Raw genomic sequence first — 60,948 nt, 5'->3', positions numbered from 1 at the left:
CCTGGGACGCATACCCGCCTTCCCACGTGGAGGCCAAGCCCAAGGAGGAGGTGTCACTCACAGGGCTGACCTCCTTTACAGGACTCCTGGGCGAGGGCAGGGACCTACAGAGCGAGCTCCTAGAGGACGAGGGAGCAGCGCACACCTGCCGCACCTCCTCGCCCGCCCGGTCCCTGGGGCTCAGTAGATAATTATTATTATTACGATTGTTGTGGTTATAATGCCCCCACCCACCCACCAACCCCAGTATCCCCGCGTCCGTCTCTCTCATCAGACCCCAGAAAGCAGGCAGGTGGGGATGGCTGGGGTGGGGGGGATTCTAAGCCCATGCCCATCCCACCTCCCCCACCCCACCTCCTCTCGCCCTTCCCTCCAAGGGCGCAGACCACCCGGGAAGATCCCATCCCCTCCCAGAGGTTCCAGCGGAGCTCGGTGCCTCACTTCCTGGGAGATGGCGCCACCTGCAGGCACCCGGGCGCGCGGCAGCGTCGGTCCCTCAAACCGGGGAGGAGGGGGCGGGAAGGACCCCACTCTCTTTGGGGGCCGGGGCTCCTGCATTGCACCACAGCATCACACCGCCTACTGGATGGAGTGGTAGCAGCGTTTCCCAAAAAGTGTTCGGTGGAAACTACACCCAGATCAAGAAGTTTGGAAAACGCCCCCTGGAGATTCTCCGTGCACATTTGCCCTGAAGGCTGACGAGTTAACCCTTCAGTTCAGTTCAGTTCAGTTAACCCTTCAGTATGAATCAGTTATCCATATACAATATCCGCTCTTTTTTAGGTTCTTCCCCCATATAGGCCATAACAGAGTATTGAGCAGAGTTCCCTGTGCTATACAGTAGGTCCTTATTAGTTATCTATTTTATATATCATAGTGTGTATATGTCAATCCCAAGCTCCCAATTTATCCCACCCTCCCTCATGCTCTTTTAGAACTAAGCTTGCCCTCATTGGGTGGTGGAGTTCCCCTCCCCTTGAACCTGGGTGGGTCTGCAATTCATTGGTAATCAGTAAAACACAGTGATGTGACTCTGACTTCCAAGACTAGGTCATAAAGGTGAGGCACCTCCACAGGACAACTACTCTTAGAGCCCTGAGCTTGGACTACATTGAGGCCTGCATGCTGTGAGGAGCCTCGAGCCACATGGAGAAGCCACACATACCATGCCACTGAAGAGGCCTCCGGGCGGTCCAGCTGTTGACGTCACCAGCCTCCGGGGCTTTGCAGGTGAAGCCCCAGTTACCATGGAACAGAGACAAGTCATCCCCATTGGGCCCTTTCTGAATTTCTGACCACAGAATCCGTGAACATAATGAAACAGTTGCTTTTCACAACTAAGTTTCAGGGTGGTTTATTGTGAAGCAATAGATAAGCGGAAATGCCATCGAATATACCACGGGATCCCTGTCCACACTTTCTGCAAGGGAACCAAGTGTCCCCCCCATAGCTGCCCAAGTGGAGGAGGAAGAGAAGGAAACAGAGGTAGTACTGGTGAGACGGTTTGGGGGAAAAGAGGTGGGGCCTCGGGGTGGGAAGGGCAAACCAGCCCCAAAGGAGTCCCATCCTCAAAGCCCCTTGTGGAAGGAGCTAGGAGCCCAATTCCACTTGTATGATTCTGACCCCACAGCTCCATTCCAGGTCACCTGGATGATTCTAGATCCTGTTGCCTATGGCCTTTCTGCTCTCAGTAGGAAGATTTCCGACAGAGTTGGCCTCCTCTTTGGACCTCAGCACTTGGTCACATTCAGAGTGGCACCTTCTAAAGGAGACAGGGGAGTCCCTGCGAACCTACCCCTCTCCCACCAACATGGCAGGGAAGGGCTTGGGGTCTGGACTCTTGTGGCTCCGCAGCTCGCCAGCTCTGTGACCTTGGGCCAGTCACTTTATCCCTCTGAGCCTATTTTCTCAGCTGTAAAATAGGACAATGAGTGGTCCAGCCCTGAAACAGTTCTTGTGTGGATTAAATGAGATGAAGCAGATTAAGCACCAGGTCTTAGTAAATGCTCCCTTAATGTTTGCCATTCTTTCGAGACTGTTATTCTTGTTGAAAACCAAAAAGTCCAGGCAAGTAACATCAAGTAACATCACTGTGAGCAGGAGAACACACGTCTGCTTTCCCCTACTGCGGCCCAAGTTGCCCAGTGGGAATTTGGGTCCAGTTTAGCCTGAGCCTCACGGAAATCTAGCCTGGGATGGGTGCAGAGTTTGGGCTGCGGGACCCAAAGATTTATGCTTCTATCCTAGCTCCATCTGCTTCCTCTGTTTATTGGGTAAGGCTAGGATGCAGCTTAGCAGGAAGGAAGGAAGCTGTTTCTGCAAGGTGGGTACTCAGGGCAGACAGGAAGAGACCTGGATGGGGAGAAGGGGACTCAAGTCAAGTTCATGTCTTTTAGCTCTGCCTGTACTTGCTATAGGACTTGAAATGCCTTGGCACCTCAGTTTCCTCATTTGTAATTCATTTCATAAATACTTACCAAAGGTCTATTGATTCTGTGTCATTGTCCTGCTCAGACCCACGAGCAAGCCCAAGGTGGCCTCTGGGCCTTTGCACATGCTCTTGAAAACTATCCTCCTGGCTCCCTGTCTTTCACATCTTTTCCTTTGCTGAGTCCTTAGCACCCCTCATTCTTGGCTGAGAGAGTGCTTCCTCCCACAAGCCCTCCTGGGTCAGGTGCCCCCTTCTCAACTGGTTTCACTGCATTGATTATCCAGCCTGTGCTGGCAATGGTGATGAAGAGGAGGATGGCGATGGCCTAATTTTCCCACCAAGAGCTTTGTGAGAGCTGGCACAAAGGTGCCCAAAGTACAGTTGTTGAATGAATGGCCTTCATAGCACAAGAAATTCATTAGCTTCTTCTCTCTGTCACTTATTAGCGGTGAAACCCAAAGCTTCTCTAAGCCTTGGTTTTCACATCTAGCAAATGGGGCTTGTAATACCTCACAGAGCTTCCAAAACCCTGCTGGGTGCTTTACAGGCCATGATCTCACAGCTGTATGAGGCAGCACAGTGGGTGAATAGTGTCCCCTAAATTAATGTCCACATGGAACGTCACAACGTGACTTCATTTGGAAATAGGATCTTTGCAGATGTAGTTAAGGGTCAAGATGAGATCACATTGAATTAGGGTGGACCCTAACGTGATGACAAGTGTCCTTGTGAGTGACAGAAAAGGACACACAGAGACAGGGAAGAAGGCCATGTGAAGATGGAGGCAGAGATTAGAGTGATGCAGCTATAAGCCAAGGAATGCTAGGAGCTATCTGAAGATTGAAGAGATGAGGAAGGATCCTCCCTAGGCCTCTGGAGGAAGCGTGGCCCTGCTGATACCTCGATTTTGTACTTCTGACCTCTTGAACTGTAAGAGAATAAATTTCTATTGTTTTAAGCACCTAGCTTGTGGTCATTTGTTACACCAGCCCTAGGAAACTAATACAGGCAGGTGTGTTATGACCTGCATTTTACAGATGAGAAAAACTGAGGCTGAGGCGTGAGGTCACCTCCCCAGGCTCACACAGTCCCTGGGCACTGCAAGGGGCACGATCTGAAGCTTGTGCGCCGGACTCCAGAGCCCTGTGCTCTTGGCGTCTGTATACCTTGGCCTGCTGCTGCAGTGGTCTGTCCACACGCTCACCCAGTGTCCAGAATTTTACTCCACGGTACCGCTGCTTCTAAAAATGCTACACTCACTTCACTAAGGGAAATGGGAGGCAGCCTAGAAAGCTTCTTCTCTACCCCTCCTCTGGCCCCCAAATCATTGCCTGAGCAACTGGTTTTCTTTCCTCCTTTCCCCCTGCCCTCCCACCCCTCCTTCCTTTCTCCCTTCCCTGCCTGATTCTTAAGGACTGCGTAGACTCCTTACTCTCAGACACTCCAGATCCCTGTCCAGCCCCAACCTCTCCACTTCTACCTCCCACCTCTTCCCAAGCAAGCCCTTCCAGGAGTCAAATCCTCCTGAGGCAGCCCCTCAGCTCCCTGCCCCCTCGTCTCCCTTCACAAGCTCCCCTGGGTCTAGAACTCCCCACCCCTCACAGGCACACAAGCCCAAGTGCAAATTCCACCCCGTCCTGGCTAGGCAGTCCTCTCTGACCGCACACATCATTCACACAAACGCCCTTGAGTACCTGACCTGTGCCAAGGAGATCCAGGAGGCAGGAAATGAAGTGACCTCACTGTCTGGGGAGTGAGTGGGGAATGACAAGAGCCGGGGGGGAGGTGGGAGCAGAGGAAGCAGCAAGCCCGCGCAGGACGAGGCGGGATGTGTGCAGAGGAAGGCCCGGGGGCTGGAGCCTGCATGAAGGGGAGACACGGGGGGAGGTGAAACAGGGGCAGGTCACTGGAGGGGCCATGTAAGCCATTCTGCCTTATCCCGTCCACTTGAGTGCTCCAAAGTGTAGCCCCAGCCCACTTACATCAGAATCACCCAAGGGGTCCCCACCCACCTCTGGGGATGGGGCCCAGGAGACTGAATTTTTAACAAGTTCCCTGGGTAATTCCAATATACCTTTAGTTTTCCAACCACAGAAGAGGAGAGGGTGGAGGCAGATTGAGGGGTTTGAAAGGAACACGTCAGGATCCAATCTGCTTCTTAGAAGAAACTGAAGCACGTAATCTCCCATCTGTCTGGTTTTTGGTATCTGCCTCCAAGGCAGATACTTGATGCCACCTACTCAGCAACCATCCCCTCTTCTTCCTTCCTGGGTTTCTGGAGAAACCCAGTTTAGTCCAGATATCAAGTGGGCAGTAATGGGCTCCGGGAAGGGAGGCCCCCAACCCCACCCCAAGTGGAGGATCCTGATTGGACCCCTTTGTCTGGTCCCCACTTTCCCAGATACCTTTGCAGCAAGAAGTGGCCATGTGACAGTTATGGCCCATGAGACACAGGGGTAGTTTGTGTAGAGTCTTCTGGGAAAGGTTTGCCTCCTGCTAACCTGGGCAGAGGTGAAAGAAAATCTGGCTAGTGCTGACCCTCCTGCTTCTAGACCCCGGGTGTGTGATAAAGGACCATCTCATGACCAAGAGGCAGCAAGCCAGATAAGGAAAAGCTAATGTTCATGGGGAGCAGAGCAGAAGGATACAAAGAACCTGGTTCTTGAGGACACGGTTGAGCCACTGCTACAAATCCAGACTCCCCCCATGCCCCCACCGCCCCCATCCAAACCCCCGGCCAACATAAGACTTTGTGTGTGTGTGTGGCCACACTGCATGGCACGTGGGGTGTTGGTTCCCCAACCAGGGATCGAACCCATGCCCCCTGCAGTGGAAGCACAGAGTCAACCACTGGACCTCCAGGGAAGTCCCAAACCTAAGACTTCTTGTCCTGAGATTATTAGAATATAAACGTCTTGAGGGCAGGGCCTTGGTCTGCTGCATATACTCCCAGTGCCTTGAACAGTGCCTGGCAACAGGAGGTGCTCAATAAATAAGTTTTGAATGGATAAGTAAATGTCTTTACTGCTTATATCAGTTGAATCTTCTGTAGCTTGTAGCAAAGGAATCCTGATACGGTCGCTTCTCTCCAGCCTGAGAACCTCCAGAGAGCAGGAAAGGGACTGGGCATTACTGAACAGTGCATCCCACAGGCCCAGCACGAAGCCCACGTCTAGTAGGATTAAGCAGCTATTTCTCAGAGGAGCCCCAGACACTGCCCAAGAATTAGCTTCAGGCCTGCCAGAGCTGGATGCTTGGGTGTGCCAGCTCCCCTCACCTATTCCTGGGGTGAGAAGCCCCTGAGGCAGCTGACAAGAAGAGCGTAATGTCCACTCTACATTTCCCACACCAAATGATGCCTTCGGACCACTAACTGCAGGCTGAGAAGATGGAATCTGGCAGCAAACGTTGCCACTAGATTCTTGTTGAGGTGGAAAGAACTTCTGAGAACGTCCAGACCCAACACCCAGACAAGTCATGAATTTTCAAGCTACTGTGGTCAAGTCCTGATTCTAAGTGTGGCAGCCCTGGGAGGAGGACCAGTGAGGGGTGAGGGGCAGGGCAGGAGCAGCTTCTCAGACAGGACATCTGAAATGATCTGGTCCCACCCTGCTGTTTCACACATGGGAAAATGTGATCCAGGGCAGGTGGACAGCTTGGAACCCAGTGAGCGATGGCGTGTTTAACTGTGAACTCAGGTTGCCTCTTTTTTTTTTTTTTTTGACTTCTCTTTTTTTCTTATTTATTTTTTTATTGAAGTATAGTTGATTTACAGTGTTGTGTTAATTTCTGCTGTACAGCAAAGTGACTCAGTTATACACATATATACATTCTTTTTTATATTCTTTTCCATTATGGTTTATCCCAGGATATTGAATATAATTCCCTGTGCTATACAGTAGGACCTTGTTTATCAGGTTGGTTTTAATCTCAAGAGGTTCGGGGATGGGTACTGGAGGGCAATCCTCTCAATTCTGCCAATTTGCATGCAGAATTAGGGATGAATAGGCATAGATCCACTTTTCTGAAGGAGAGGGTCCCCAGTGTTCATCAGATTCTTAAGGTAGTATAAGACTAAAGAAAACTAGAGACAGTGGAAGAGGCCGGGTCAAGGTCACAGGGCAAGTCACAGCAGACCTGAGACTAGGACTTGTGAGCTAGATTCTCAGTCACTGCCCTACGCTTCCACCCCACAGGAAAGGCACCAGATGGGCCTAGTCAGTGGGCACACCAGTGTTTCCAACAGGTGGAGGGTCTGTTGTCCTGCTGGCATTGCCCATGGATGCTGACGGAGAACTAGGGAAGACCCTGGAGCCACACAAGAACCAACTCACTCCTGAACTATGCCCAGAGGGTCCCCAAGCAAGGTGAAGGTCACAGATCCATGGCTTCTGGAACCTAAACACATTTCTAGTAAGACACACTCTGCTCTTAGTTCAAATTGTTGATACACATCATGCTCAAGGTTTTCCATGTTTCTACAGACTCCACTGGATACCACGCCGGCCTGGAAAGGGCCAACCCCCAAAGCAAACGACAGACTGATTAAACACAATGGCAAAGTATGAAAATTAATCAAGATATTTAATAGACGGTGCAAACCATAACTTCATCTGAATATAAATGTATGCACATGTTTCCAATGAGTTATCTCTCAGTTATCACAAACAGCAACAAGGACCTTAGAGCTATGTTAGAAAAATGTATAGCTGGAATTTAACTCTAACAATCTCACACGCTCTCAAAAGAACACCAGCCATTTCAAATCAGTGTCACAAACTCCAAAAAGACCAGGCGAGTGGGAGAGAGGAGTGGGACAGAGTGGGAAACACAGGGGCCCGTACACACGTGATGGACAGAAATACAGCTCTTGAGGAAACCAAAATCAGATGCATTATTACAACCAAGGACAAGGAAAAGCCTATGGCTTTAAAAAAATGACTCTTTTGTCAGTACCATACAAGTCTTACAAAGAGATGTGCGACAAGTCAGCTGACATAAAAGGACAGAGGCTGCATTTTCAGATCATTTCAACTGCAAACGGTCGACCCTTTCCATTGAGGCTCAGCAGTGGAGTTAGCGTAGTCCAGAAGCTCAATGTTGGATTTGCAAATACAGTTTATTTTACAGAAATTCAACATTATAAACAGCAGGCACCTCCCAGCCCCCCACCCCCCTCCCCCCAACCCGTACCACTGGGTGCAGACCATGCTATGCAGAGTGAGCAGTGATGCAGCCCTACTGCTTTGCAGGGAGATTCGAGAGCGATGGAACCTGCCTGCACCACGGCCTGCCTGCCCCACACACGCACGTGCCTGCCCGCCTCGCAGGCCACCAGAGTCTGTCTGGGCCCAGCCCGCGCTGGACCAGTTAAATGGATCCAGCCCAGCTCTCCAATTCCTTCATGTCGTCGTCTTCCTCTTCCTTCTTCTTGGCTGTGTGAAGAGAGGAAAAGCTGTTTAGTTTAGGAAGGCTGGCTGCGGTGTTCGCCACACACTCTGGCTGGATGCCAGGGCTGCGCTACACTGCGGTCTACAGAACAGCCCCGCCCCTGCAGCCAGCCTCACCTCCAGGCTATCAGCAGACTGCTTCTCTGCGCCTAAAAGCTGCAACATGCAACTCCAGATAACCAGGCACACCTTCCCCAGCACCTCCCCTCCCCCCACACCGGAGCCAGACAAAGCGGGGAGAACTCTACACTGAGAGTCCATCAGGCTCCATGCGTGGCCTCAGTCCCAGAGCATGCAAGGTGGGGGAGAGCGGGAAGGACCCCGGAAGAGCTCTAATCCCCGCCCGCCACCCCCTTCCACCTCAAGGGCTTGAGCCACCTCTATACACTGCCGGCAGCTTGCTGGACAGCCTCCGGACCCCCTCTGCCCACACCCCATCCCGGGCAGCGGACTCGACTAGAGGGGCCACTTCCCCTTGATCTGTGGAAGAGTGAGGTGACACACCTGGTCACACCCCGCTCCCTGGCCTCTCCCTCCATGCCAAATCAAGCAGCTTCACCTTTTCTAGAAGCTCTGTGTGGAATACTTCTACCCAAGGGTGAAACAGTGCGGGGCGGCGGGGGGTGTGGGCAAGGAAGAAGGAAGTGAAGGTTTTATAGAACCAGGTTTCTAAAAAAGCCAAAGCTGTTTCCTTCCTACCGTGGCAACCTCTGAGGCCCCGGCTTTTACAGGTGTGCACAGCACAGGGTACTAGATGGGGAGCAAGAGCTGTCAAACTCTCCCCTTGTTTGGTGACACAGGGAAAGTCATTCTACAATAATGGTTCTCAACTGGCTGTGACCCGCCCCACCCCCCAACATCTGGCAAAAGCCGGTGACATTTTTGGTTGTCAAAACTTGGGGAGGGGGATGCTACTGGCATCTAGTGGGTAGAGGCCATGGGTGCTGCTAGACATCCACAGAGCACGGGACAGGGCCCCCTCCCAGCCCCACCCAAAGAACGGTCTGGCTATGTCAACAGTGCCAAGGTTAAGAAACCCTGCTCTACAGAGAAACTAGGAAAGAGCAGGTGACACTGTCTTTAGAGCTGTCACAACAGATCCTATCTGGTTCTCAACTCTGGGCAACTCAGGACCCAAACTGAAGCCAACCAACCACAAGATTACCCACCACGTGGGTCATGGGTATGTCATGACTGTGGCTAAGAAGTACTCACTGGGTTTTGATGGTAGGGATATAGAGGGAACATTTGGTAGAGGGACTGTTTCCGGTCCACTGATTTCCAGCAAATTCTTGTCTAGTTCCTCCTGTTCTAGTTCTTCTAATTCTGCCATGAGCTCATCCTGGTAAAAGCAAACACAAAAATGAGAGACAACCTGGGAATCCCAGCCCCTCCAGGGGTACCTCTTAGCTGATGGCTCAGGGGATGGCTCATTTTTTAAAAGCCCCACAGCCCCTCTGAGAAGGTCAGAGGGGAGATGAACTCCAGGTCCACACTCTGTGACTCAAACATCCTAAACATACTTCTACTGGTGAACGTAACACACTACGAGCTATTATCGCTGTCTACATCTGGGGTCCCTGCACCAGGCTGTGAGCATCCTGAGAAAAGGGATTGTATTTTATCATTCCCATTTCTTTATCTCAGAACTGGGCGCACTGAGTGAATGTTCAGGAATGTCTGCTGAATTGAAATAAACTTGACTAGTCCCTCAAACTCCAGTCTGAAAACATGAAAACCCTGGTGCTGGGAGCCAAGGGTAAGAGCCACAGGCTGTTTCCTCAGCTATACAGTGGGAATCAGCACAAAGAATTAGGTTTGATGAAGACAGCCTGACCTTCAGTGGACTCAAGTCTAAGGCAGAATGAGGTACAGGGCCTGTAACTGTATTTTAAAAACCTAACAGACCCAACGTTCTAATTGCCACAGCAGAAATTGGTAGGTGGCCAAGTTCCAGATGGATCCTTCAGGGGGGATCAGGTATAAATGTTCCTTCTTTGGCTTCACCTTTATCTCACATCAGAGTGGTCTGAGGGCAAATCCTGTAAACTTCTCCAGGGCATGGTGACCTCAGCTGCCCCAGCTCTGAGCCCAGGACTCACCACGGAAAGTTGCAGGTAACTACTTGTTGAAAACAATACTGACCTGAAGTCTGCTGAGGGGTCCCAACAAAGGTTCCTTTACTCCACCTAAGCTCCCCAAACAGTGAAAACAGCCCTCAAAACCCAGAATTAGGGAGGGTTAATACCATGTCTATGTTCAAGTCTCTGGAGGGACGAGAACTGGTGATTTCCAAACTACATATTCCTTGCCAGAGAGGCTTCAAGAGCACATCAGAGGCAGCCCAGAAATCATCTGTGAAGCCTGTGTGATCTGCATGAAACCACTCACCTCGTCAAACTCTTCTCCAAACCCTACAGGTTTTGAAATAGCTGTTGAAATCTCTTCTGCAAGTTCCTGCTGGTCAGCAATGTCCTGCATTAATTCATCAACTTTATCGATGTCCCTTTAAATGAAACAGACAGATGTCATGTCAGACAGTCTGTGTAAAGAGGGCCTGGGAGGCAGAAGCAGAAGCCCCGCTCCCCGCAATCTGCTGCCCAGCCCCAGCCCCACAATTACTCCCTCTGAGGAATTCCTTTTTTGTCTTTACTTTGTCTTCCTCCTCCTCTTTAAAATAGAGGATCACAGAATCAAGAAGATGGAAGCATCCTTAGACATCGCCTAGTCCAACACCCTAAGGAAATAAGGCTTGGCGGAGTCAGGTGCCATTGTCAGGGTCTCTCATGCAAGCTGGTAAACACGTTAGATGAGACCCTGGGACTTGAACTCCTGGGCCAGTAGCTCTTCAAGCCCAAGGGCAACTCTGCACCAGGGGAGGTAAAATCACAAATCATAAAACAGAGCCACGCCATTTGACGGGCCCTTCCCATCTACACAGATCCACATATGGCTCCTCTACTAGGCCCCAAAGGAAAAGCAAACAATGCAGAATTATTTTCTATACACTGTCAATCATATAAACTTACAATTAATCAATGTAATATACACATGTATACTTCAAGGCATGCACAGTATTCACTGAGACGTGCTGTGCGCCAGGCATCTTGGAGAACATGGACATGAAGCAGACATGGGCCTCACTCAGGAAGCTCAGTCCAGTGAACATCCCCTCAGACGACAGCTCAGTTATTTGAAGGCTACTTTTCCTGCAATCCCACACTTCTAGAACAGGGATCAGCAAACTTTTTCTGTAAAGGGCCAAACAGTAAATATTTTAGAATTTGTGGGCCATACGATCTCTGTCACAAAAATTCAACCCTGCCATGTGCCACAAAAGCAGCCACAGACAATATGTATTAATGGACACAACTGTGTTTCAATAAAATTTTATTTACAAAAATTGGCAGCAGGCCCACAGGCTGCATTTGGCCAGTCCCTGTTCTACAGCGCGGCTGAGTACCCAAAGGAAGCAAAAAAGTGCTCCAAGCACCTCCAAATATACGATGCCAAGTTCAAAGCACTAAAACAAATGCAGAATTTTGTTCTGTTTGGGAGAGGTCCTCATTTGGAGCCTAGTGTTACCCTGGCCTTTAATTACAAATGTAACAAGCTCGGTTATCTAGTTTCTTAGGCCACTGTATATGAGAAGTAGCCACATAAAGGAAGGAATGCTGAGGTCAAGAACACTGTCAACATGATAGCCAAAGCCCAAGAGCAAGGGGGGAGGCAGAAAATTCCATCAAAAACAGACCTAAGAAGAGAGGGAGTTAAAGCCCTCAAATGTACCACATTTTTCAGGACCCCTGACAGCATGAGGCGAAAGTCACGGGCATTGATTCTAATCCCAGTTCTATCCAAGTTTACACAAACCCAGGGCAAGTCACCTCCCCTCCCTGGGACAAACTTCCCCACCTTGATGATCAGAGGCTTGGGTGAGAGAACCTTCTAAGGACCTTTCCGGCTTGAAACTCTATATTCATCCCAATAACCCTGAATTACTCAGAAAACACTGTTTCATTCCATGAGATCTGCTTCCTAGGGCAGCAGGGCACATAATCCATTTTAGAAGGAGTTCCAAAAAAGAATGCAAATTAAAACAAACTCAGGTGCTTGAATGGATAAGTCAAGGGGTCTGCCCAAGGCCATGGCCCGGGACTGAGGCACTCCAGGGCCAGCACTGCCCTTCCACATGGGTGCCCCCCTCCACCAGTGGGTGGCCACGTACATGTTGTCGTGGGCAGCCTTCATGGCTTTGGCGGCATAGCCCATGTTCTTGAGCACCTCGGTGTTGGTGTTAGCATTCTCCAGGGCCTCTCGCTGGAACTCGATGGTTGACAGTGTGCCATCGATCTGTGCCAGCTGCTTTTCATACCTCTTCTTGCGCTTCAGTGCCTGGAGGGCAGCTGCACAGGGGGAAGAAAACAGGGTTTCAGAGAGCCCAGACACAGGGCAATGTCCTAGAGTTCACTGAGTCTTCTCCCTAACTGTGATGGATGCACTTCAGTTTCTGCTTCCACTATAACAGAGGGCTAATAATCTCTCCTACACAAAAAGCACATTCAGTTTTCTAAGGAAACTATACAAGGGACTTCCCTGGTGGCACAGTGGTTAAGAATCCACCTGCCAATGCAGGGGACACGGGTTCGATCCCTGGTCCGGGAAGATCCCATATGCCACAGAGCAACTAAGCCCACTCACCACAACTACTGAAGCCCGTGTACTCTAGGGCCCACGTGCCGCAACTACTGAGCCCGCATGCTGTAACTACTGAAGCCCGTGTGCCTAGAGCCCGTGCTCTGCAACAAGAGAAGCCACTGCAATGAGAAGCCCGTGCACCACAACGAAGAGTAGCCCCTTCTCGCCACAACTGAAAAAAGCCCGTGCGCAGCAACAAAGACCCAACACAGCGAAAAATAAATTGTAAAAAAAAGAAAATTATACAAAATTCACAGACTTCAAAATGCAGCCAGGCACATAAGCAAAAGTTCACACTCTTTGGTAACCGCACACACACAAATCAAAGCATGGAGGGCACCCAGAAAAAGAATGTGCTTGGAAGTCAAATTGCCTTAGGTTCAAACCCCAACTCTCAGACGTGGTGAGCTACTTAGCCTCCCTGATAGGTTCACTGTGAATGAGATAACATAACAGAAACACTTAACACAACATTAAACATAGTGCACACCCAAAAAACCAGCAGCTCTAATTATTATAAAGCAGCTTTGAAGTATCATTTTATGTCAACTAAATTACAAAATAATAAATAACGACTATAGCAAATACTGGATCATTGGGGGTTAAAATGCTATCTCACACACAGACGACAACTGTAAATTGTTATAATGTTTCTGAAAAGTAACATGGCAACACACAGCAACAGCCATAATATTGTTCCTGCCCTCTGACCCAGTAATTTCCTTCTGGAAATGTATTCAACAAAAGCAAAAAGCCCCATGCCTGAAGATGATAACTATAGCGCTCCCTATCATAGAAAGCACAGCACAAGTGAAATAAAGACAGAACTCCCTGTCAGGGACTAATCTAGAGTCTGACCATTTGGTCAAATCAATGCTATCATCACTCTCAGCCTCCTGGTGTGTTAAGGCTATAGGAGATAATCTTGTTTTAAGGTTCAGTCAGGGCAAGCAATTTGATCAAGATGAGTTGGTAGCAGAGCAAGGGCCAAACCACACCTCCCGAGTCAAAACCCAGGCTTCCCTTCCCTTACTATTTTAGTTCCCCTCTTTACACTGAAAAGCATCTTTAGCACACATCTTAGCTGGGCATCAAAGCCAGGAAGGAGGCTCTGCACAGAATCAAGCAGAAGGAATGGGCTGCCGGCACCTGCCTTGGCCTGGACAGCACTAGCCTCACATACATATGTAGACACTTATGCACCCATGCACTCGTGCCCCCCAGCTCCATACCAAAGCCCCCTCCTGCAGGCTGTAGGCAACAGTCAATCACCTCCCCAACAGGGCTGTGGTTTCTCCATATGTCACCTGAACAGGTCACGTACTCCTTCCACTAAAACTCCCTGTTAGCCTAGGATAGCACCCTGAGAATCATTTGTCAAGGGAATAGGGCCTTGGCTTGCATGTAAGCAGTCCATAGTTCCTTTAAAAGCAGCAGACAAGGGCTTCCCTGGTGGTGCAGTGGTTAAGAATCCGCCTGCCCTGAATGCAGGGGACACGGGTTCGAGCCCTGGGCTGGGAAGATCCCACATGCCACGGAGCAACGAAGCCTGTGTGCCACAACTACTGAGCCTGCACTCTAGAGCCCGTGCCCCGCAACAAGTGAAGCCACCGCAATGAGAAGCCCATGAAGCCCGTGCACCACAATGAAGAGTAGCCCCTGCTCACCATAACTAGAGAAAGCTCGCGCGCAGCAATTAAGACCTGATGCAGAAATAAATAAATAAATAAATTTAAAAATAAAAGCAGCAGACAAAAACCACCAGGAAAATTCCTCCAGCCAAAGGATAAAGCAGGCTAAAGAAACACTGCTAAAAATCTGAAGAACAATGAAATGTGCCTCATTAAAAGCTGAAAAACCATTCAACCTGCTATCTCCCTCATTCTGGTATGAATGGCCAGATGGCCTATGACTCCAAAAAATCCAACCTGCAGACACACCCAGGGGTCCCCGAGACCCTTTACTGAACATCTTCACCTTCTGCTAGTATTAAGCCATGCCTGCCAGGTAAGTACCTCACAACAGCGACCCTTTAAGGTAGAAATGACCACCCTTCTTAGCAGATGAGGAAACAGGTTCAGAGAGGTTCTGTAACTCAGGTTACCAGGTGGTAGGCAGCAGAGAGGGGATTAAGCCAGGTATGGAACTCCAAAGTCCATGGGCTGCCATGCTAACTGTTATGCCTCCCAATGAATGAAAAAGACAGGATCCTGCCCTGGAGGCACCATCCAGTGCAGCAGGGAGCGTCCAGGGAACTGTGGGATCACAGAAGAGGGAGTACATATCCAACCATGCCATTCCTTTGCTTAAGAACCCACAACAGCTCCCTCTGCCCACAGGACAAAGCCTCCACGTGGTTTAATGTGGCCTGCAAGGCCCCACGGGAGGCAAGGGACTGGGATTCTCACCACAAGCCTGGTTCCGGGAGCCCCAGCACCAGTTCCGAATCCCCTTGCCATTGACCGTCATGGCACAGGGAAGGCATCCGGGGAGAGTCCTGGTATGCAAATGCTCAGGGCCTGGGGCTGCTTCCTCCTGACTTCGCTGATACTGTGTTGCTTTTCCACAGAAACCGACTTAGTCACACCCTAATCAACAAGAGATTCTCAAGCCTTCTGAGGCCAATGTCCCACACTTACTCCTTTCCCAGGTCCTCCTCAGCCTCCCCTAACACCCACAGCATAGCCCAGCCTATAACAACTTGTTCACCAGTCAAGATTCAATAGGTGTTCTGAGTGCCAGCTGCATGATAAGCAAGCAGGGCGGCTGCTGCAGTCTTGCCCGCCTCCTCATTCAATCCTCCCGCATGGTCCAGGGGCACAGATCCCAGATCCACACCAACAAGACTGGGGATCAGAAAGGTGGAGTGGGGACTTCCCTGGTGGCGCAGTGGTTAAGAATCCGCCTGCCAATGCAGGGGACACAGGTTCGAGCCCTGGTCTAGGAAGATCCCACATGCCGCAGAGCAACTAAACCCGTGTGCCACAACTACTAAGCCTGTGCTCTAGAGTCCGAGAGCCACAACTAACTGAGCCCACGCGCCGCAACTACTGAAGCCCACATGCCTAGAGCCCATGCTCCGCAACAAGAGAAGCCACTGCAATGAGAAGCCCATGCACTGCAACGAAGAGTAGCCCCCGCTAGCCGCAACTAGAGAAAGCCCTCGAGCAGCAATCAAGACCCAACGCAGTCAAAAGTAAATACATAAAATAAACAAATTAAAAAAAAAAAAGAAAGGTGGAGTGGCTCATCCTGCTGTTATGAGAGGAGGGGAAGGCTCAACCACTAGTCTGTATAAATAAACCCCCAGGCCTCTGCTCTTCCCACATGGGCTCGGGATGATGGCAAGTGACACTGGGACAGTTCTCAAGAACGAACAACAAGATGACATTTGCCTTGCTTCTCAGTGGCCTGAGTGTAGCAGGAGCCTTGATTTTATACAGTTAGCTATGTTCTGATTTTTAAAACCATTCCTTGCCTGTTAACATCATAGGTTTAGAACAGCTTTAACTTTTGCTTGAGTACATTTTCAATTGGCAGTGACTCCTTGCATGCCAATCTGGCATTTCTCTGATCTACACCCCGCTGCTAAAATCCCCCAAGCAATAAATTATCTGGAAGCAAACACCCAAACATACCAGGGAGGTAAGCAAGAGTCCCCCATGAATGAAATAATGTTTATATTATTCATCTTTACAAACCATCATCCAGCACAATGACTGGTACACAGCAAGTGCTAAATATATATTAAACTGAATCTCCAATTTCACCTGTTTTTTTAAGTTTTTCATATACTCTGCAGGGCTCCTCATGTGGGGTACACCCATATTTTATCTCCTGTGTACCTCTTACTCAATGGAGAAAAGATAACATCTCATTGAAACACTGGCTAAAACAGTCATTGGGCAGCATTCTTTCCCTGCATTCGTCCTGGTCCATAAAACTGGAATTTTTGCAAGGGCCCACCCTTCCCCCTGTATGCTCGCCATGAGGTGTGCCCTGTCTGAGGGGAGGAAAAGGTTCTGAGTGAACAGCCTGGCCCTCCAGGGCTCCCCTTCCTGCCTGCAGGGTTCACATGGTCTCTTCCCCTCCTTGCAGTGAACTCTCCAGGACCGCTTCTGGCAGAGACAGTCCATTTGTTTACCCCAATCTAAATCCTGTGTGTATTTCTCAGCTAGTTGAGAACCCCAAAGTGAAAGGGTACGTGATTCGTTTCCCCCTTTCCATACATGGTTCATGAGTAGAGTAACCCTGAAATTAGACATGGGGTCAGCCTTTGGGCTGCGAGAATATGTGTAAACATATTCAGAGCCCTTGAACCACCCCGTATCTTACAAACATGTGGCACACTGGTGAAGTATAACTTAGGGCAAGCTAAATGCGTAAAAATGCCTCTCTTCCTGGAGACCATTCCACTTCAAGTAAACAGCCCCCATCCCTATCTTATTGCTGACCACAAAAATTTGCTTCTGTATATAGCCAAAGCCTAAAGGGCCAGACCCAATGTTTTTCAAAAATATGTGCTAGCTCTTAGTATCTTGCCTTACACTTCTCCAAATTCCTGATGGTTGGTTTAAAAAAACAAGAACTGAGTTCTCAATACAAGGTTTAAAAAAAATGTCATCATGTGAGGTGATGCATGTTAACTGAATGTATTTTGATAATCATTTCACAATATATACATACGTTAAATCATTACGCTGTACACCTAAAAATAATATAATGTTATATGTCAATTATATCTCAATAAAACTGGTGGGGGGAATGGAAAAAAAATAAAAACAAGTACTGGGTTAACAAGGAGTTCATCTAAACCAAATATTCAAAGAAGGTGTCCAAAGAAATCCCTTTTCTGCCAAAGAACCCGCCACCACCCCCCTACCCGCCAACCGCCCCCCCCCCCCCCCCCGCCGCTGTATCATTCATAAACACAATGCTTTAACAACTGAAATCTAACCCAGGCCAACAGAAGTTTAAAAGGTTGCTTTTAGATGGAAAAAAATAGTCCTTGGAATCTCCATATTTAATTACGCCTTTGCTGGTTCCAAGAGAGTAATTACAGCAGCAATTACAGAATCTAATAACCAGCTTTATTGGCTCTGAAAGCTGAAGCTAAAACAACTCCAACCATGTTGAAATAAACATTGGTCTCCAGACAGTTGCTTCATTAGAAACTCTAAACAGCTATTTGAAGAAAAAATACAGAAGAGATACCCTAAGAAGCAGAGAGACCAGTGGAAAAGACATTCACCCAGGACCAGAAACTCCTTCTGCAAGGCATCTGTTAGTGACTGGTACAGAAACCATTTTCAAAGAATGCATCAGTTCGGTACAACTAGGTAGGACATTCCTTTTTCCTCGGCAAAGGCAGACTTAAGACTTATCTTTGAAGAGTTGCTGAGGAGGGCAAGTTTGCCTGCCCTGATCTGGGGGCATTCAGAATAGAGGCCATCAGCCCAGGGCATCTCAACAGATGCGAAGATCTCATAACTGTACACTAACGACTAATACGTTGAGATTCAGGCATTGGGGAGAAGGAGGGTCCAGTAATATCCTCTCACTGAATGAATGAAGATGTCTAGAGTCCTTTCAAAGACTCAAGATTCTACATCTGAATTCATGCAGCAGAAGGTCCAAGGGCTGGGAGAGGAGGAGAGCGCTGGTTCTTTCCCACTCTCAGCATGAACTACATAGAAAACACAAACACACTCCAGGGGACACCTACCCACAAATGCAACGCTAAGTGAGAATTCGGAAGAACCTTCAGCAGCTTGGTCACGGCAGAGCTACTGGAGGGCAGGGAGCCGGTGAAGCTGAGGGAGCCCTGCTTTGCCCACCTCCAGCAATCAGTCAGATGCTCCTTGCTCACTGTGCCCATGAATAAAGCTCAGATGTTCAGTGTGCCCTCAGCCAGGAGAACCACACCTGGCCCTCAAGCCACTAGTCGCTTTGCTGGGGTCACCTGTCATCTGCCCTGTGTATGGGCAAGAAAAGACCTAAAGTCAAAACTACAAAGTTCACCACCAATGTCAAAGAAGCCCATCCTCCTACAGGGACGGTTATCAGTAAGCATCCCTGCACCACATGGCACTGGATGTCCTGCCAAACCCTGACCAAATGAGAGTTACATACTTGGCATCAAAGGCAGAGGGGGCTTGAAGGACTCTCGGAGATCCCGAAGTCCAACCCATCTCATTAGAAACTGAGAAAAAATGATGCCCAGAAAAGGTGACAAGGCCTGCAAGGATCCCGCAGTGAGTTAGAGGAAGAATCAGGACTAGAACCCAGGTCTGCAGCCCAGGGCTCTTTCTACCACCTCAACTCTGTTACCTACAAATTAAGTCACTATAAATAAATCAATAGTTCCCCCTGCATAAGGAAAATAGTCTCCTAATGCTCTTTCATCCAATCATAAACTCTGCCTTTTGCAAACCCCATTTAAAAGCTCCCGCTGGGATTTCCCTGGTGGTGCAGTGGTTAAGAATCCATCTGCCAATGCAGGGGACACGGGTTCGATCCCTGGTCCGGGAAGATCCCACATGCCGCGGAGCAACTAAGCCCGTGCACCACAACTACTGAGCCTGCGCTCTAGAGCCCATGAACCACAACTACTGAGCCCTCGGCACCACAACTACTGAAGCTCGTGCGCCTAGAGCCCCTGCTCCGCAAAAAGAGAAGCCACCACAATGAGAAGCCCCTGGACCGCAACAAAGAGTAGCCCCCGCTCACCACAACTAGAGAAAGCCCGCGCGCAGCAATGAAGACCCAACGCAGCCAAAAATAAATAAAAAAATAAAAATAAAATAAAATAAAAGCTCATGCTAACACATCAAAGAACCGGAAAGCGGGCTTCCCTGGTGGCACAGTGGTTAAGAATCCGCCTGCCAATGCAGGGCACACGGGTTCGAGCCCTGCTCCGGGAAGATCCCACATGCCGCGGAGCAACTAAGCCCGTGCGCCATAACTACTGAGCCTGCGCTCTAGAGCCCACGAGCCACAACTACTGAAGCCCGCGCACCGAGAGCCCGTGCTCTGCAACAAGAGAAGCCACTGCAATGAGAAGCCCGCGCACCGCAACGAAGAGTAGCCCCCACTCGCTGCAACTAGAGAAACGCCCACGCGCAGCAACAAAGACTCAACTCAGCCAAAAATAAATAAATAAATTTATTTAAAAAAAAAAAAAAAAAAAAAAAAAAAAGAACCGGAAAGCTACCTGATATGCTCTCCTAAGTCCCCATTTAGAAGAAAAAGAAAAACGAACGGAAAAGAGTTGCTGGTCTGCCTGGTTCCAAAGGACTCTCCCCAGAATGGGTGCTGCTGGTCCTGCCTGTAGTTTCAGAAGGCGGGGGCAGGACTGGGCTCTCATTTCTCTACCTTGTATAAAGGTGCCAGGAACCTACAGAAAGGTCTCCAAAACCAAAATGCCCAGACAGAGTCGATTTTGTGTTCATCGTCACTCAGTGTCCCAGGCTCACCTGTGGAAAAGAGGGTCTCATCCTGCCAAAGCCTTAGAATGCTGTCCCTGACACTGCTGTGTTTATTCCCCCACAGCTGGAGAGTTCAGGCTAGAGGTGCAGACAGCATTTTTCAGAGCAGCCTCCTTCTCTGTGTTGTATCTCCCAGTTCCCCTAATTTGCTCTCCATGGCCTGGAGCTAATACACTCCATTTAGCAATGATAAAAATAAGTACTTGTGTATGACCAGGAAAGCAGAGCCTGAAACCCTGGCTGACTTCATCAGCAAACACACAGGGAGTATAGTACTCCCTGCGAGGGAAAATTCTAGAGAGAAAGAAAAAAGCCCCTTAACTGTTTAACATGGACAGAGATGAAAGAAATAAGCCCCACTCAATTAACAATCTAACAAACTGCTTCAAAATCATTTAAACAGCAAACAGAAAGTATGTTCTGTAAAGAAAGGTAAAGGCAAGATAAGACACAGTCAAATAAGCTTAGGAAATGCAGGGTCACATCAAATTACAATGGTCATTTACGGAGTCCAGTTGTCCAGCTGTGAGTTTCAGCTGCACTATCAAGTGAACCCTAAGCAAATTACTTAACCTCACTAATCCTCAGGTAATAATAAAACCCACCTCATAGTTACTGTGAGGATTAAAATGAGACATGTATGTGAAGCTCCTGGCACTGGGCCAGACATGCATACGTGTTCAGTTCATGTTGGTCACTGGTATTACTACCTGCAGGACTTCTCAGAGCCTATTTTAGTAGAAAAAGAACCAATAGCACTACGACTCCCCGTGCCACCACCACCCCCAAAACTGCTTGGGAAAAAACAATTTAAAACCACCTTGATTATGTACCCAACACAAGCTCCATCAACCTCTGTCCTGGTTGACTCGTACCAGCACTGGGGCACAGAGAAAAGAGCACAGGGCTTGGTGTCAGAATCCTGGCCCTGGGTCACACTGGCCTGGGGTAAATTATTTCACCTCTTCATCAAATGGAAAATGGGAGTGATATAGCTACCCCAAGGACAGGTGAGAAAGATAATATCTGAAAATACTCGATAAACGTGAGTATTTTCCTTTTCTGCCTCTCTCTTTCCTTGCCCGTGTCTGACATTCTCTCTGAGGAGCTCTGTATCTTCCTGTCCCTCCCCCAGCCCAGCGTGTCCCTCCAAGAAAGAGTATACAGCTGAGGCACAGTGGAGAGAAATATATAACAGCAGCTAACACCTATGGGGGGCTTCTTGGATGCCAGGCACCATGGCTTGTGCTTTATGTGCTCACTGGTCCCCCCAAAAAATCCTACCCTACGTGGTAGGTACTGCAGTGTCCCATCTCAAGATGGGGAAATTGAGGTTCAAAGAGTTTATCGCCTGCCCAAGTCATACAGTTAAGCAGTGGCAAGCATGGGATCAGTGCCAGGCTGCCTACCTGTAAAGGGCATGTTCTTGCTCCATGAAGGAACGTCTACCCTGCACCAGCTGGCCTGCTTCTGCCTGAGTCTGGGCTTCTGAGAGCCTCTGTGCTTCCCCACCCAACAGATTCTACAGGCCAGCAGTCTAGCACCAAAGGCATCTAAGGGGCAGCTCAGTCTGCCCAGAAACTCTCAAGTAATCGGTAATCCATGAGAGTAGGCAGTAAAAGCCTCTGACTAACAACAACAACAACAAAATTCTAGTGGATTTTAAATTGGTTAGACGTACACGTGATAAAATCCAACCATTTAATCAACCCCTCTGCATTTGGGATGACAATTCTACATAGTTAGGGAGTTTGTAGGGAGGCTTTTGTTCTTGTTTTAAAGAATAAATGTCTTCTTTCCTCGTGCTTGCCCTATCTCTTCCCTAGACCACAAGCTTCTTAAGGTTCTCAAGAGCCGAACAGCACTGAGATAGGGAAGGGGGGGCATTCCAGAAAGTCCAGCGTTGCCCTGTCATTTCTTCTGAGGCCAGTGGGCTGGGCCCTCTGTCCTCTCTCCCCGTAATGGCCTCCAGATCTTTTCCAAGACCTAAAATGACCTCCCCACTGTATTCTAGAAGACCCAGAGACCACAGCTACAAGAACTTGGTAAGGTTTCTCAAACTCCTGTCACTTGTCCACCCTTTTTCTGCGTTAACCCCAACTGGAATGCCTAGAACTCTAAAACCAAAGGGTCCAGGGCTTGTTTAAGGGACAGCGAGTCTGGGACCTCCTCTGGGACCCCTGCTGTGACTACATTTGGAGAGAGGTGGCAGTGACCCAGAGTAAACAGCAGATGATTCCAGAGTGGGCCAGTGGGAGTGGCCTGGGCCATAAGGAGGAAAAGAAAATGGCCAAGGGGAGTCAGGCTCTCCCAGGGGAATGCTGCAAAGGCCTGTGTGCCTGCATCTTCTTGTCCCCGAAAGGGCAGATGATGGCTTCCCACGGCTCTGCTGCAGCTGGGTTCAATTTGGGCAGGAAGAGGAGGTGTTCCACTTCCTGGAAACAGCAGGCATCCAGGAAGTACCTCCTTGTGATAAGGGTAACTCGAGGCCAGGCTGGGGAACTAGGATCCCAGGAAGGAAAGTGATCTGCCCTTGGTTTCTGAGGGCCACAGTCAGATAGCCTATGTTCTGGGATCTAAGGCAAGGTTCTTTCCTGTATGGCAACCAGGTCACAGAATTTTGTTTAAACAGCTATCAGAGACTAAAACTGCGCACCCATACAGTCCACAGATTTGTCTTAGTTGTCCCACGTCTTAATGCATAAATTTGATTTGAATGCACATTTCACACAAAAATCCAGATTTTGGGCTTCCTTTTGAAAATGCAGATTTTCCGGCAACACTGAGCCCACACTGCTGTCTGGCAACAATCGAGTGGAGCTAAGTAGCAGCAGTGCTTTTTGAAGGGGCACATACTCTCCAATTCACCTCCACACCCACCACTACCCACCACCTCACACCTGACCACCCCGCAACATCTTAGTTCTGGAAGACAACCCCTTGCCTTCAGGCAGTTAAGGTCATGCCCAATTTAAAGACAGGCAATGGAAGCCCCAAACGTTCAACAACTTGCTCAAGGTCACATGGTTAGAGGTAATGGCCAAGGAAGAATCCAAGCCAGGTGCCCTGACCCTGGACAATGCTCCTTCCACTACTTCTAGGGAGACCTCTGACTAGACAGAACCTGCAACCCAGGTCCTGTGCTCCTGGATTCGGCTTCTAGATCTAACTCTGCCAAGACCAAATTACATCACTTAGCAAGGCCCCTCATTTCTTAGGGCTTCAGACTCGTCATCAAGGATATGAGAAGAGTGTATCATTTCCCTCCTAAGGTCTTCCTCCAGCTCTAACAATATGTGAACCTATACAGTTCTAAGATTTCCAGTGATTGGTTGAAACAAACACAAAAGGTTGTTTCTGATTGACCCTGTGTGATCCGAAAATGTAATTAACATCAATACATTTCCCGAGTATTTCACATAATCAAGTTTTTCCTGTCCAATGAAATTAGTAGTATCTCTTTTTCACAAACTGAGTTAGAAAAATCAGAGATCACTTCCAGCCTCTGAACTCTGCAGCTCTAGCTGGGTGGAGGAAGTAACACTCAGATCAAACATTAGCCACAAATATCAATTACAAATGTCATTCAGGGAGAAGAGGTAACTGCAGTTAGACTGCAGGCCCCAATGCCCTCATCCTCCATCTCTTTATAAGTTCTAGGACTGCTGACATCCTCTCTCGGAAATTCCTCTCTTCTGCCAGCCTCTGGGGAGACACCCTTAGCCACAGGTTCCCCAGCCTCTACAACGATTTCTTCTTGGCTTTTTTTTTTTCTTCTAGATTCTTTCCCTCCTCTTCTCAATTCCTAATAGTTGCCTGGAGCTCAAATCTTGGCCCTGCATTCTTTTTTCATATACTAACCTGAGCTAACACCTGTTCAGAGCCTTGTATTTTATTCCTTCATTTAATCCTCACAGTAAGGAATTAGTCTTTTTAGCCCATTTATGGATGAGGAGACTGGAGGCTGGAGAGATTAAGTAACTTGCTAAAGTCTCAAAGCTTGTGAATAACTGGCAGACTCAAATCCACACTCCTGCTTCTAGCCAAGAAGAATGGTAGGGAATGGATCTACCTCCCCACCTAAAAGAAATGAAACAATGGTTTTCAAGACACTGGACATCAGGCAAAAAAGGACAGCAATTCTGGGAGATGAGAAATAAACAAGGTGGGGCTTCCCTGGTGGTGCAGTGGTTAAGAATCCGCCTGCCAGTGCAGGGGACACGGGTTCGAGCCCTGGTCCGGGAAGATCCCACGTGCTGCAGAGCAACTAAGCCCGTGCGCCACAACTATTAAGCCTGTGTTCTAGAACCCACGAGCCACAACTCCTGAAGCCCGGGCACCTAGAACCTGTGCTGTACAACAAGAGAAGCCACCGCAATGAGAAGCCCACACACCGCAACGAAGAGTAGCCCCCGCTCACCACAACTAGAGAACGCCCACGCAGCCAACTTCTTGGGGAAGACCCAATGCTGCCAAAAACAAATAAATAAATAAATTTATTTAAAAAAAGAAAAAAAAGAAATAAACAAAGTGAGCCCTTCAATTGCCCCAGTTTATTGCTTTGAGTTTCCAGACTTCAGTGCAAGGAGAGAAAACCTAGGCAGAACCTGGCAGACTTCCTGAGTTGAAGAGATAAGAGTTGAAAGTCTGGGGAGACCAAAACTGCTAGAGTTCACAGGAGAGAGTACCAGAGAGGAGAGAGCTGCAGAGAGAGAGCAAACTCTAGAGATCTGCAGAGGGTCCCCCATCAAGTATTCAGTAGAATACTTATCAGTACGTGTGTATGAAGAAACTACCTGTGGCCAGGGAAAGAACCACTTGAAAGGATTAGAGAAAACAGTACCAGGTAGGTGTTCACATGGGGCTAGATATAGTGCCTGCTCCTTAGCCATACTGGAAAAGTCGTAATTCACAGGACTTTGGGTAGAGTATTCAGAAGGGTCTTGTCTCAACAGCAGGAAATAACTAGCCTTATACAAGATAAACATTGCTGTGGGCCCACCTAACAAATCTTAAAAGCAAGACCCAAAAGGACAAACTGTTACCAAGGAAACTATGCCCAAACAAAGCTTGAGAAAATTTATAGGAATACAGAAATATCCAATACCCAACAAGGTAAAATTTACAATATTTGACATTGAATCAAAAGTTACCTGCAAAGCAGCAGATGAACACTATCCATAATGCAGAGAAAAATCAATCAATTGCAAGTAGCCTAGAACTAATACCGATGTCAGAGTTAGCAAAGACTAAAGTTAAGGAGACCTACAGAAGATATATTTTTTAAAAAGATTCAAATTGGCTTCCAGACATTAAAATTATTGGATGGGATTAACAGCATAATAGAACTGCAGAAGAAAAGATTTGTAAACTTGAAGACATAGCAATAGAAACTATCCAAAAATGAAACATAGGAAAAAATTATTTATTTATTTATTTATTTATGGCCGTGTTGGGTCTTCATTGCTGCTCATGGGCTTTCTCTAGTTGCGGAGAGTGGGGGCTACTCTTCACTGCAATGTGCGGGCTTCTCATTGCAGTGGCTTCTCTTGTTGTGGAGCACGGGATCTAGGCATGCAGGCTTCAGTAGTTGTGGCATGCGGGCTCAGCAGTTGTGGCTCGGGGGCTCCAGAGTGCAGGCTCAGTAGTTGTGGTGCACAGGCTAGTTGCTCCGCAGCACATGCGATCTTCCCAGACCAGGGATCGAGCCCGTGTCCCCTGCATTGGCAGGTGGATTCTTAACCTCTGCGCCACCAGGGAAGTCCCGAAAAAAAATAATTTTAAAAATGAAAAGAGCTCAGTGAGCTGTGGGATGGCTGCAAGCAGCCTCTGTAAGTGTAACTGGAGTCCCCAAAGGAGAAGAGTAAATTAAAAAATATTTCAAGAAATAATAGCCAAAATTTTTCCAATTTGATAAAACCCAAAAACCCACAGACCCAAGAAGCTCAACAAACCCTGAGCATGAGAAAACTATACCAAAGCACATCATAATAAAACTGCTCAAGGGACTTCCTGGTCCTTCCTTCCTGAGCAACTAAGCCCGTGAGCCACAACTACTGAACCCACGTGCCACAACTACTGAAGCCACGCTCCTGGAGCCTGTGCTCCACAACAAGAGAAGACACCACAATGAGAAGCCTGCGCTCCGCAAAGAAGAGGAGCTCCTGCTGCCACATCTAGAGAAAGCCTGTGCGCAGCAACGAAGACCCAACACAGCCAAAAATACATAAATAAATATATTTATTTTTAAAAATAAAATATAAAGTAAAAAGATCCAACTATATGGTGCCTACAAGGAATATACTTCAACTATAAAGACAAACAGGCTAAAACTAAAAGGATGGAAAAAGATACACCTTGGTTACACTACTAAAAAGAAAGTTCAAGTGGCTATATTAATATATCAGACAAGCAAATAATATTTCCAGGGACAAAAAAGGTCATTTTATAACGATAAAGGATCCATTTATCAGGAGGATATAACAACTGTAAATGTTTACATACCTAATAACAGAGTTTTAAAATACATGAAGCAAAAATGGATAGAACTGCCAGGAGAAATAGACAAATCCACAATCACCATTTCGGTCAGATTTCAATACCCCTCTTCAACAACTGATAGAATGAGTAGACAGGAAATCAGTAAGGATATTGAAGGCTTGAACAACATAAAATTAACAAACTTGACCTAACTGACATTTGTAAAACACTCCACTACAAACAGCAGAATACTCATTCTGTTCATGTGTATAACAAAACATTTACCAAGATGGATCAAATTTTGGGCCATAATACAAGTCTCAATAAATTTAAAAGGATTTAAGTCACACAAAATATGTTATCTGACCACAATAAAATTAAATGAGAAATCATAAAAAGAAGATCTCTGGAAAATCCCCAAGTATTTGGAAACTAAATAACATACTGCCAAATAACCCATGGGTCCAAAAAGAAATAAAACGAGAAATTACAAAGTATTTTGAACTGAATGAAAATGAAAACACAACATATCAAGATTTGTGGGATGCCATTAAAGCACAAAGGGAAAATTTTATAGCACTAAATGCCTATAATAGAAAAGAAGAAAGACTTCAAATCAGTGACTTTAGCTTCCACCTAAAGAAACCGGAAAAAGAAGAACAAATGAAAACCCGAAGAAAGGGAATGAAGATCAAGTGAAAATCAATAAAATAGAAAATAGATAGATGTTAACTACATTTATTATAGTGATCATTTATTGGATCACCACTTATTGTGGTGATCATATATACACACTAATCAGTACGCTGTACACCTAAAACTAATACAATGTTATATGTCAATTATATCGCAATAAAAATTAAATAAATAAAATAGAAAACAGAAACAATAGAGGTCAATGAATCAAAAATCTGGCTCTTTGAGAAGATGAATAAAATTGAACTTCTAGCCAGACTGATCAGAAAAAAAAAAAAAATTACTACTATCAGGAATGATAGGTGTAACATCACTACAGATTCCACAGATACTAAAAGGAAAAGAAGGGAATATTACAAACAACTTCATGCCAATATTCTGACAACTTACAATGACAAATACCTTGTACAACCCAAATCCATGCTCCTTCTACTATATGAGGAATTACACTTTGCTCATGACACTTTGCTACAAAAGCAGGGACAAAAATGATACAGCCCCAAGGCTGAAGGCGCTCACAAACCAGCAGACAGATGGACAATGCAATACGATGAGAGGTAAGCACAGGGAACTGTGGGTGCCCCAAAGAGGAGAACCTAACGTTTGGAGTTATTACACGTTTTAAAGAATGATAAGAGATAGCCAAGAGGGACCTATCCCAGGCAGGAAGAACAGAGGGCAGGAGAGAATGAGGGAGGGAGGAAGTAGAAAAGCCCAAGAGAGAAAGGCAAGAACAGGCTTTATGTCTTGTTAATATCCCAGAGTTAGAGGGAAGCCAGTGAAAAATTTGAAGCAGGCCAGGAGCGTGATCAGATCTGCCCTTCACAAAGCCCCCTGGCTGCTGTGGAGAAAAAGGACTGGCAACCCACTACAATAACCCAGAGGGTCTGGATTTAAGGGCCTAAACTAAGGCCACAGCAGAGGGGCTGACCAGGGGAGGATGAACTTGAGAGATACCAGGAGGGAAGACTCCATGGGCCTATATCGCTTGTTTGACTGTACAGGGGAAGGAAATGGAGGAGTCAGGAATGACTTCCAGGCTCCCAGCAGGGGCAATCAGGTGACTGAGATACCATTTCTCAGAGAAACTAGTGACTCAGGGGAGAGAAGATGAGGCAGGAAGGGAAAGACCATTCTCAGCAGGTCTTTCTGTGGAGATATGAACTTCAAAATTCAAATTAGTGCCTGAAATTTGAATTAACGTCCTCTAAATCCATACGACGAAGACAAAGAAGTTCAAGGACTTCTGGGTGGGTCAAATCTAAGTAATTTCTTACAAAACTGTAAAGAGCACAGGATTCAAAGGTAACCTGATTGCTACCATTTCTGCATGTGTGTCAGGAAAATATATAGGTATATGTCTGTAATTTGCAGAGACTATCTCTGGGCTTTTTAATCGGTTGCCTCATGAAGGGACACTGAATGGCTGGGGCAGAGGAGGCACTTTAAAAATTATGCACCCTTTACATGACTATCTAATCAAAACAAACAAAAAAAAGTAACTTAAATAAAACAGCCAATTTCTTCCCCATCCACAGATATGAAAAGGCAGTTCTATTTAAAACAGCAAACATTTACTAAGAACAACTTAACAATGCCCGGCACTGCCACTGTGGTCTGGTACCGCAGTGGAGTGAAGGCATTGACTGAGCTCCTCCCAGTACCCACCAGGTCCAGGGCTTACTTGGGTTGACCAGGTTCTTGGCTGCAACAGACGGGAAGCAGAGCCTGCCCCTGGTTTCCTTTCCCAGGCTGGAATGAAATGTTTCTTTTCCAGCTGTCTTTTCTTCCTCTGCTTCCAGCTGAATCCATGCCAACAAGAGCCCCCTTCTGCCTGAGCAACCATGACAGCACCCTGGCAACTCAGATGACAACAGAGGTCTGGGGGCTGGGGTCTTTAGTGGGGAAGTAGGGGGGCGGAATGCCAGCAGAAACAACACTTTTCAGGGTTTCTCCAAAGTAAGAGAGAAAACCAAACCAGCCTCCTCTCCTTTTAGAATCAGAGACACATGAGAGGGTTGTAAAGACAAACCACCTTCCTTACCCAAATGGCAGCAAGGGATGGAGGGCAAGAGGAGCCACAGGAAGCTGGCGCCTTTCTGGAAAAAGACAATCTTGCCTTAGTCCACAAAAAATCTGGGCACAGAACCTCAGAGTCCTGGAACCCTATCGCATATCTCCATCTTCACACTGCCTGTAATTTAACTAGAATGCGAGCTCCTGGGAGGATGGACTGTGTCTCTCTATCTCAGCATCCTTGGTACACAGTAGGTGCTCAGTAAGGGATGGTTGGCTGGACAAACACACTCTTGGAGAATAAATCCAACCTTGTTTGTACAGAGGAGGAAACTAAGGCCCAGGGAGGTTCAGGCACAGAGTAAGTGCTCAGTAAACCCCCGCTGAGCCAAAGCCTGGTGGAGGGGTGGGCCTAGGACCAGAAACCAGGTCTCCAGTCCTTTTCCACAGGCCCTACCGGGGCTGGGAAAGAATGGATGAGCAGGAGCAGTGAGCTCTACCAGGGACGAGGAGAAAAGTGCAGGGGCAATTGTTTTCCTAAGGACCAACCCCCTCAAACTCCAAGCCTTTGCACACAGACCCTGCCTCCCTGGCCATAGGGGTGGAGTAGGCTTGTGATGCAAGCTGGGCTGCAGAACAGCCCCTCCTCCATAAGTGATTGGTCTAGTCATGAGCACATGACCCAAGCAGCCAATCAGATTCCTTCTCCAAAATCTGCTAGGAGATTCCAGAGGAGAGAAATGGGGGTAGAAGGAGGTAGCGATTCTTTTACCCCCAGGATCCAAGGCTATAAGCCAGAGCAGCCTGTGGCCATGGCCCAGACTCACGGGAAGTCAGTCAGTAAATCAATAAATCAGCAGAAAGAGACCAGCTCCACCCTGCCCTTTCCCACAGTCATGGGTCAACAAGTCCCCCTTCACCTGCAACTAAAACCAAACTGGCCATTTCAGGAAATGAGGTAGAACAGAAAAATGGCAGGGGAGAGAATCTGGAGCAGGGATTCTCAACCTGGGTTCCAGAATCCCTAACACGACAATGCAACATTTCCTATGTACTATATGTGTAGTTTTCTGAAGCACTTACTGGATTTTCAAAAGGATCCATGACCCCCAACGAGTTAAGAATGAGGGAGCTAGAGCAAAAGGAGACAGATATTCCCAAAGCCAGAACCTCCTGGACCTATCAGGAGTTCTTGATTGGTCCACCAAGTTCTGCAGGTCAACTTCCTTACTATTTCCATCTCCCAACCCAGCTGCCCTGAATTTCCTCCATGCCTTTACCACTGCAACAGCCTCTGCACAGATCTTACTGCCTCTAGAAAGATAACAACAGAATTGAAATTTTCTTCTAGCTATCCTCTGCCCTCAGCAACTTTTTGTGTGTGTGTGTGAACTGGGTTACCCCAAGTCCTCAGTAGCGTGACCATACATCCTGGTTTTGCGGGACAGTCCCAGTTTTTATCTGCTGTACCAGAGTAAATATTAATGGCATCTGCTTCTCCTCTCATAAGTGTCCTGATTTGGATGATATAAGGTCACCCTACCTCCCAGGATGAGAACCTCTCTGTTTCCTTTTCTTCCCAGTCACAGATCCTGTCCCATGGTGGGGAGATGCATACAGGGAAGGTTCTGAGGCTCTCAGAACAAAAGGAGAGTGAAGCTGAAGTGCATATCAAGAGGACAGGGCCATTTCCTCCCCTACATGCACCCTGCCAGCCACCTAGGTCAGGGGGATAAGGTGGGAGTTTGGCTAAAGTCCTGTTTCCTGCCTCTTATTTCTACACTCATTCTCCCTGAGAAGCTAGGTGGTCAGCAATCCCCACCTCCTCTCCTGTAACCATTTGTCACACCTCTCAATTCTGGCAGACCTGGATCAAGGCTGGAACATGAAAGGCAACTTCAGACTCTCCCTCCTTAAGGGCTCAAAAAGCTTCTCTACCCACACACAGATCATCGGCCTAAGCTGCAGCTTCTAGCTCCTCAACACACCGAGGGAAGGCCCCTCCCAGCAGCTGGAGCAATGAGGACCCAAGAGCAAGAGGACTGTGTCCAGGGTAGGGCCCTGTGGGGTTAGCTGGGTGTGTGTTCTTGGGGGCAAGGGGACTGTGTTGGGTGCTTGCTCACTAGGCTGCGGACTGCAGTGTGTGAGCTGGGGAAAGGAGGGGGAGGGGAGTGTGTGATGGGGTTAGGGGTTGCCCCCTCCGGTCCCTTCTCCACTTGTCACCAGTGGTCTTTCTTTTGTTTGTTTTCTTTTAAACTTATTTATTCATTTATTTTTCACTGCATTGGGTCTTCGTTGCTGTGTCCAGGCTTTTCTCTAGTTGCAGCGAGTGGGGGCTACTCTTTGTTGCAGTGCGCGGGCTTCTCATTGCGGTGGCTTCTCTTGTTGCAGAGCACAGGCTCTAGGCGCGCGGGCTTCAGTAGTTGTGGCTCGTGGGCTCTAGAGCGCAGGCTCAGTAGTTGTGGCGCACGGGCTTAGTTGTTCCGCGCATGTGGAATCTTCCCGGACCAGGGCTCGAACCCGTATCCCCTGCACTGGCAGGCAGATTCTTAACCACTGCGCCACCAGGGTAGTCCACCAGTGGTCTTTCTAAACACAGACTTTAACATTTCACTACCCTGCCAAGAAAACACTATACCGACTTTCATTCTCTGCAGCCTCATTAGGCTTCCCGTTCTCCCCAAATGCTCTTCTCATGCTTCATCTGGCTACCTTCCACTGGTCTTGCAGGGCTGCCCAGGCAGTAGCTTCTTGATCACACCACTCCCCCAGGCCAGGCTAGGCCCCTTCCCCTGCGTGCTCCTGCACAGGCCCTCACTGAAGTGCCCGAAAACACTAACACCGTGCTGTAGCTGACATCCCCCTAGACAGCCCAGTGAACTTCCTGGGCACAGTCCCTGACATAGATGAGGTATTCAAGCCCAAGCGTCATTTGAATGAATGAGGGGGAAGCGATGTCTACAGTCTGGTCAGTCACTCTGCCTCAGCCAGTGGTTTTCAAGGACCCCTGGGCTTAAGGAAAATGTTTTAGAGGTTCTTCAAACAACCAAACATTTTCTACCAAGCCAGAAGAGTTTAAACTGCCCAAGGACCTGCCATCATTGCTTCTCCACAAGAGTTTATTTGAACCATGTCTAGCTGCTAAAAAAGTTCGAAAACTACCTCAATGGACTAAAAATCCCCAACAACAGCCTGAGATCCTGACAACTCTGGGACAGAGCTCTAATGAGATTTTTATCCTTGCCAGATCTCCACAGGTCTACCTCCAGGGTCAATGCGAGAGGAAAGAAGGAATCTGTTCCTGGCTCTGACCGCCTGAGAATATAATACAAAGAATGATAGCTTCTCTATTTCTGTTCTTTGCAAAGCTTCTGAACAGATATGCTAATAATGGCTGGGAAGGCCTCTTCCTTATACCACCCCCCCCCGACTCCAATGCCTTTTATTATTTTGTGATTCAAGTCAAATCTCACTGCAATTAACTTCTTGGGACTAGCCAAATTCTAATGCTGGAATGAAATTCATTTTTATCAACAACTGCTTCAAACAACTGGGCCACAATCAGGTAATCCTGAGGTACCATAATGTAGGAGTCAGGCAGACTTGGGTCCATATGCTGGCTTTACTGTTTACAATCTGGGTGAGCCTTAATTTCCTCATTTATAAAACGGTTGGGACTTCCTGGGCAGTCCAGTGGTTAAGACTCCGAAGTTCCACTGCAGGGGGCGCGGGTTTGATCCCTGGTTGGGGAAGTAAGACCCTGCATGCCGCCCGGTACAGCCAAAAATTTTTTTTAAATAATTAAATAAAATGGTAATAAGACAATATCCTGGCATGAACTACCATGCCTATCACCTGAGAGAGGCTCAGCAAACATTAACTGAATCAGAATTTATATGAGGGAAAAAAAAAAAATCCCATTTCAGAAAGTACCATAACAGTCACTCCTAAAAGGCTTTTCCCAAGACTTATTAAGTGGCTGACCTTGGGCAAGTCACTTAACCTCTCTGAGGCTCACAGTCCGTATGTGTAAAATCACATCTGCATCTCACGGGGCAATAAGGCAGCACATGCAAGATACCTGTGTAGCACAATACATAATAGTGGATGCTCAATAAATCTTCATTCCTTTCCCCTTCAAAATGGACAGAGTAGAAACTGAGACTCAGAAAGCTAAGTAACTTCCCCAAGATTGCAATTAGAAAGTAATGGAGCCTGAATTCAAACCCAGTTTTTCTGACTCCAGAGCCCTTATTATTACTCCTCCCATTTTACAGATGAGGATACAGGCTCAGAGAGGACAAATAGCTTCTCTTAACGGCAGACATCAAATTTAAGCACCTTTCTGCTCAATGGTTAATCCTGGCCCCCCAAAATTCAAAGAGTAAAAACAGATCAGGCACAACAATGTGAATGTACTTAATGCCACAAAATAGTACACTTACAAATGGTTTAAATGGGGACTTCCCTGGTGGCGCAGTGGTTAAGAATCTGCCTGCCAATGCAGGAGACACGGGTTCGATCCCTGGTCCGGGAAGATCCCACATGCCGCGGAGCAACTAAGCCTGTGCACCACAACTACTGAGCCTGCGTTCTAGAGCCCGCGAGCCACAACTACTGAGCCCGCGTGCCACAAATACTGAAGCCCGCATGCCTAGAGCCCGCGCTCCACAACGAGAGAAGCCACCGCAATGAGAAGCCGCGCACTGCAATGAGGAGTAGCCCCCGCTCGCCGCAACCAGAGAAAGCCCACGCACAGCAACGAAGACCCAACACAGCCATTAATAAATAAATTTTTAAAAAATGGTTTAAATGGTAAATTTTATGTTATACATAATTTACCACCAAAAAAACCCCCAGATGGGTTCATGAGCTTGCTATCTGGTCTTCCCTCTTGAACACTGTAGCTTATAACCATATATGTGAGTGAGAATAATAAAAGTGGAGGACTAACTCCAAAGTGCACAGAATTAGCAGAAACTGAAAATCACTTCTATTCCCTTAAACAATACACAACAGTACTAGACTATATTCTGCTTATTTATTAAAGAATGTAAAGAAAGGAATGTCAAAAAGCAGGCTTCCTATCAAGGAAAGCAATATGTACCTCAAGTGTCCCCAAGTAGTCAATTAGAAAACAAAAAGGAGGATAAACACTAAAGATTCTCCAGCCAATTAATATCCTTAATCACGGCCACAGCAGCCCCCAAGCCCCCTTGCTGTGGGGCTCCCAGATCCTCCCCTCAGATGACTGGCCGCCTTCCCTGCCTCTCCACTCTCACCTCCCCATCCGCCTTGGCACTTTGGTTCTCCTGCTCCAAATATGGGGAACCATGCAATGCACGGGCCACTCTGTTCACTGCCTCACCACCACTCTCTCCCAGCCAAGCTTCCTTCCAAATCCTGCTGAGCACTCACTCCTCCAGAACATCTTTGTAGTCCACCAGATATGAGACCTGGTTCTGGTTCCAGCTCTGGTCAAATCAAAGTTTTAGTTTCTCTATCTGTAAAATGAGGGTGGGGAACAGACCCAGATGATCTAAGTCTCTTATGTTTCCAAGATATAGTAACTCATCAGATTCTGAACAAGGTTCAGCCAGACTAAGGCATCTGCCCCTCTTTCTTTCCTCGCTACCATTTACACATGGACCAAGATATAGCTCTGTCATGTTCAGATGTCCTGGCGTGTTATCTCTTCATGATGACCTTGTCTCAGGTATTGCTTCACTACTTCAGGAGACTCTAAATTTAAAGAAAGGAATCACCTTGTGTCTACTTTGGAATGGCGGCCTTCTCCCCTCCTACCAACCAGAGCCATATGCCTTTATTAGTAATTAAAACAAAACAAAAACTTGTTTCTCACACATGAAAAAAATCAGACAAGTCCGTCTTGGGTCTGTTTTCACTTAAGAGACAGAAAATTTCTATGTTTTAACTATTCAACCAAGGGGGGCAGAGAAATTCAGGCCAAAATTAACTCACATAAGACCTGTAGCCTTATGAGTCTTAAAACCCAAGAGAGAAGAGAGGTCAGCTCCTAAGAGCCTGGGGGCCAAAGAAGTGGAGTGGGGAGTGCCTCTTGGTTTTGCTTTCCTCCACACTGCCGAGCTCTCCCCTGCTTCCCAGCAGAGAAGGCAATGCTGAGCAAACCCCATAGATGTGGATTTTCAGCTGGGCCTGCATCTCTCCAAGTTCCCAGCATGGCCTGAGAATGCAAACAACTGGCCGAGAAGAGACTGAAAGTCCATAATCCGGCCCCTTTCCTGTATTTCTAGATAGTGAGGGAAGTGGGGAAAATTGTGTGTCTACATAAATACACACATCCTCTCCTCTCCCAGCAAGAGGCAGCCTCTCTCCTCCAAGCTGCCTCTCACAGCCCTTCTCTTTCTCCCTTGGATTCTAGTCATAATCCCTGACAGGTTGTGAGCCAAGACAGGCCAACACTTACCCGTTTCTGTACTCCCAGCACAGAACCCTGCACTACTAGGTGTTTAGGAAACATACGTTGAATGAGTAACAGAAGGAAAATATAATGGCCTCTGAGATTCTTAAAGAGGCCAGAGTAGACAAATACCTCTCTCTCCTCAAGTCCTGAGATACTATAAAAATCAAGACTGCTAGAGAGCTGGAAGTGTCCAATATCTTGATCTGGGCGGTGGTTACGTTTGTAAAAATTCACAAAGCTGTCTAATTAAGACGTGTCTGCTTTACCATAAACAAGTTATACCTCAATAACTTGAAAAGAAGAAAAGATCAGGAAGCACCAAAAATTGCTATTTATATGCCAACTCTTTCCTAGATCTCTTTATAGACTTCCTAGCCCTCCAGAGTCCTGTAAAATGGGCCAGAAGTAGGAATCATTCAGACCCCTTGCACAGGAGGATCCTGCGAGGCAGAGAAAGACAGCCTGGTTACACAGAGTGTCAGGAATGCAGCAACAAAAAGACCCTGAGGTCTGGATCCTCCAGGCAGCCCACAAAACCACCAACAGCCAGTTATAACTCAAAAGAAAACAACCCTCTAAAACAGTAGCTGTCTACTCCATCTCTCCTGCCAGCCGGCTTTCTTTCATGGCATCTTTAATTTTATTTTCAAAACCATTCTGGCAGGGCTGGGAACATGCCACCGCAGCATTTGTTGAGAAGCAGTGAGGCACAACTCACTGGAATGAGGCGATAGGAGCTATGGGTTCCAGTCCCAGGTTGGCTTTCATGAGCTGTGTCACTTTTAATAGGTCACCAACCTCTCTGGACCTGGGATTTCCCTCTGTACACAGGACAGATGAGCTCTAAAGTTGTGTGATTTTCCAGAACTGTTTAGGAGACAGGAATGTAATGTGAAAGTTAATAAAAGGGACAGAACTGTTTTAATGGGCACTAGTAGACACTTGAAGTTTTAAAGGCCTTAATTTAGAACCAGGTGGGTAAATGTCTTACATATCCCTAAGAGACTTAGCCACTCGTGGTGGTGCCAGGTTTACACTAAGCACAGGAGGCCTTTGCAGAGAAGGCCATGGCTCTCCCTAAGACTACAACTACATCTACAACTGCCATCCTAAAGAGTAGATTTAATTAAAATGACTCAAGTCAGGCCAGCCCTTAGTAGCTGGTTCCTTTCTCCACTCCCCTCACACAGGAGACAAATCCCCTGTGTCCCCAAAAGTGGGTCGGTGAGGAAGTCAAGTCCTACCACAAGGAAGCACCCCCGGTATGTTTAACTGGTCAGTGCTGAGTTTTTGTCCAGCGGGGCTTGAACCTGCTCAGCCCCAGCAGAAATCTGTGTCTCTGATTTGCCAAAAGGCTGGCAGTCTAGTCAGAGACAGGTTACTGATCCAAACGAGGAGATGCCCTCCAGCATCTGTGCTGTTCGCCTGGATGGAGGCTCAGGGGAGCAGCTAAAAACCATTATTCAGCTCCGGCCTCTGAACCAGGGAATCAAAATGGAAAATGTCCAGCACTTTCTACAAAATAGTCTGTGCCTTCCCCGACTTTTACAATGAGCAGGGATGTACCCAAAGCGTTAACAGACAAAATGAATGCTGAGCTACTCCATCTTTTTACACAGCAAAACTGCTTGGAGCAACACCTGGTTCTCTGGCAGATCACTGTAATATGGCACTTGTTGACTCAGAGAATGTTAGAGCAGGAAGGAATCTTAGCATTCTTTTAATCTGCCCTTCTCATTTTATTGTGAGAAAACAAATGCCCAGAGTTGGGCAGGCACTTGCCCAAAGATACCAGTGGACAGAGTCACAATTAGGACCAGGCTGCTCTAAGTCCTAGGGCTCTGTTCAACCAACCTGCATGCAGGGAGCGCCCAGGGAACAGGCAAGATAACAGGAGGCCGGGAGCTCAGGAAACAGGGAGGAAAAAAAGAGTTAGTTCAGATTCTTGTGATTAGGATAGGAGAGCCCAGGCTGAACCTGAAACGTATGGCCTCAGAAACAGAGGTCCTTGTCATCAGCAAAGAGAGTAACTAGTTCTCTCTTGGCTCAAAGATAAACAAAGGAAAGATTAAATAACCACAAAAATCACAACTAATTGAGTGAGCCAGCCAGGCAGCTGAGGGTGAAATGCCCAATATGAGGCAGCAAAGGACCTGATGAGGCTAGGTCAAGCTGGTTTAGGTCGGAAATATTTATTTGCCTGCTTACCTTCAGCATGTAATCTGAGATACTCTCAGAGTGGAAAAAAGTTGCTACTCTGCCTCTACCCAGCTGTCCAGGATGTGCTGGCCTTCGGAAAAAGCAGAAGGGGAACCAGGAAGAAGTCATGAGAAAAAGGGTGGTGAGCCATGTGTCTTCCCTTATAAGGAAACAGCCCCTATACCTACCTCATTCCTTCAAGTAATAATGGGTAGAAAGCCTACCAATGGGAAACCTCACCGGGTGCTGCAGAAAGATGGCTGCTGGTCCCCAGCACACTGCTCTCTAGACAGACTGTGTCTATCTGGTATGTGCCTCACTAAATTGAGCCTAAGACAGATTCCTCAGCTTGGCATCCAGTGCCTTCTTAGGGAGGCCACAGCTTACCTTTCCAACTCTTACTCCACCTGAGCCACCACCGCCCCTCTCCCACACCCCATAATGCTCCCACCCCTCCCATATATACACAATGTACACTAATCTCAGTACCTTGGCTCCCACAATCCCCTCTGCCTGGAATGACCTTGACCCCCTCCTCTGTCCCAAATCCCGTTCATCTGTACCCCATTCAGCTGTGTCCTATACAGTCCCTTCACATGGAGTCTTTCACAGCAGGCACTCAAAACGTTGGCCACATTGGGTGGGACTTAATCTAACAACCCTTGTCCTTTTCCACCATCATCAGACAGAAACAAAGAGCTCCATCCTGGGATGCCAACTAGAGTCCCAGCTCCTAAACCCTAGAGTAGCTGGCTCTCTCTCAGGGACTATTTGTGTGGCCTGGCCTCTCTGCCTCTTATCTCTGAAATAAGAGTAATAGTCCTTGTCAGAGAAGCTGAGTGCCTCGAGATGAGAGGCTTTGGAAACACAGATTCTCAAGTTCAAGGCCATTATTTTAAACTCCCCTTAGACCCATGCACCATTTACCAACTAATGCTAGGAACCTAAAGCTGTTTCCAGCCAAATGCCTCTTCTTGTATCACAAATGCCCCAGTGTATAGCTGTTGAGAGAGCTACAGTGAGGACTCTGAGTAGCCTGTTGGCTTTTTATTTCCACAGAGTGTGGAGACTTCCATCTCAAGTGTGGCAACAGTTCATGGTTTCAAGAAAAGCCTGGAGTTTTAGGCCTGTTGTTCTCTCAAATCTCATGGTATAATTCATCAACTGGTTCCCAGTCTATGATTGTGAGCCCATGGGGTTCACAGTTATCACTCCACTGCTCTGTGAATGCGCCGACCCAGCACCGCCTGCACTAAATGATGAATATATTGCACAATAACAAAAACAACCGCCACTTGACCACGTACTACTGTTCATGTCAGACACAGTCCTAGGACGAAGACACAAAATAGTGGGTATTCAGTAAATACTGGTTGAACGGAATAATGTACCTCTCAATTAATGGGTACTAAAAGCACAACTATTATCACATGATCGTACCAAATATTTTTTGGATCTAGATAAGGGTCCTCCAACCTGAGAAGACTGAGGGCCTCTGGGATGATGAAAGAAGTCTTGGGTAGGAAGGATTCAGGTCTGGACACTATTACTAGTTACACTCCCAGAAAGCAGAGCCAGGATGCCCTGAGCTATCTCTAGACCTTGGTTTCCTCAGCAGAACAACAAAAAGGTAGGATTAAAAGCACTCTAACAGGAAATGCAAATGAAACTACAATGAGGTACTACCTCACACTGGTCAGAATGACCATCATTAAAAAATCTACAAATAACAAATGCTGGAGAGGGTGTGGAGAAAAGGGAACCCTCCTACACCGTTGGTGGGAATGTAAATTGGTGCAGCCACTATGGAGAACAGTATGGAGGCTCCTCAAAAGACTAAAAATAGAGTTACCATATAATTCAGCAATCCCACTCCTGGGCATATATTCAGACAAAACTATAATTCAAAAAGATACAATATACAGACTACTATATATAAAATAGATAACTAATAAGGACCTACTGTATAGCACAGGGAACTCTACTCAATACTCTGTAATGGCCTATATGGGATAAGAATCTAAAAAAGAGTGGATATATGTATATGTATAACTGATTCACTTTGCTATACACCTGAAACTAACACAACATTGTAAATCAACTATATTTCAATAAAAATTAAGAAAAAAAAAAAGATACACGCACCCCTATGTTCACAGAGGCACTATTTACAATAGGCAAGACATTGAAACAACCTAAATGTCCATCGACAGATAAATGGATAAAGAACATGTGAGATACACACACACACACACACACACACACACACACACACACACACAATGGAATACTACTCAGCCATAAAAAAGAATGAAATAATGCCATTTGCAGCTACATGGATAGACCTAGAGATTATCAGGTCAGGGATTAGTAGATGCAAACTATTATATAGAGAACGGGTAAACAACAAGGTCCTACTGTATAGCACAGGGAACTACAGTCAATATCCTGTGATAAACCATAATGGAAAAGAATATGAAAAAGAATGTATATATATATATGTATGTATGAATCACTTTGCTGTACAGCAGAAATTAGCACAACATTGTAAATCAACTATACTTCAATAAAATAAATTAAAAAACAAAAATAAAAAAAAGCACTCTAACAGGTCCTCCCAGCTCTGCTCTTTAAGATCCCTTACCCTTAGGCCAGCCTCTGAAGCTCTAGAGCTGTACCTGTGTGGCTTCACCAACCCTAGAATAGTGGTCCTCAACCCTAGGAGCTTTTGGCCCCCAGGGGACATTTAGCAGTTTTTGGAGACATTTTTGGTTGTCACAACTGGGGAATCAGGGGGTGCTATGGACATCTAGTGAGTAGAGGCCAAGGGTGCTGCTAACCATCCTGCAATGCACAGGACAGCTCCCCACCACAAAGAATTATCCAACCCAAAATGTCAATAGTGCCGAGACTGAGAAAGACTGCTCTAGAGACTGCTGAGAAAAGAAGCTTACTGCTGTAAAATAAAGGCTGGGGAATGCACAGTGCCCATGTTGTAGCGGACTGTGAATGAAAGAACACAGTGAATAAGGGCTCTCAAACCATTCCAGACACGTACGAACAGCCTCCTCTCCATCTTCTCTCTGGCACTAGTCCCACTGTGTATAAGATGATTCAGTCACTCTAAGAACCTGAAACCTTATCCTCCTCCACCCAACCCATACCCATTACTGACACACAGCCTTTCGAGACTGAGCATAAATAAGAGGGAGCCTGAATGGTGCACGATGTGGCAGGAAAGCACTAGACTTGGAGCCTAATGAAGGCTAGCCTTGGCTCAGGCCCTAGGGAAACCACTTAATTGCTTTGAGCCTTAGTTTCCTCCTCGGCAAAGTGGGTTAAAATCACTTTGCCCCATCTGCCTTTTAAAGCTTCTCTGAGTTTCAAAATAAGATCATGGATGTGAAAGTGTTTTGGAAGCCACAGAACCCAGCACAAATGTGAAGTACTCTCCTGCAGAATAACAGGTGCTCATACTCCGGAGGGAATATTGTAAAAATTAATTTCCAATAACAAGATTTTGTCCACTGGTGAGTTATAAGCACTCCAGGTTATGGAGTCCTGGCCCTATGGAACACCAAAGATACTACAGCCCACCGTGATGCAGCCCACCTCAGGATGCCCAAGGCTCCTGGGTCAGCCCAGTGACTCAAGTAATCTGAACCTCAGCTTTCTCATCTCTAAAATGGGGGGATGGGGGGAGTAATACCACTTAATACATGAGGTTGTTGAAAAGATCAAACGTGATCAAGTTTGTAAAGTGCATGGCATTTCCCAAAGATGGGGGGGAATATTTTCATTTTCTGAAGATTTTTGTCCTGAAAAAAATTTTTTTGCTTCAAAATACTTTTTTAGAATGATGAAAATAACTTAAGAAAGGGTGTTTTCTACAATGCTATTTGTCCTTTACACCTCCAAAATTACCTCTAAAATCTAAGCATAAGAAGGGTTGTCAGGAACTTAATTTTGTTTTAATAATTTTAACAATAACTCAATCCAGAAGCAAAAATTTAACCTATAAAACCTTAAGATTACAGGAAATTTAAAAATTATTTTGATTTATATTATACTCTTATTACATAGAATAATGCTAGGATGACTAATAAGGGATTTTCAAGCATGAAATACATTACAATAGGGTAAAATTGGGGAAATGGAATGGAAATATGAATTTAAGAAGGGAAAAGAACACTACGTTTCCTACTGTTAAAAGGTCATTCATGTATTTTTAAATTTTGGATGATGATAAATATTAAATTGCTGTGGTATCTATAATTCTTTGGATATGTATAAAAGCATGAAACAAAAAAAAAAAAAAAAAAAAGAAGGGTTGTCAGGAACTTCCCTGGTGGTCCAGTGGTTAGGACTCCGCGCTTCCACTGCAGGGGCACGTGTTCGATCTCTGGTTGGGAACTAAGATCCCGAATGCCTCGTGATGAGGCCAGAAAAAAAAAAAAGAAGGGTAGTCAGCAGCCGCCAGCCCTTCGGCCCTGCCTCCTAAGAGCAACAAGCTGAATGCCAGGCTGATACCAGCTCCCTCTTTGGCTATGGCCACAGAGGGCTATCAGCACCCACTACAGCTCAACACCCAAATCTTCTAAGCAATCTGTAACCAATTACTGCCCTTGTGCAAGATTCTAAAAGGAGAAAATGCTCTGGAGAGGTGAAAGCAACTGATCCAGCTGATGGAAAATTAAGAAACTAGTCTAATGAGTTCTGGGGACACTGAGCTGATCAAACTCCTCACCCAAATGGGGAGCCTTTCAGGTGGCCTCATCTGAGTAGCAACTCCTCTTCAAACCTCTGCAGAGAACAGCAGCCGCTACACACGTGTGCAAGTCTTGTGTTTGCTTTTACAACTATCAGGTCTTATACATGTTACAAGCCTTACACAGATTACAAACAAAGAACTTACAGTTCCTGCTTTAGCAGACAGTAAAGAACCCACTCCTCAGGTTTATTAGTTCCTACTTCCTTTTGTAGGAAGTAAGACAACTGTAAAGCAAATTGTAAAGCAAAGTAATAATCATCAGAATAAGCTGCACTTTAAATTTAATATTCTAAAGCTAATTATTTTATGACTAGACTAAGTTAAACATTTATCCATTCTTATGTCCCCACCAAAGGGGCTTCTGATTCAAATAAAGTACTTTTTAAAGGTACTGCATATATCCCCATGTTCCTGGTTTTCCTTCTCAAAACTTCTCCTATTAATTCAAAGTTTCAAGCACTCACACATTTTGAGTTCCCTACTGCTTTAACATTCTACCACTCTCCAAAATAACTATTTAACAAAACACAGATTCAAGTAACACACACACACAGAGCTATTTTGACTCCCTCCACTGCATATCCTATTCTCTGAAGTCTGAATATGCTTCTAGAACAGATCATACTGTACCTTGATTGTATCTGTTTACTTGTCTGTCACGCTAGCTAGATTATGAGCACCTCAGAGGCAGTGACCTGTCTCCACCTGCATGTCCCCAGTAAACTAGGACAGTATCTGGCACACACCTCAAGTTAATATATATTTATCAAATGGGTGCATGAAGGAAGCGAACATTTCTAGCAACCCTCTTTTAAAATGGACCATCTGAAATGCAAAATGAAATGCAAATGTCTATTGGGATCTCAGCGTCAGAGTCCTGAAAGTGTACAATATCCAAATTCGTTTCAAAACCCCTTCCCTCAAATACACCCTACTCTTTACTCAACACAGCTAGAAGAGAGCAAAAGTTCTTCTGCAACTTCCAGTTGTAACTCTAGAGCTGAGGTGGTGCCTGTACCAAACAGGAAGTGCTCGCACCCAACCCCCACCTCTCCCCACCCGGTCACTGCCAACTCCTTTAAGGCCTAAAGCAAAAGGTCACACTGTCATCCCCAACCCTAAACTGGGGCAAATCTCCCCAACTCAAATCTCCACCAAGCTACATTTAGGGTGTTCTTGCGGTTGGCACTAATGGCCAATTTTGGACTTTAATTACTGCTCTCCGAGGTTTATCCCCCCACCAGGAGTTGGGCCTCCAGGAAGCAGGAGTGTAAGGCAGGGCCTCACACTTCAGCAGAAAACCCTGACTGGGTAAATGTCTGAACTCCTGCTTTGGGACACACAGAGCCTCATGGCTCTGAGCAAACTCAACTGCCCTGATTGTTCAACAGGAGAAAACTTTCCTCAGCAGGTTGTGCTGTGCCTCAAGCTCCAGGGCAAGCATCCTAAGCAACCTGGTGCTTGATCCTGGGGTGTTTTGTTTTGTTTTGTTTTTTGGTTTGTTTGGTTGGTTTTGAGGGTGAAAAGGAGATGACAGAGCTCTTTGCTGGGTTTTAACCCAATTAGGAATCCTGCTCAAAAATTCACTATCACCTTAAAATCCAGAAAAATGTCATTTTACAGAATTAAATAGGGCAAGTTTGATGATGAAATTTCCTGTTTCACCATCCCACCTCACTCCCTCTCCCCTAGCTGAGAAACTCCTTGCATTTTCTAGCTTGACTTTATCCATAAAGAAACACTCCTGAAAGAAACACTTTACCTAGGATGGTTCTAAGACTCCAGTCAGAAAATGTATGGGCTGTTTAGTCAGGATAACTTTTTCCTCTGAGAGAGCCACAGATCTGTCCAACAGCAGGATCCATTGCACCAGGCTGTGTCTTTTTCACTGCCTGGAAATCCACATGGCATCTCAGATGGCTCCTAACACAGAACAGGCACTCAGAGAACATCTGTTCCTCCTGATGCAGAAAACTGGTGGATCATAACAGTATCAATGCCATATAAACAGAACAGGAAACAGTCACAAAGCCACTGAACCAAGAAATCAGAACTCACTGAAAAATAATTTCTGGTGGAAAAAGATATGACTTTAAAAAATTCACTTCCTAGCCCACTCCAGGTGGAGTTATCTCCTCACCTGGGGTCCTTATGGCACTCTACACAAGCTCACTGGGTGAAAATTCTTTCTTCACCACCCCACCAGGCAGTGGTGCTCCCTGAGGATGGGAACTACCCCTAACCTATCACCAGAGTTGTTGGTGCCTGACAACCAGTGGGTCCTCATGACCAACAGCTTTACTGAATGCATGTCAATTATCTAGATGGCTGGCTTCTTTCATGAAGAAGGCTGCTACCCCATCAGGAGGACATGTGTTCAAGTTCTTTTTCTTTTTCTTTTTTTTTTTTTAATATTTATTTATTTATTTGGTTGCACCAGGTCTTAGTTGTGGCAGGCAGACTCCTTAGTTGCGGCTCGCTGGCTCCTTAGTTGCAGCACGTGGGCTATTTAGTTGCGGCATGCGAACTCTTAGTTGCAGCATGCACATGGAATCTAGTTCCCTGACCAGGGATCGAACCCGGGCCCCCTGCATTGGGAGCGTGGAGTCTTAACCACTGCACCACCAGGGAAGTCCCTCAAGTTCTTTTTCAAGGGAAGGAAGGAAGACTTCCACTGAATTCTCCAACCATTCTGTGGCTTCATCAGATTACTGAAGGTATTTGGGAATAGGCTGAGCTGGATAAGAGTTCAATCTTTGAGCCACAAAATGAGTGAGCAAATTAGCCAGGTAGACAGCATCCCTGAGTGTCCAGGAAAGAATACTGGCATGGACATATGAAAAATGCCCAACATTCTCATGTAACCCCTACAATAACTATAGAGAGCTGTCTCTTTAATGTGCATACAAACCACCTGGAGATCTCATAAAAATGCAGGTTCTGCTTCAGTAAGTCTGGGTGGGGCTTGAGAGTCTGCATTTCTAACAATTTCACAATGTTCCCACAGACCACACTTTGAGTGGCAAAGTTTTGTTGTTATTGCTGTTGTTTTTAACCTTTTTAAAAATTGAAGTATAGTTAATTTATAATGCTGTGCTGCTTTTTGTTTTTTTAATTGAAGTATAATTGACCTACAACACTATATTAGTTCCAGGTGCATATACAGTGATTCAATATTTCTATATGTTACAAAATGATCACCATGATAAGCCTAGTTATCATCTGTCACTACACAAAGTTATTACAATATTACTGACTATATTCCCCATGCAGTACATTTCCTCTGACTGACTCATTTATTTTTATAACTAAAAGTTTGTACCTCTTAATCTCCCTCACCTATTTCACTCATGCCTCCCATACCCCTGCCCTCTGGCAACCACCTGTTTGTTCTCTGTATGAGTAGCAAAGTTGTATAGTAAATAGTGTATCCTGTTCTTGCAGCTGAAGAAGCTGATGCTCAGAGACAGGAGGAGACTTCCACTAGCAAGCAGAGGTGGAATGTGAACTCAGGTCTTCTGATCCCAAACCCAGAGACTTTTCTACCATACCATTCCACTAATCTTTTCAGCTAAACATCCAGGACCATGAAGATGTGTAGCTTTCCCACATCCCTCAAATAAGCCCTCCTGCTAGCTTTGCCATGTAAGGAAGAGGGAGGAGGGAAAACTAGAAATAGAAGCTATGGGTGAATCAAGCCAGCCAGATGCTCTTGTTAAGAACTTAAATCATTCAATCCTTCAGCTAAGACTCCTTAAGAAGGACCAAACAAACTTCAGGCGCTCCTAGATGCTCATTCCTTTACTAATGAAAGGCCACAGGGAAGTGTAATTGTTTAAAACAAAAAAAACAACTGTGTCAGTGATATGGGAATTATCAGGGCCTTACAGCACACAGAACCAAATTAATTCCTAACAAACGGCTAGTCCTGTGTGTGCTGGGCTGTGCTGCTCAGACCTCAGCCAGCATATTCAGAATGGTCAGCTCTGCCCACTCCACACCTTAAGAGCAAAACTGATGAACAGGAGCCCACCCAGAGGAGGGTAACAAGGAAAGAACAGAAACACCAGGCAAGGAACCGTCAATGGAACAGAGAAGACCTGTTGAGACGTAAGCCCCATTTTCCTTGATCTGTCTTCCCAAAGGGGGATTAGACCTGTTCTCTGTGGCCCCAAGAGGCAGAATTAGCAACCTGTTTTCCCAGTTGAAGAAAACAGTTCACCACTGTCTAGTGTCAGAGCTGGGATCTGCCCGTAAACCTTCTAACTCCAGATCCCACATTCTTTCCTCCAGCCCAAACTGCTTCCCTACAGAGCTACCACCCCAACCTGTACCAGAGGTAGGCACTACAGGAAGACAGATCTCAGTTCCAAATAAGAAAGGTGATTTCATAGTCAGAGCTGTCCAAAGACAGACTATGCTGTAGCGTGGGAGGATAGAGCACCTAATACAAATCCTATCAGCAGAGAGGTTCAATCAGAGGTTAATCACTTGGCAGGAATACTGCAAAGGGAATTTGGGCACTGGATGGGTGACTGGGTGAGATGAACCTGCCACCCCTCAGAGATGAATTAATCTCTTCCTGCTGTATTTTCCTCTAACACTTCATTTGTACATAGTTTGCCTTTCATCAGTTACTTGTACATGTGTGTGTCATCTTCACTGAACTGTAAGCCCTTGTAGTGTCTTATCCATCTTTATATCCCTTATTGTGCCTAAGACTATACCTGGGAAACCAAGGAAACATTTACGTGCCTCCTCTGTGCCGGGCACTCTGGTATGCATTCTGTACATATCACCTTATTCTGTATCCTCACAAGAACCCTAAGAAGTATTGTTATTACTGCCTTTTTATAGACGGGGAAACAAACTCAGAGGATAACTGCCAAGGCATTGCTGGTGAGTGGTGAAGCTGCCACTCAAACTGGGAATCTTCTACTTACACCATCATGCTGCCCTCCTCCTAGAAGGAACTGAACAAACATCTGCTGACTTAAGCAAACACCTTAAAAAACAGGCCAGTACTATATCCAGCTAAGTCTGTTGTCGTTTTCTGCTGCTATGCTCAAATTTTCCTTCTAATTATAACCATCCATTCTCAAAGTGACCAATATAAAGTTGTTGTTTTTGGATATCCTCTCTCTCACTTTTTCAAAGACAGTGGCAGAGCAAGAGGACCAAGTTTTCACAAACCTTTCCTACCCAAAGGAATCCCTCAAGGCCCCAAGAACTCCACCCCCTCCTCCCAGTAGACCCTAGCTCCATCTCAGGGCTCTGGACCACTGTAAACAAATCAGGTCCTGGCTTTCTGCCCCAGAGGTATATGGCTCACACACATCTTCACAGGCTCTTCTCCAGAACCTCGTTCTCCACACTCAAACCCAACGCAGGGCAACTCAGAACTTCCCTGAGCAAAACAGTCTAGCTCACAGGTCCTCACATTTAGCTAAACTTCCAAACAAAATCTATCCTGAATTTCAAATCACATTAGAAACCTACTGGCAGGCACTTAAAAATATTTAATCTTCCTGCCAAATGGGGCAAAAAAAGATTTTGTAATTTGAATCAGAGGCGCCAGCATGTTTGGACAGCCAACGCATAGGCTTCTCTGACACTCCATCTGTCTTCAGAAGTAAACCAAAGCCAATCTGGCCAACCATCTCTTTAAACAAGAAACTTAAGCATCACCAAGGGAAATCCTCATTGCTCAGTTCCCTGGGTGGGTTTCGGGTTTTCCATCCCCGGGCCTCTGGGATAGGAGATACTGCTGGTACACGCACCATTAAGATGCTGTGCTTTTCAACCTGACACCTTGATTGCAGAGAACCAAAAAGCCACATTCACTATAAATTTAACTTATTAAGATGTCTTCCCACGTGTTAACATTTTAGAGCAACTTTATTAAACATGAGAGAGCCACCCCGGCTCCAGCAATAAGCAGGACTTAATGAAGATATATTTCCCATGAGCGTCTGGCCTCTCTGCATCCATCAGACATTTTCAACTGAACCTAAATTAACCTGTAAATGAACTGATTTGCATTCATAAACCCAACAGAAATGTACCAGTTTAGGGTGAGATATCCAATCTCCATTTTCCAATCTCACACAATTCTCTTGTTAAACTAAAATATGATCCTTTCTACAGCCTGGTTTCATCTTTATTAAAATGGGAAAACAGGGAAATCTGAACCACCTAGGGTAGATATTTCATAACTAGTTACAATGCCTTAAGAAGAAAATAATCTTTGATATATGATCACCTTTCTTAAGGAGAACACTAACTGGGCACTGTTTGGAAAGGTACCAAAAAAGACCTAAGCTGGGGAGATTTTCGTCCGTTCACCTATACTGCATTCCTGGTTCCCATCTATTTCTCAGTGAAAGAACTTTTCCACTTGACCAAAGAGGTTTGATCAACAATAACTTTATCAGAAAAGGAAAAAAGTATACTTACTCAATATCCACAATGTGCCACACTCTTTCATAAATATTATTGAATATTATCTTAGTTAATCCTCACCACAGTCATGTGAGATGAATATTATTTCCACTTGATAGTAAAGGAAAAATGACAATATTTAAGTGCCTTGGATGTCAGGGCCTGTGTCTGGTTTCTCTATATTCCCAGCACTAAGCTCCAGGCACTGAGCATGGGACCTAGGACACAGTTTAAGAGCCTGCCACATGCTTAAGAATGAATACATCACTAAAGGAAACAAAAAGAAATTTGGAAAAAATATGCAATCCAAATTTTGCTCTAGGCCCCTACCTGAAACCACTGCCTGGAACACACCTGCCTGATGCAAATAATCTACTTGAGCAGCAGAGGTTTGTTTCAAAGGACAATTTATCATCTTTCCAACATCTACGTCACAAAAATAGCATCCACATTTGGCTACACACTTCACAGGGCAGGACCTAGTCCTGTCTCACTTCTTTTTCCCCCCGACTCAGCACCACACCTTGCACAGGTGGGTGTTTAATGATCTGAGTGATGACAAAGGTCATGATGATGCCTTCAGCCATCATGGGAGTAAACAAAACACAAGATGCCCACAGCCACCAGAAGAACTGGTCTCTGAGTCAAGTTACATCCTCTCTCCAGCCTCATTTTCCTCTCCGGACAATGTGAATAACAGAACATACCCCCAAGACTGTTTGCAATCATTTAATAAATACTTACTGAGCATTAGCTACATGCCAGCACCGTGCTAGATACAGGGGACACAGCAATGAACATGACTATCACATCCTGCCTCATGGAGCTCAAAGTCTCGGTGGATATCATGAGACTCATAAGAAAAAAGGAGTTTTACAAACTTCAAAGGACTCACAATTATGAAGAATTGCTCCTCCTCTGAGTTTCTGAAGTTGGTTAATGGCATCACCATCCACCCATTGTCCAAGCTGTAAACTTGGGAATTGTCTTCAACTCCTCCCTCTCCTTCATCTTGCCCACAATTCTGACCAATCACCAACCTTCTTCTGATTCTCCTTCAGAAAAATCTCTGATATGTATTACTTCTCATCTAGTTTTCCATGCTTCTACTCTAGGCCCTTTGTTCCCACCTGAAGAGTCTCCTTGTAATATGATAATGGCAACCATTTATTGAACACTTACCATATGGCAGGCATTCTACTAAGAGCTTTGCATGCATAACATAATTTAATCTAATAAGGTAGATACTAGTACCCCTATTTACAGAGGAGGAATCTGAGGTACAGAGTAACCTGCCCAAGACACACAGCTAGTGACAAAGCTACAGCTCAAGTGCACTGTCCATGAGATTCTACCCATATCCCTTACTGGATTCCTGCCTCCAGTCCCTTCTTGGTCAGCTGACACTCCTTCCTTTATTGCTACTGCTGCAGTGCTCTTTCAGAAATCCAAGCTGGTCTGTCTCTTCTGCTTTAAGACAGCCTATGCTCCTCACCATCTCCAGGTCAAAGTCTAAAGGCTACAGGTCACTCCCCAGTGTTAACCATCTGCTGTCCTGCCCCACAGACTCCCACCAGGAGATGCTCTCACTCAGGGCTCCCCAAACTCCTTGCTGACCCACTTCACATCTCCTTCCTCAGCCAAGCCACCTTTGCCCTTTCCCCTCCAGACAAGAATATTCTCCTCTGCAGCCTGAGCCCCACGTACACACTCATGTTTCAGCACTGACTGGTATGTTTCCTTCCCTCTCTTCCTCCTCCCTCCTCCTCCTTCTCCTCCTTGTCCTCCCTCTCTCTTTCTCTCTCTCTCTCTCACACAAACTCAAAAAACAAACAAACAAAACAAAACAAAGAAAAAAAACCCACCATACACACACTTCCAATCCTGAGTCCCTGGAGGGCAGGAACAGTGTATTTTCATCTCTGATCCTCCAAGTCCCAGCACAGCTCAAGTCAGTAAGTAACTAAATGAATGGTATGTTGTGGTGTTAACACCTCTGAGCACTATTCCTATAAGCAAATAAGACCTTCCCCGAGAGTACACTAAAAAGAAGGGCAGTAGCTCCTGTCCTCTCAAGCAAACTCAAGAAGACAGACTGCTTTCCAAAAAGTTATTACAACTAGCTGAGATTGGTCCTCCACAGTCTGCTGGCAGCCTCTCTCCAAGCCTCTTGAAAGCCAATTAATCACCTCTAAAACGGTAGAAACAAAACTGCTCCAGATCAAAAGACCACAGGAAAATTGCTCTCTCAGTTCGGAGATGATGTAAACTGATGCCCTCCTCCACCCGGCAATGGGCAAAGCGTTCCCCAAATGCAGCCTGGTCAAAACACTGACTCTAAATTACCTCTGTGAACAACAGAGGATCCTGACTGAGGGAGAGTCATCACAGAAAAATGCCAGAGACAGCAAAATCTAACCCTGCTCTCCATCTCCAGAGCTACAACTGGACTCCAGGCCACAAATGCATGGCTGCCTCTGTCCTCACTGGTCTCCCAGCTCCCATTCTCACCCCCCACAGGTCTACTTTCCAAAGAGAGGCCAGATGGTGTTTTTAAAACTATGTGAATGATAAGGACACGCGTAACACCCTCCAACAGCTTTCCATCCACTTGGAATAAAATCTAAACTCTTTACCAGGAAGTTCAAAGTCCACCCCACACCCACTTATTTTATACCACTCTCCTCTTCAATCACTACATTCCAGAAACAGAGGTCTTCTGTTTCTTAAAAGAGGCCAACCTCCGGGCGTTTTTCTATGCTGTCTGCTTGCCTGGAAGGCTTCTCCCCTAGATTTCTACAGAGCTGGTAAGTTCTCAAGGTTCAGTTCAAACTTGACCTTTTTGAAGAGGACTTCCCTGACCACCCTATCTAAAGTGACACCCCTTCCCACCCCATCACTCCCCATCCAATTTTTTTTTTTAGCACTTTTCATCACTAGACAAAATTTTCTTCATTTATTTCTGTCTTCTCCCTCATTAGGGTGGAAGCTGTGTTTTGTTCACCCTGTGAATACAGTGCATGCAGTAAGCCCCCAAAAAGAATGTCCAGAGTATCCACTGACTATCAGCAAAGGAGCATCCTCAGGATGGGTTATTTTGTGCTTTTGTTAAAATGAAGAAAACATCTATTTAACCCCTACTGTATACTGGGCACTGTAAATCCATATCTTCCTTTCAGAGGTAAATTCACTAGCTCAAGGTCACACAGCTAGTGACTTGCAGACTTCTGAGTTAAATACTTGTTTGTAAAGCTCCTAAACCCCTCTCACCTTTCCTCCTTCTCAGGGGGAGGGTTGTTACGCTATGGCTCACTCTCATATTGCCATAACAACGAGAAAAATCAAATATTCCTGAATTGCTTTACAGTTACTAAAGCGTTTTCACATTCACTTCACTTAAGAATACAAAGCACTTGCCCAGAAAGCCATACAACAGTAAGTAAAGTGCCTCAGAGTTCAATATCCCTGCCCTGAACCACAGTGGGGACTGGGGGAGGAGTCGGGGCCAAAGGAGGAATGGAATCCTTATTTCTGGTACACAGGGACTGGGAAGCGGTGAGTCACCGGGTAAAGGCTTGCGCTACGTGAAACTCTGATAAGGCAACAAGAAGTGAATCACAGGGCTGGAAGGCACCTTAGGCCTCATGGAGGCCAAAGTCCGGCTGACGGATGGGGAAATGAGGCTCAAGAAGAAAAGGAACTTGCTCAAGCTCACTCAGCAAGTGAATAGAGCCCGAACCAGGGGGTCTCCTCTCCCCCAGTCCCTTTTTCTCTCCATCCAGGCGGCTTCTTAAGAAGAATTCTGAGTCAGGGGGATGGGGAGGGACCAAGGACTGCTCATGGACTCCATAGAGGGGTCGGGAGAGGGTAGGGGTGGGACCAGGAAGGACACAAGTGTCAGGATGGAGGGCAGAAATGAGCCAAGGAGGCGGCGGCAGTATCTGGGAAGGTGGGTGAGGGCAGGCCAGAAGGAGGAGGAAAAGGCGGAAGAGAAACGAATAGAGTGAGGGCGGAGGAAGAAGTGCTGTGAAATTAGAGCCGAAAGGGCCTGGCAGAATGGGGAGAGCCTGAGACGAGACGGCTGAAATAGCAGTCTGACGATGGAGGAGTCCAGGGCTCCGGGAGACACTGAAGGGAGTCAGACGGGGAGGGGTCCCGGACCGGGAAAGGCAAGGAAGGGAGTCTGACGGGATAAGAGTTCCAGAACCTGAGCAAACACTGGGGCAAGTCTCACGAAGGTGGAGTCCGGGCCAGAGGAGTCTGAGGGGGCCGGGCCGACTCACCGCGCTTGTTTTTGGTGCCGTGCTTCTTGGCGGCTGTCAGCTCCTGCTCGATCTTCTTCTCCAGGAATTCCTGCTTCTTACTTAGCATCTCCTCCGTGTCCCGAAGCCTCTGGATGGCCTCCTGGGGGGTCGGGCCGCCCTTGCCGGCCTTACCCCCTCCAGCCCCGAACAGCTTCCCGAACACCGACATGGTTGCTGCTCGCCGTGCCGGCCTGCGCCGCCCGCTCCGGCTCGGCTCGGCTCCGGCGCCTTCTACCCGCTCCCCGCTCCGCCGCTCCCTGCCGCCGCAGGCCTCTCCGCCACCTCCGCCCCGCAGCTGCGCCCGGCCGCGCCACCTACCACAGGCCCCCACGCCCGGCCCGGCCGGCGTCAAGGAAACACGCCACTGACTACAACTCCCGGTGGGCAACGCGCCGTCCGTCTCTCAAATCTAACGGAGGGTGGCGCGCTGCATGCCGGGAGGCTATAGTCTTCCTGCTTAAAGCTCTCGGCGGCGCGCTTTTTAGGTCTAGCTAGGGTCAAAGGGCGAGGTCGCATGCTGGGAAATGTAGTCTCCTTGGAACCAGTTCTGTAGCGGTAGAAGAACAGGAAAAGAAGTAAGAATATTTTATAAAACAGTAATTAACGTTATGCACATTCTATGATCCAGGCACTGTGGAAAATGCTTTACATGCATTATCACATTTAATTCTCACAAGCCTATGAGAGATAATACTGTTACTATTTTTGTAGGTGAGTAAGCAAGACTCAGAAATTGAGTGACTGACTAGCTTAACTTAATAGCCTTCGCATATGCTGTTTCTCTACCTGCAATGCCTGTCTACTCCGTATTCACCTAACACGTTCTTCGAAACCTAGTAGAGGCTAACAGCAAAGCTAGACTGCAAAGGTTCAAAACCCACTTTGAATACTTACTTGGGCAGTTACTTCCTCTACTCTGAGCTTCCCTTTCCAAAACTGTAAACTGGAGATAGCAATAGGACCACCTCCAACCTTGTGTGAGATAGGGAATGTAAGATGCTTACTTAGCATAGGCCTAGCAGAGTAGGTGCTCAGAAATGTATATTTTATTCTGGGTCATCATTATGCACAATAGCAATTAAACCGGGAGAAGACTCAAAACTTTCAAAAGTAGCAGAATTGAGGATTTTTTTGCCCCTGCATTACAAAGGGCCAACTGGTTGTGGGATCACATTTCATTGTTTTTCCTTGTCTTTTGCTGTCAAGAATCACTTCTCCGGATTTCCTTGGTGGTCCAATGGTTAAGACTCCGCGCTTCCAATGCAGGGGGCGTGGGTTAGATCCCTGGTCAGGCAAGTAAGATCCCACATGCTGCGCGGTGTGGCCAAAAAAAAAAAAAAAAAAAGGAATCACTTCTCCATCTATTAGCACTGAGGCTGTGTCTAGTAGCCAATACTTCGCCCAAGCCCACCAATCTAATTTGCTGCTTCCAATCTTTTGCATTTGTTAGCCTTGCATGAAAACAAAGAGTAAAGCAGTTCTGAGTAAACCAGTTCTGAAGTGCTCTCCAATGAAGAAAAACTTGGCTTCTTTTTTATCCCCTCCTGGACTCTGTTGCTTAGGAACAGAGTTTCAAATAAATGAGAGCTTAATGGAACTTTTCCTCTATTATTTCACATATATGAGTCTCCTCCCCAGACTATTATCTACATATAGACAAAAATATGCCTTGAATGTTGTCCTTGTCGTTGTTGTTGTAATCTGCCACGACCCCAGCCTGCACCTAAAGGTAACTATTCCCAAAGGATGAGAGAGTTCATCTCACCCAACTTTCCAGGTTGGAAGAAATTTTTCAAATGTGAGAGACATACTAGAACTGTCAAGAATTCACAGCAGCATAAATTGTGAAACATAAATCACACTTCTGTTTGTTTTGTAATTGAGACATTGCAATGTTTTTATCAAAATAAAAAACAAAAACGAGGTGGATTCCATCAAGCCATCAACCCCTCCATATCTAAGAAATCTGCCTCTCCCCTCTTATCTAAGTCATGGTGCAACCAGGCACACAGGTAGCAAAACATTTGCTGGGTTTGAGCCATGGCCCAAAGAATATATGAACAGTCAGACTCTGCAGACCTCACCACCACCAGTCTCATATTGCTGTGGGGTAAGCCGGGATGATAGCAGAGCCCCTCATGTCATAACTCTGGGAGCCCAGAAATACATCTTGGTGATATGATAGCAGAATATTCCGATTTAATCTTTAGTACCAACCCCAATTAATTGGTGTGTGGGTCACTCGGATTACTGGGTTGAGAAGAATTCTGAGTCTGCATCAGGACATCTCTTAAAAATGTTCTGAGATCAATTCATGATGTCTGCGGACTTCCCTGGCAGTCCAGCGGTTAAGACTCTGGGCTTTCAATGCAGGAGGTGCGGGTTCGATCCCTGGTCGGGGAACTAAGATCCCACAGGCCACGAAGCGTGGCCAAAAAAAAAAAAAAGTCATGATGTCTGCCTAGCATGTGGGATGAGAGGTAATGACACATGGGCAAGGTAGCTGCCATCCTGGATTCAACTGCCTTGGTAGAGATCCACAGGGTGTATTGGCTCAACACTGGAGAGCCCTGGGCTTCCCTGGTCCTCATTTTTCTGGTCTCTTGGGCAAATGCACAGCCTTTTCAAACTGTGACCGACTGGTGTTAGCTCATTAAAAACTTTGTGAAAAAAACTTTGTGAAAAGAATGAGCTACCAGTACTTGCAACAACTTGAATAACTTGAAGATATTATGCTGACTGAAAGAAATTAGACACAAAAGCCTGTATGATTCCAATTATACGAAGTTCAAAAACAGGCAGAACTAATTTATAATTTGTGGTGATAGGAGTCAGAATAGTAGTTACCTCCTGGGATAGTATAGACCAGGAAGAATGACCATTGTCGGGTGCTGACAGGTTCAGTATCAAGATCCAGTGGTATTCACATGGGTGTATACAAATTTATATTTTTATACTTAAGGTCAGTGTCCTTTACATACCTTATGTACTTAACTAAACACGTTACATTGCAATGTTAAAATATCTCTGGTAAGAGCAGCCATAGAAGCATGCAGTTTTGATTTGTTTACCAAGTACCCTGCCTTCAAAAATCTCATCTTATTTCCATCCACCACAGCCCCATGAAATAAGCATTACTATACCATCTCCATGTTATAGTTGAGGAAACTGAGAACCACAGAAGTAGAAACTGCCCAAGGTCACATGGTTAAAGATACCCTGCCATATATTTGTAATTTTCTTTAAAAATATGTCAAGGAGGTAATTCCCTGGCGGTCCAGTGATTAGGACTCTTCACTTCCACTGCCAGGGGGCCGGGTTCGATCCCTGGTTGGGGAGCTAAGATCCTGCCAGCTGTGTGATGCAGCCAAAAAAAAAGTCAAGAAAAGCTGAATTAATAAAGCCTATTATGAAGAATGGGTTTTGAATATGAATCATAAAAATTATTATGATTTGGTCTCACATAATTATACCAAGTCAAATACAGAGGACTTCGCTAATTTTTAGCTGTAAAAACCAAGCAGAGTATATCCAACACCCTTTCCTGATAAAAACACTCAACAAACTAGGAACAGAAGAGAAGTGTTCAACCTAATAAAGTCAAGTCTTGTACACTGAGAAGTACAAAACTTTGTTGAAAGAAATTAAACATCTAAATAAGTTGAAAGACATCCCATATTCATGGATTGGAAGACTTATTATTGTTGGGTCACAAAACTCCCCAGATTTATCTACAGATTCAATACAACCCCTATAAAAACATGAGCTGCCTTTTTTCGGAGAAATGGATAAGCTGCATTTTAAAATTCATATGGAATTTTAAAGGGCCTTGAATAGTCAAAACAAAATTGGAGGACTCACACGTCCCAATTTCAAAACTTACTGCAAATCTTCAATAATCAAAACGATGTAGTCCTGGTCACTCTCACTTTCTGAGATGGACTGCATTCTGTCAATGGAATGTGTATCTTTCTAAAGAAATCTGCTTTCCCTCTACTTGGGCTCACTCTTGAATTCCTTCCTGAGCGAAGCCAAGGACCCTCACTTGGCGGCCCGTCCCAGGGACTCGCCTGAGACCTGGAATGTGACCATCCTCTTGCACCCTATTTATTTTTTTCCCCTGCAACACAGCTGGCAGAACTGGGGAAGGAGGTAACTGCAGGAGGAGGTAACTGGGGGATCTCAGAGGAACCGGGCCCAGGAGTCACCCTTGGGTCTCTCATCACAACAGAGAGAAGCTCCCTGTGGTCCAGGAGCTCAAGCAGAGAAGCCAAGTCATGGCCTGGCCCTGGGGATGAGGGCGATGGTAAGATTGGGTTAGCCACTTGCTCAGGGTGACAGTTTTGCTCCTTGACAAGCAAATGCACACCTGGTGGCAGGAACTTTCAGGAAAAGGCAAAACCCAGATGGTACCTTGTAGGCATCATTCTGGCAGGGAACACAGACCTTTGGTTCTGCATCAAAACCCACACTTGGCCTTCTCAAGATGGCCCCCAGTGGTAGGGACAACCTCCTGCCATGCCTTTCGCTGGGCTCCCTTGTTGGAATCTCTGACCTACTGTGACACTGTGTATCTGGTGCACGACCACCTGGATCTCACAGACCAGAGGGACACACATCCCCACACCTCGTGCTGGTGACACCATCTCCCTGAGGGTCTCCACGTTCAGCCTGGGAGCCCACCTCTCAGTCCCACGTTCTATATGCCTGTTCATAGGGACACCTGCACTAGCCCTCAATATTCCAGCCTCCTCCCAAAGCTCATGAACATGCCATGACCAGCGGCAGCTATCTGGTCGTTATTATTTACCCCGAACAATGCCCTGGCAGTCACTCTGCTGAGCGTGCTGCCCTGTGACTCTCCTTCCAGAAGAGAATCTGTTTTAAAGTTCAAGTACACATTCCTCAATTCAGAGCGGAAGCTGAGCGACATTTAAAGTGAGCCACCGGCTTGGTTTCAGGTGGTTCAGAGGGACTAGGTGCCCATGAAGAGCAATGTGGGGGAATCGGATTTAGGTGAGGGTTTTTTTCTCGGGGGAGGGATGGTATCTGGGATTGCTCCTTAAAAATATCTTCAGCACACACAAAAAAACCAATTTGTAGCTACACATGGTGACGCATGTTAACCAGACTTATTGTGGTGATCGTTTCACAATATACACAAATATTGAGTCATTATGTTGTAAACCTGAAACTAATATACAGTCAGCCCTCCATATCCGCAGGATCTGTATCCATGGATTCAACCAACTGAGGTTTGAAAATAGTAACAACAACAACAAAAAAATCCAGAAAGTTCCAAAAAGCAAAACTTGAATTTGCTGTGCACCAGCAACTATTTATATAGCATTTACATTGTATTAGGTATTGTAAGTAACCTAGAGATGATTTAAAGTATACTAGAGGATGTTATATGCAAATACTACACCATTTTATAATAAGGGACTTGAGCACCCTCAAATTTTGGTATCTGAGGGGGATTCTGGAACGAATCCCCTGAGGATAGCAAGAGATAACTATAATGTTATATGTCAATTATATCTCAATAAAAAATGCAAAAAAGCCCACCCCCATTAACAGATACAAACTACTATACATAAAATAGATAAGCAACACGGATTTACTGTACAGCACAGGGAATTATATTCAACATCTTGTAATAACCTATGATGGAATATAATCAGAAAAAAATATATAACCGAATCACTATGCTGTACACCTGAAACTAACACAATATTGTAAATCAACTATACCTCAATTAAAAAAAAGTTCTCAGTAAAACAACAAAAACAACAGCAAAACCCAGACAAAACAAAACAAAAACAGTGTGGCCCTGACATAAAGATAGATATATAGATCAATGGAATAGAACTGAGAGTCCAGAAAGAAACCCATACATCTATGGTCAATTGATTTTCAACAAGAGTACCAAGACCATTCAATAGGGAAAGAACAGTCTTTCAACAAACAGTGCTGGGACAACTGGATATTCAGATGCAAAAGAATGAATTTATATCCCTACCTCTCACCATATACAAAAAAGGACTCAAAATGGATCAAAGACCTAAATGTAAGAACTAAAACTATAAAACTCTTAGAAGGAAACATAGGTATAAATCTTTGTGACCCTCAATTAGGCAACAGTTTCTTAAATATGACACAAAAAGCACAAGCAACAAAAGAAGAAAATAGATACATTGGACTTCACCAACATTAAAAACTTTTGTGTACCAAAGTCCATTATCAAGAAAGTGAAAGGGCAACTCACAAAATGAGAGAAAATACTGGCAAATTCCATACCTGACAAGGGGTTAATATTCAGAATACATTTTTAAAAATTTTTTAAAAATTAGTTTATTTTATCTTTGGCTGTGTTGTGTCCTTGTTGCTGCGCGCGGGCTCTTCTCTAGTGGCAGCGAGCAGGGGCTTCTCTTTGTTGCGGTGCACAGGCTTCTATTGCAGTGGCTTCTCTTGTTGCGGAGCACGGGCTCTAGGCGTGTGGGCTTCAGTAGTTGTGGCGTGTGGGCTCAGTAGCTGTGGCTCGTGAGCTCTAGAGTGCAGGCTCAGTAGTTGTGGTGCGCAGGCTTAGTTGCTCCGCGGCACGTGGGATCTTCCTGGACCAGGGCTCAAACCTGTATCCCCTGCATTGGCAGGCAGATTCTTAGCCACTGTGTCACCAGGGAAGCCCCAGAATACAATTTTTAAAAAGGGACTTCCCTGGTGGTCCAGTGGTTAAGAATCTGCCTTCCAGTGCAGGGGACGCAGGTTCGATCCCTGGTCGGGGGACTAAGATCCCACATGCTGCAGAGCAACTAAGCCCACACGCTGCAACTACTGAGCATGCAAGCCACAACTAGAGAGAAGCCTGCGTGCCCCAAAGAAGAGCCCATGCACCGCAACGAAAGACCCCGAATGCCACAACAAAGATCCCGTGCAACCAAGACCCAACGCAGCCAAAAATAAATAAATAAATAAATATTTTTTAAAAAATAAATAAAATTATCTTTAAAAAAAAAAGCTATTACAACTCAAAAACAAAAAACACAAACAACCCAATTAAAAAGCACTGAATTGTACACTTTAAATAGTTAAAATGGTGAATTTTATGTTATGTGAATTTTAACTCAAAAAAAAGTGTGTTGAAGTAATGAAAAGAAAACATGTTTGGGGGTAGGGGATTATGAGGTACAAACTATTATGTATAAAATAAGCTAAAAGATATATTGTACAACATGGGGAATATAGCCAATATTTTATAACTGTAAATGGAGTATAACCTATAAAATTGTGTATCACTATATTGTACGCCTGTAAATTATGTAATACTGTACATAAACAAAAAGAAAACATGTTTTGGTGCCTACCACACAAACCTAGTTTAGAACTGGGGCTCTTCCATTCAGCCATGTGGCAAGGTGCATCATCTGCCTCGGTTTCCCCATCTGTGAAAGAGACACTAACTTCCACACCAGGCCACATTCTGAGGATTCATTGGGAATACAGGTAAAGGGCCTGGCACAGAATATGCAA

The 60,948-nt window shown here is 46.0% G+C and overlaps 1 protein-coding gene across 1 annotated transcript; it reads right to left on the bottom strand.

Moving 5' to 3' along the window:
• Positions 1–6,996: 6,996 nt before the first annotated feature.
• CHMP4B (charged multivesicular body protein 4B) lies at positions 6,997–53,762 on the bottom strand. Its single transcript, XM_007193268.2, has 5 exons — positions 53,398–53,762; positions 12,110–12,287; positions 10,273–10,387; positions 9,097–9,223; positions 6,997–7,866 (listed from the first exon to the last, which is right to left on the bottom strand). Exons 1-5 carry the CDS (start codon positions 53,585–53,587, stop codon positions 7,802–7,804), a joined length of 675 nt encoding a protein of 224 aa, XP_007193330.2. The 5' UTR covers positions 53,588–53,762; the 3' UTR covers positions 6,997–7,801.
• Between the last annotated feature and the right edge of the window lie 7,186 nt (positions 53,763–60,948).

Source organism: Balaenoptera acutorostrata, chromosome 15 (genome assembly GCF_949987535.1).
Source record: "Balaenoptera acutorostrata chromosome 15, mBalAcu1.1, whole genome shotgun sequence".
Taxonomy (NCBI): domain Eukaryota; kingdom Metazoa; phylum Chordata; class Mammalia; order Artiodactyla; family Balaenopteridae; genus Balaenoptera; species Balaenoptera acutorostrata.
This window is presented reverse-complemented; position numbering and strand designations above follow the sequence as displayed.

Bases quoted from the DNA above. Each gene is read 5' to 3' on its own strand.
- CHMP4B (XM_007193268.2), bottom strand. From the start codon at position 53,587: ATGTCGGTGTTCGGGAAGCTGTTCGGGGCTGGAGGGGGTAAGGCCGGC. The intron at 10,388-12,109 runs GTACGTGGCCAC...TTTCATTTAAAG, and splicing joins AAGGCTGCCCACGACAACAT to GGACATCGATAAAGTTGATG. The intron at 7,867-9,096 runs GTGAGTACTTCT...CTCTTCACACAG, and splicing joins ATCCCTACCATCAAAACCCA to CCAAGAAGAAGGAAGAGGAA.